Source organism: Amia ocellicauda, chromosome 10 (assembly GCF_036373705.1).
Source record: "Amia ocellicauda isolate fAmiCal2 chromosome 10, fAmiCal2.hap1, whole genome shotgun sequence".
Taxonomy (NCBI): Eukaryota; Metazoa; Chordata; class Actinopteri; order Amiiformes; family Amiidae; genus Amia; species Amia ocellicauda.
In genome coordinates this window covers 3,805,100-3,877,188 of record NC_089859.1, presented here as the reverse complement: position 1 = coordinate 3,877,188, position 72,089 = coordinate 3,805,100, and the positions used below count along the sequence as shown (strand labels likewise).

The window sequence follows — 72,089 nt, the reverse complement described above, 5'->3', positions numbered from 1 at the left end:
CTTCGTGCTGTGGAGTCCAATATCCCTCCAGACTTTGTTTATGTCGGGAAAATTAACACATGGAAAGAGGAAGACTGGGCTCTGTTTCTGGCCTCAGTGCCTTTCACACTCTTTCTTCAACTTTGTTTTTCCACATTAACTGTATATATTATAGTATATTGCATTTCATTCTTGAGATTAGTTTTGTGCTTAATCTCCCAGCTCAGTTGATGGCAAATACTGATCAGGCAATATTCCTGCCACCGCACAAACAGCTGAGCAACGCTGCTAATTGATCAGGAGAGACATCACTTTGGTTTTTTGGTTTTTGTTTAGCAGCTGCCATCACCAAGTGCGATTTACAGTTGTCACAAAATACACTTCTCAATCGATTAATATAATACAGTAAAGTACAATAAATGCAAAATATGATGTCCAGCAAGAGTTAATCATTAAAGTGTACTAATGAACATGCACTAATGAAAATGCAGTGCAGTATTTACATCCCTTATTAGTGTGCTGGTAGATCAGGCATAATTATAAATATTAGGTTTAACATTTATAACGATAATTTATTAGTAATGATTGTGAGATGAAGATTGACTGCTATTGCAGTAATAATGGCTAATAATGTATTTTTGGAAGTGCAACGGGACTCAATTTGATGGTTTCCTTTGATAGACTCTCCCAGTGTCTTATTCTGGGAGAATATGAATCAGTATTAATTGGGCATGACAGCTGAACAGTACTGCACAGACCAGAAGCAGTTTAATTAAACGATTAGACTCCTCAGGTAGAAATTAAACTGAGTTGGAGTTAGGTGAGGCAGGTGACCCTCAACTACAGGTTTGCAATACAGACAAGTAGAGACATCAAACGTTGACCTCTTTTCTCTCTTTTCCGTTTGTCAACTTTTCATAAAACAAAACACTAGAAATATAGCTTCACAACACAGAAGACACATGTGGACTAACGTGCCCCCTCTGTGCTTCCTCTGCAGTTTTCTTTTGTTTCAAGATAGATACTTCTCAGGGAAACGCTCTTTAAAACAAAACACCTGCTTCCTTCACCGCAAGCTTGCTTTTGTGTTTCAGGGTTTCCTGTTTACTGACGTCGTATTTTTACCGTGGGGATGGAAGACTGGGGGATGGGGTGGGCTCCCTTATCTGCTCTGGATTCTGTTCTTGTGTTTTAACGAGGGATATGATACACAACTATCCATGGACAGCTTTCGCTAGAGAGTCTTTATTGTTTTAATTCTAATAGCACGGGGATCAATAATGAACATGCTTTAATATATGGCCATTACACATTACACCCTTGTTCTCAGGGTTTTCTCTGGGTTGGACGTTCACAGCACACGCTACATTGCGCTGCGGTCTCGGCTCTCTGATCTCAAAGCGTGGCTCAGTGTGTAAGTGAAATGTGTCCTTATTGACGCAATCTGGCGTTCTGCTCAGTCATCAGAAAAGCACCAAACCACAGCTCCAGTTTATTTTAAAACATATCCCAAACCAGAGCAGACTGTTGTTAAAACTGACAAGAGCCGCTGCGTTTAGTCACAGACCACGAGTGCGTTCTGGACTTTCTCTCATTGCTAGGGTTACCAGACCCATAACAATATCAGGACCGACGGCCGCTGGAAGCTCCTCCACCCCAACTACCATCGCACACACCTCGTGGACACGTGATCCTCAGCTGTGCATGTAATGACCATTTGTTTGAGGGGAAAAGTGCTTAGTTCATTTAGCAACATAAAATCTTATTCCTTTTTAAAATATTGGGACTTTATAAAAATGGAGCAGCGCCAGTCAAAACCACAGACATTATCCAGATTATACACAACCCACAGTAAACAAACAGCCCCGTTTCTGCTCGTTATTAATCACTGATGTCTCGGATCATAGTGCATCGCTGCTTAGACATGATTTGTGTTCAGTGTGTGCTTTGTAACAAAGTAACAATGGCTTATTGTTTGAGGAGGCAAAGATTAGTAAAATATTAGGCTTGTGTTTAAATCATTCATCATTGCTCAGTGATTGTCTGTAGACATAAATCTGTGGGTTATTCTTTAGGAAACGGGCTGATCTTATATCTGAACATCCTTTTCCTTTCAAGATGTCTTTAATCTAACCGAACCGGCTTAGAGATAATTCTACCAATACAATTTATTTGACCTTTTCTTCGATCTCAAACTGGAAATGATGGCATCCTCCGTCCCCAGCAGCCTGAGTTGGACTTGAATTCACATTGTGTATTCTGGGGTTATTGTATTCCTCAAGAACATCTAACAATGAAGGATGACATTAACTGGGTGGTTCTGACGGCCTGAGCGATCTGATGCGAAAGCCAGGGATGGATGAACAATGAGGTTGAGACAGATGAACAAACAGAGACACGGGCTGAGACAGACGCACACACACACTGGTCGGCTCAGGCTGTAGGAAAGACAGGACACCGAGCAGCAGTGGCAGCGAGCGACCGGCCCCAGACCCCCGGTGGGAATTAGTCTCTGCACTGGCATCGTGGCCGGGTGTGAGGGAATGAAGCGTTGGATTTAGCCACGAGCTCAATAAGCCCAGCTTTGGGCTGCAGTCTGGGGGGGCCTCTCAATACTCAAATTTCTAGTTTTACACAATCCACAAGAAAGACTCAGTAAAACGGACACTTTCATTCTTAAACGGTCCTCTTTGGATATTAAACACAATCAGAAAGCTTGACACAGTTTGGGGCCGTAGCAGGTGATAGTGTGGCACCGGGGACAGGGACACGAGGGGCAGCTGGCCACAGTCGTGCCCGTCCCACCCCCTCATCCTCCAGTGGACTGGAGGTCTTTCAGAAGCACCTGCCCGATACTGGAGTCTCCTAAGGTCACCTGTGAAGTCTGTGCACCGTGAGGCAGCGACCTTCGATTCGCCCACAGATCACACCATCGGAAACACTGACAGCCAGCGCCGTCGAGAGAGGTCATGTGACCGCAGTGTGCGTCTGGGGTGGGTGACACGTGTGGCGCAGAGTCTGCATGAAGCTGCTCAGTGTCTGCGGGGGGAATACGTGTTGAACAGCAGGTTCTCCACACAGAGTCTGCCAAGCTGTACTGCTCTACAGTGCACAGTTTTAAGCACGTCGGTGTCTACAAACTTCCAGCTAACCTTACAAGCAACCCCTAACTGGAAAGATAGTTCTTATTCTTTTACTCGAATACCCCGTTTAAATATGGAAAAAGTAACATGATTTTTATATAAATATCAGACTTTTGATTCTGTCCAGTGTGTATTTGATTTATTACTGTTTCCCTATTAATCATGCTTAAGCTCTATTGCACAGGCTGTTTTTTATAGGAGTGGATTTTATTGTTTTTATTTACTGTTTTACTTGTACTTTAATAATATAATCACCTGATGTTGTTTAATGCTGAGCCTCAGCCGCCCACACAAATCCCCCTCACTCGGTGACAGTACAAGGATAACGACACCTAAACACAGAACTACGGTAACAGTGCTTCAAAAACCCAGCTGGGGATTTGTCAGGTTTTGTAGGTGAATTAGATGCCAATTAGACGGGTGAACTTCCCGTCTTACAGCCTGGGTGACTTTCTAAAAAAGTACATCTGCACACACGGCCCAACAGTCAACTGTCCTGCCAACAGCATGTACCGACACGAACACGTACCACCACGCCTTGAACCAGAATAACTGTACCACACCTGGAAGACATTCGCATTCAGGGCATAGGATGTGGCAGTAATTAAACCCACACCCCGGTGCTATTAAAGTTTTCAATTTATAAGTAAGGCCCTTGATCGGCAGTCAGACGCCGTCCTGAATTTATAAAGCGAAGCCTGGCTCTGTAAACAGCGCTCGCCTCTGCATGGATGGCAGACATGGCTTCACAGGTTGTGACTCGAGACAGAATTGGGTTTGCGGTGAAAACTCACGAGACTCAGGGTAAATCTTCAGCTCCAGAGCTTGGACTGTATGAATGGGATCCGACTCCGAGGCTGAGCAAAGGGAGTCATTGATGTCGGTGTCCAGTAACGACATCCACAGGGTTTATGTTTCACTATTATTTCAGTGGCTATTTATAGACAGGCCATTTACAATCCATAGTAATACCGGACACCAGTCAGGTGAGCTTTTGCCAGCATGTTTCAAACGGCTGCTTTGCAATGAGGTCGTGGCTCTGAGAAGTGAGAGAGTAAAGTCTCGGGCATCAAAACACGAAGTGAAAGAGTAAACTGCTTGACACCTGGCATCTCTGACTCAACAAGCACCCAGAATAAATCAAACTTCAATATCAAGACAAGTGTACTATCTAAAAGAACCCACATGAAACAATTATGTTATTAATATGTGGTAGAAAGGTGTGATAAACCAAAACTGGCCTCTTAAGTACATCCCATATATTTGAAATATGTTAGTCTGTAGTCCATATATTTATTTTATATGTTGAAAATTTGAGCAATTAACTTCACTATATTATTTTCGATCTTTAAAGTAAATATGCATTAGACAAAAATATATTTCAGATGCATCCCATACATATTAAATACATACCAAAGGGGCAATTTGGGCAGATGAACAATGTAAGCATCACACAACTCTACCATATATTATCAGTGTGTGTTTGTTTCTGTACGGGTGTGCGTAGAAAAGGAGCAGATATTTTTAAATAGGGATGACTTCCACAGGTTTTTTTTTTTTTTTATGTTCCTTTACAGCTTCGATGCTTTTATTACCTCATAAACAAATCTGGAACTAATTTCTTCCCAGGAGTTTCCTCCGGGAGGTTCCAGTGAAAGAGGTTATGCAAACCACTTTCCCAGGAAAGAAAGACGCCCCTTTGAATGGGACGCTGGGCTCCTACATCACAGTGATGCTGTCAGAGCCACGGCCCGAGCCACACAGGACGGGATGCGTCTCGTTACCCGAGCTGCCCTCCCGGCTCATTGGCACTGAAGGGAACTCAGTAGTGTGAGTTTCTCAGGCGTCGGCAGCTGTAACAAGGCACTATATTATATAATTCACCTCCTGCGTCTCCAAGTCTGAGCTTCTCTATTGCACACCTGCAGGGAATACTTTTAAGATTCATATGAAACAAATAACATAATATTACCTTTTAGTTATCCCTCTATTGATGACCGACAGATAGAAAGATGCAGAACACATCCAGTAGATTTCACAGTGAGAAATGCTTGGGATACGGTGAATAGAGGAGGTCAGCAATTGCTTCTTCTAAGACCAATTTAAAGGAAATTGGATCTTTCATTGACTTTAGTTCTGGAATCCAAAAAGTAAAAGTATACATGTTGACAGACAAGATGTATTATGCATCCATCCAGCACAGATTTCAAAACAGCCACAGACACTATGTGTGTGTATCGTTTATTAGTATTTGTGAAGAGTAAGTCACATTATAAATACACACACGTAATATGAAGACAGAGAGACGCCTCCATTTTAACATTTAGTAAATAACTCTTTCTAGGTCTAACAGATTTCCTCCCGTCAGTCTGTACTGAAACCTCACTCCACAAAGGGCAATCGCTGACAAGCTCAATTCACCCTACAACAAGATTTGCTCTGTAAAAGTAAAGACCTAAAGCAATCCTGAATAGAAGTTGGAATCACATGATAATGCAGAAGAAGATACATACCTTGTCAATCCACACATCTCCAGGAGTGGAAATTGTCCCCCTTTGGTTTCCCCATGCAGGTCACTTGCACTGGCGACTGACTTTACCAGCTCCCTCTGCTGAAGCCATGCCCTTGAATGGCAGTAAACCGGTCGCTTGCCACTGTGCTCAACGGCTCACAGGATTCAAAGGAAAAGCACCATTAAAAAGAAATAAACACCATTACTTTCTGATCAAGCAGAACACCGCTGACACCCTGGGGGGCTTCAGCCAGAGCAGCGCATGCTGAAATACAATCAGTGCAATCTCAGTACATACAACTCCCTCCCCTGCCCTCCCCTGCAGTTAAATTTGGCTGGAAAGGCTCTCTCTCCACCAGGACGTGTGGAGCCGTCCACTTCACTCTGGGGTTGTTGTGACAGGCAGAGGGGCTGTCCAATGAGACGCGTGTCTCCAGGACGAGTGCCTTTCTAAATATAATCCTCTTCCAGGGAGGGTCTCTGCTATCGCACTGGGAATGACTTGGAATTTCTGCTCTGGGACTCATAATGTTGGCCAGAGTCTCCGTGGCACAGAGGCTGAGGTGGGACGCCGTCATTCGGGGGGAAAGTGCTCAGAAAGGGCAGAGTTAATTAGGATTAGGGCTGACAATTAGCATACACTGTCTCTCAGATTACTGGCCACTGCATACAGTCATTTCATAGTGAAAACCGGTTGTAAATAGAGTAGGAATCAGACATGGGATGGGGGAGTTCACAAGTAACTGAGATGTTATCACACTTTACTTAACAAATGTGAGTGAGAGAGGATATGATACAAACACAAACCCTCTTAAAAGAGTAGGTAACTCTCCAATGTGCTAACGATTAATGTCTCAAAAATATGTTTATTCAACCCAAGTCCAGGTCATTTCTTTCTAAACGCATCAGACCACACCCTCTCCCCAGTGTGGTTGTGCTCTGGGGGACAGAGACTTATTTTCAGGCTGATAAAACCCACACTCTCGTGCTCAGGTGAAATGCACTCCAAGGTATGCGGTCGACCGAGACAGATGCCATCTTTTGTCCGGGCCGTAAATGCCATCGTGGACAGAGCATCCCTCTAAAAATGGCCCTGGGCTGAGCCAGTGTATTTCTGCCCGGACGCGGTGAACGTGGCGGTGTGGGTCAGGGGTGCAGCTGTCCCAGAGCCGTGAGTTTAGGGTTCAGGAAAGGAAGAGGCTTTGAATGTCATGGAGGACGTGGAGCTCCAGTGTTTCACCACACGCTCCCTCCCTCTGACATTTGGACACAGGTGCCAGGAAACATATTTCAGTAATGATCCTAGGGTCGGAGGTTAAGTAAAGTCCCTGACAGCCCTTTGGATTTTTAATCATATGACTGTGGCTCAAGCTATGTGATCCATATATACATCTACACAACTGCGGTCTCCACACGGCCCATCATGACAGTAAGGCTGCGCTGCTTCCCACGCTGTATATATATTCACTGATTTATTGGTAGTGTGTTTGTATTCAGATAGTATGACCATGGATGCTGTAACAGTCTCAGCACAGGCATTTTGAATATCAAGGTATAAAAAGGATATTTCTGGATTGTCAAATGTCATCACACGTTGCAATTTTGAGCAGAATGACTAGCCCGCCCTCCCCATGCGCCATGTTTCTCTAATCATTGCATCAACATTTCCAGACACGAGCACTCAGCCGGACTTCGCACACAAACTCAAACTTTAAAGAAATGGTTTAAATTTAAGTTTTCCGTTTATTTAGTTTGTAGCGTGTGCAAATTAGTACGCAAGTATGATTATATATGCTTTTACATCATCCTTGTGAACTCGTGATCTCGGCCCAAACCCGTTCAGGATGTCCACCATCCACTGTGAAGAGCGGTGCGGTGCGGTGCGGTGCAGGGGTGAGATGTGTTGACCAGGCCTCTGCTCTATCAATAGAGCGAATGCAGAAGACAGCCCAGAGACTGAGGGAAGAACATGCCACCACCTAGTGACCATTTCACAAACTACACTAGATGACATTTAATACAACACCACAGAAGACGCGACAAAACAGATCCAGGGAATGAAGGCCCACCTGCCCTCCACGGACAGAGAATCAATCTGAAGAATCACGACACTCGCGAGACCACATACCTGTACCTGTGTGTTGCAATCGCTCCTGCTGGAGACCTGCTATGCTGCATGCCTGGGCCAGGTGGGGCAACACCTCCCTGAGAGCGATTGTTAAGTTTCCTTTCCTCATAACAGGAAAGAGGTCGTGCAAGAGAGACTTGTTTTTTCAGTGTTATTTTCAACTCAAAATGAACAGTCTACCTGCAGGCTTGACTAACCCAAAATATATCATTAACATACGACTGCACCAGTTTCACAAATGGTGTTGTTTAAATTCCCACATTTACATAACATGCACTTCATATATTGTGTTGTTCTGATGCATCTCCTCTCTCACTTTATTAAACAGCTTTTACTTCAGCAATTTTTTCTCTATCAGTTTCAAATACATGATCTATAATATGAACTAGACCAGGTGCAGAGAGGACAACACAGGGGCTTCCAATGGGTCCATGTAAGAAGAAAAAAGCAGTTCCTACACAGAGGGTAGCAGACCTTAATAATACATTAAGAAAAGGAGATTATTCTAATAAAGACACGCAACTCTGTTAGAAAGGAAAAAACCCAACCCTTACTTATGAAATTGAAAGTCTAAGATCAGAAGACAATCTTCCTTTTACCACACAGTGCTGGCATACACTCCTCAACAGCTAAGAAGCAATGCTAAAATTCAAAAACATTTTAATATCAGTAGTTAATTTAAAATAAGTAAATCACAACTTCACTTAAGATACAGTACTTTTAGACATCCGAATAATGACTTGGAATGAAAAACAAAAGCACAGGTAGGTAGTTTTTAAAACAAAACAAAAGCACAAGAAAAAAAAAAAAGCAAGGCATTGAATCAAGTAAAAGTCAGTCAAAGTTCACAAACTATGACATGTTCTCTGCAGATATGTTTTGGATTCTGGGTCAATTTTACTGAAACAATATCACAACTCTCCACTTCAATACTAGCTATTTGATCACAATTGTAAGGAGTTTATAGAAAATATTAGGAGAGCAACACCTTCAAATGTTTACATATTTAAGTTTACTCACATTTTTAGAATAAAAGCCATCTATGTGCACTCTGCAAATTCAACCTCCAGCGTAAAGCATTGAAAACAAGAAAACGTCTCCGGACACTGAAAACTGCTCCCAAAAATATATACTGGATTAGTAAAAAGCTGATGTTTTGGTCACCAAAAGTGATTGTTTATAAATGTCATTGAAACAGATCCTAAAGGAATCGATCACTATAATTCTTCATTTTCTGCCATCTTCAGTTTTACGATATTTGTTGTGTTTTCTAAATAATTCCATTTGACAATTTACAGAAAGAAACCATATACAAATTAAAATAATTCAGTCAGTATTTTAGTTGTACAGTACATGCAGTGTGCGATTAGAAATACACTAAATTAACAATGGCAGTTGGAAAAATAAGTATGAAAAGCAATATATTAATTTGAAATCTATAAATCTTTGCATCTCATTCCTTGTGCTTTATCATTGAATATTTATAAATGTAATTGTAATTGTACATGTGAAAGCGTGATAAGGCAGAGCAGACATGGGGTTTGGCAGCTTCAAATAAAAAAAATACGCTGTAGCACAGCACTAAAACCATTCTGTGTCATTAAAATTAAACATTTTAAGATTCCATCTCCCCTTGTAATGATTTGCATCAATTACCATGGTTTTAGAGTTTAATACATAGTATCTATCCAGGGAGATTTATTACAGCTTATTCCATATGGGTTTTAAATGGGAGAAATTAGTTTAATTTAGTGCAATCTCAGTTTCTCCATAGATGAACATTTGATATTAATGAGGAGATATTAATGGAGCCATGAATGAGTTGCTATCAAACTGACCTGAAATGTAACTTGTGCACACCTGAATTTGGGGGAGAAAGGAAAGCGAGGCAGTAAACAGTTCAGAAGCACCAGTGCGTTCCACGGCATTCATCTGTAAACTGAACAGGATGATATATGGTTAAAATTTAGACTTTAAAATATATTGGGAAAGATTTCTCTTTCCTTTTGTTAGCTATCAGTGTTATTCAATTGCTACTCAATCATGGAAGGATCCACAAAAAACGTCATTAACCTTCAAAAGAAAGACCCCCAAAGGTCCCAACATGTCCCGATACTGAACTGCTTTTTCTGATCTCTAAAGGCTCTAAGTAAATACATGTCCACTTTGTTCTTAACATACTTTTTGGTTTATAGCATTATAGTCTCAGAGCATGGCTTAATGATGTTGCATCATCGAGTTGGGTTGTATGTCCATGCCATCGATGGATATAAACCAGACATCGCAGCTTCTCTGAACTCCAAGGACGTTGTTGTACTTCACTATAAGGGACGTTACAAGAACGTTGTTCCCTTCAAAGTCCTGTCCTTGAAAGTCCAGATTCTCTGCCATTGTCTGTCTTCTACCCCTGCAGTTTGTACTGTGACTCAAAAATCGTCCATTTTCACGATATTGCACGATGGTTCCCTTTACACCACTTTTAAAAGGGCATAACACTGTCCTTTCTAACCAAATCTGTTTGGAGTCATTTCTGGTTAATGCGGCATTTTAGTTTTTGGTGGACAAACAAAATGGTCAAATTGTTTGGAGGATAAGGAGTTAAGGTTTCAGGTTTTAAATTTAATCGCTCCCCCCACCCCCCCGGCCCTGCTGAAAAAGCGATGGTCTCCTACAGGTTTTGGAAACGTTCCAGCTGCAGGGAACGCCTGCGCCCAGATCTCTACAGGAAGAAGAAAATGCTGAGCTTTGACCTCCGTAAGGAACGGTTTAAGCTTAATTAGTGAAATGGAGATGAAGGGTTTGGAAGCAGCGGTCAGGTTAAGAAGCACAAGCGGTCGCCTAACAAGCCGAACACCGGTCCTCCTTCTCGGAGCTCGGATTCCTGCGGACCTGCGAGGTTCTGCTCGAGTGGTCCGAGAGCAGCTGGTTGATCTCATTCTGTTTGTACGTGGAGAGCTTGTGTCCGTAGAAAGAGCCCTTGGTGCTGGATTCCGGGTCCTGGAAATGCCGGGTACAGGCCTTCCCCACGAGGTAGGCCAACTCGGCGATGTTCAGGAGGATGCAGACCCCCGACACAGCCAGCATGAAGATGGTGAAGATGGTCTTCTCCGTGGGTCTGGACACGAAGCAGTCCACGGTGTTGGGGCAGGGGTAGGAGTCGCACTTGACCAGCCGGAACATCTTGTATCCCGGGTAGATCATGTAGAAGATGTACATGAACGCTGCCTCAAAGGTGATGCGGAAGATCACGCTGATCATGTAGGTCCACCACAGCGCTCCCGTGATCTTCATCTTCTCAGTCTTGATCTGCTGCAGTTCTTTGCTTGTGCCGCGCCCGGACAGCTTGAGGATCTTCTTGTCGATGTGCCGCCGGTGGGCGACATGCATGGCCACCAGCAGGGCAGGCGTGGAGACCAGGATGAGCTGCAGAGCCCACAGGCGGATGTGGGAGATGGGGAAGAACTGGTCGTAGCAGACGCTGTTACAGCCGGGCTGCTGGGTGTTGCAGGTGAACCCAGACTTCTCATCTCCCCAGACGCTCTCCGCTGCCACCACGAGGACCATGATACGGAAGATAAACAGGACAGATAGCCAAATGCGGCCGATCCCAGTGGAGTGCCTATTTACACCGCTTAAAACGGCATAAAAGGACGCCCAATTCATTTTTGGTTCCAGGTCTGAAAACAGAAAGAGGCAAATCAGTTACACATGTACAAACAAAAACTCTTTAGGGTTTACATTAGCATTTTAATATGTTGTGTAAACTCCTGTTCAGACTATTTTTAGGACTTAAAACAAGTGTTTCCAGGAAAATACCATTGAAATCCTTTGTCACATCTTTGGATCACTTGAGAGTGATTGAGTCATTGTTAGAATATCTTTTTTAAAATATACTGTTACAAAACATATGACTATCACCAAATGCACGATCTATAGGTTATATGGTTTTAAAGCAATGACGAGAAACTCACAAGATCGAAGTAACAACAGTTTACAAGTTTCCCCAACTAACCTCCGTCTCTCTTGAACAGACTCTCAATTGTGCCAGCAGTTTCATCAGTTAGAAAATGATCGCATCAGTTCCCCAAGGATAAACATTAGTCTCACTTGTGATCCAAACTGGATCTTAAAACAGTCTTGCAAATATGAAACTGTACATTTTCAGACATGATTGCACTTAAATATGAAACAAGGACAACCTTTGTTAGCAAAACACAAGCCCTCCAGAACTTTAGATATTCGATGCTTCAGGCATTTCCTACAATAAGCAAGACAGATCCATTTCAACCATTGAGACCTTTAGAAAACCCTGCCCCTGGAACCTTTTTATAGCAGTTAAGCAACCTGAAACAAAGCAGTTTTCATTTTCACCGCTTCCATCCTTCAAAGTATATTAAGACCAGAGGGCAGATTACCAGGCTCAGTAGGAGGTGTCATAAGCATCCAACTCAAGAATCTAAGTGAAGCCGCTGTTAGTGAGTGGACACTAGGCAGTGTCCAACTGACGGAGGGTCAACCGTGGCTTCGAGTCCACTTCATAGCCAATGGAGGCCGCCCTCAACACTGAAAACAGTCACGTGTCTCTCCTTTCGGGTCCAATCATGGAAGTGTTGCGAGGCAGCGTGACCACCACGTAACAATCCTCATATCTCCATCCCAATCTCGCCATCCCTCACACTGTACAGAAACCCGGGCCCTGGCTGCATGATTGGAACATCTCCTGACTGCTCATCCAGATTATGTGCATCTAGAGTAAGTATTTTACTACTGGAGGTACATTAACTGTGTCCTAATTTCATTAAGGCAAATAATGGAAGATGAGTTCAAGGACACTCTGGATGTTGGACAAAGGGTTGTCTGTAGATGCAGTTTTAATTGAAGAAAGGCCCCCCTAGTGTTTCAGAGGAATGCAAAGAGGTTACTCTTTATCTTTAATTATTTTGTTCCACTGAAAGGGCTTTCAAAGTTCAACAGGAGCTCACAAAACAATTAAGATAAAGTCAAAACGAACAGGGTTCCGGTTACTGTAGTTAAAATACATACCTGTGCATAAAGTGCAAGACAATCAAAGTAAGAAATATCCGATGCAACTCGGCAGCAGACAGCTTTGAAAACATTAACCGTCGCCTCCCTTATCATGAAAGCATACCAAAGGTAGATCACAATAGTAAAAAACAACAAATGCTGAATCTGGGTTTTAGGAATCAGGACCTCTTAACCTCTTACACAACAGTATGGACAACAGTTTGTAAAAAGCAGGGGAAAACAATTGTGTGTGTTCATCAGAAAATGTTACCTTTTCTTTCTACTTAAGAAGTTATTTAATCAGTGGTAGCATAGACTAGTTATTAGTCAATCATTAAAGTGTAATCAATAAAACAGCTTATGGACACCATAATCATATTTCACAACCCTTGAACTCAATGCCCTGATATGATTAACGCTTACCTACAGCGATATACTACTTAAGCTAATTATATATAATAAATAAAATAAAAAGGGAAGAAAAAAAAAAAAAAAAAGCTATTTACCTTCAGGTGGGTCCGTGCACAAACAAGTCCTAAAACAGTTGGATTAACATCAGTGTAGTAAGCTTTTTACTGAAAGGCTCAGTTCACCAGAAACACCATGCCTTTTAAAATTGCAAATGCATTCCTTGACACTAGCCACTACCCTGCACTGTAGCAGTCATATGCTATTATACCAACTATTTACATACAATAGCTGCCTTTATGAGCCTAACAAGACTCTTTAGAATTCAGATCAAACGCCTTGACTTCCGCCTACCCTCAGCAAAAGAAAGAATCTGTGTGGACACAAAAAGCTTTTCCCCTATTATTTATTGTTTCTGTTCGTACAGGGGAAATAAAGGGTGTTTTTGACGTAAAACTCTGGATAAAAAAATAAAAATAAAAAGAGCCCCGAGTGCGTTCACATTTGCTTCTGTGTCATGAGATGTTTTCATTATTCTTTCAAATACATCTTGATACGCAAACTACAAACCCACTGAAACAATACACACACACTGGAAACAGAGGAAAAAAAAAAAAAAAAAGAACTGAAGACGTTTGACCATAGAAGTCTTTAAGCAGATTATCCTCAATGACAACTTCCTTACAGCCTCAAGATTAACCTTGCGCTGAAAGATGTTAAATGAGAGAAGCCATTCAGACCTTTTAGTTTTTAGCCCCAGGATTTTAGCATTACTTTCTGGGATGCAGAACCCCCATGACTGAGTATACAAGTTGCTCCCGTCTCCCACAACATCTTTCTTCAGCCCTTAATGCACCATATTTTAAGACCAGCATGTGACCAATGGTCCTCACCTGTTCATCTACCCTCCCCAGATTTATTTTACTCTGGGTGGTTGTGTAAAATATTGCCTTAGCCATAAATAGCTCATGCTGTATTATTAAGAGAAGCTCGAACATGACATATTGTTCAGGAGAGACCTGCTGGGCAGTACGGACTCAGTTTGTATCTGGATTGCCCTTCCAGACCGCTCTCTCTCACAACCCCAACATTTGTCCTGCTCTGTCCCCAAGTACACTCACTTCACTCAGTTAGAAGATCCTCACCCCTAGTCCTCTACAAAGAAGGATTTGTGCACCCAAGATTAAACAGAAACAGACAATTATGTAAAACCTCACAGAACATCATAATTAAATGATAATTATTAGTGGTAGACACCCTAAGCAGGCCTTACCCCAGGGGTCAGGTGGTGATGACTGATCTTTCCTTGTCTCTTCTCTTCTCCTCTCCTCTCCCTTTTTCCTCCTCACTGCTTCTCAGCTGATCATTTTATACAGTTTATCCTTCACCACCCCTCCCTCTTCTTTGGGTTCTCTAGCCCTGTGGTGGCCAAGGGTTCGAATGATTGACCACTGTGCTCCTCAACTGATTTCTTTTGATCAGTTTGATTGAATCAATCAATTTTCTTATTTCATCTTGAAGGGTTTACTGTAGTGAAGCATTTTTCTGCTGATTAAGTGGATTCCCCCATCTTATCTTTACACTGCCTTCCTAGTTAAACAGACGAGTAACTCATTCAGCTTTGAAGCTGTGGGGATGAATCACACTTCCTAGTAATATTCAATATCCATGAAGACGGTACTATGGTGGCTATGGACTGATACTCCTGATGTCTGCACCCGATACAGACATCCACAAAAACAAACTGCCCTCCGACTCTACAGCACACAATGAAATGAACACGTTTCTTACAGATGTGTTGGCCCACACTGTTTATTCTGCCATCGCATGTTCTAATGACAACCATGTAAATGTACGTCTCTCCTCATTTATGTGACGATGTGACCCCAACAAGAGCACAGGAAGCAGCAGTCTACGACAGCCCGGTCTTCTTGTGACTTCAGATGTACGTCTGCAAAAATGCAATTATTCTCATAGCTGTCGGCCCGTTTGCGTCGCTGGCTGCAAATGGTTTCGGAGTTTATTCAAGTGACTGTTTCCACCACCCCCTTTCGGGGAAGCTAATACAAAGATTTACAGTTCGTGCAAAACAAATGGGGCGGATAAAACAAGGCAGCATATTGTTTAGGGTGATTTTGGGTGTCAGGGATCTATGACCCAAAGCAGAATTCCCTCATGAAACAGACATTTTGGGGATCTGGTCAAAACTGACATGACTCTGCACTAGTGACATTAGTCAACATGCTTGCTCTGGAGTCGATTTATTGTTATCCCTGGAAGTCACTCAGTATGAGGTTTAAAGTAAAAAAGATTATCAATGCAAATAGTCCTGTGTATGAATAAGGGTTTTAAATATTAAAGGGGTCAAATATAGCAGGTAGAAAAGATTGATGCCTACTTCGAACCACCAAGGAAGAAGCGGAATCCTTTTTATTGTGATATGAAGTTGCTACAGCACGGATCAATCCTTGTGCAGGTCTGATGAGTGTTCATCACTTCCTCTACAGGAAGCCTCCAGTTATAAAGCAATATGATGTAGGTGTAGCAGGAACGCCATTAAGAAGCATTAGATCATTCTTGACCCTTACTCAGATTCCACCCAAAGTTCTTGGAAATCGGACTCACAATTACTCAATAAAGTTAAGAGGCAAGACAGTCCTGCCACCTACATCAAAACCCCAACGAAAATAAACTTTCTTCATCGTCTAGCATTATTACCACCCAAGAGATTCACTTTAATAAAAGTAATTTGTAACAAGCCATCATGCAATCCGAACATTTATAAGACATTGCATAATCTTTATAGCACATTTCCCAGGGCTATGTTGGTTACATTTATTGTATTATTGTTTTTGGAGGCTACCATTCCCTAGATACAATATTTAAAAAAAACTGTACTTTTGTGTAAGATGGGACTTGAGCTGAAAGTTCTCTGTCTTGGAGGTCAATGATTAGCTAATACAGCAGAGCTACCAGCTGACCAACACTGATTAATTGGTTGATTTTTAACTATTTGGGATTTTAAATCAGGCAGTTTTTATGTATGCTTTATTTATTTATTGAAGAATTATGCACACATTGTATAGTGGAATACAAATTCTATCAAAGCTCTTTTAAAATTTTATCAAACAGCTCTGTAGATGTCCAGGGAATTGGCATGAATATATATATAGCTATACAATTAGTACATTAGCTACTGAACAAAACTATTTGTTTTAGGTGTAATCATCTTCTCATTAGTTCTCATTAGACTCTCACGCTTCTTTTCAGACAAGGACGCCACCCAAGAACTAATCGCAAATTGGTTTAACTAAATATTCGCCAATATAATTTGGTGCATCAAACCTCGGGTTTTTAAACTCAAGTTGTACCTCATTATAACCCATATTGAAGCTAATCGTGAACATCTACATGTACAAATACATTACATCTGAGAAGGTTACAAGTTAAAGATTTCCTACAATGTGTGGAAGTTCACACGTCCCCGCCCCAGGCTTCTTTGGCGTACCTGAAATGTGGGTTTAAATTATAGATGCATTTTTCTTTTCAGGAAAACAATGAAAAGCAGCTACAGCACCGCCACGGCAGCTGAACTGGTACTGAACGAGGCAAAGCAGCGAGCATGATGCCCAACCAATGTGACCGTTAAATAAAGACGCATGGTCAATTATCCTCCAATAAAGATCATGCTATAGACTACAGGCACTAAAGAGATGCGGCTTGCATCAGCAATCCCTGGACAATGAATCCTGAAGCCAACGGGACCGAGAAAGAGCCGAGCCCAGCCCAGCCCAGCCCGGCCCGGCCCGGGCAGTCCACACAGGACGGACGCGGCCATTGCGCCCGAAGAAACGCCACACCGTCTGACCAAGCAGACACTGGACTTAAACTGCCTGGTTGCTTCATTTTGTCAATTCATTTCCCTCGGGACATTGCATATTTAAATCTAATGCGGTTTTTATATTGCAAAAACAAAAGGAAAGACACTGGAGAAATAAGCCAGCAGACTGCAGTGCAGCGCGTCTCCGTGTTTCAGCTGCACCCGGCCGCAGCGGAGACGCGTCTCACCACCTGAACGCATCAACTAAACCAGTCCCTCCCGAACCTCCCAACCAGCACGACCAGTGCGCCACCCCTGCCGTGCTCAGGTGCGGGTGAAGCGGTGTACTCACAGCGCTGTCCACACGACTGGAGCGGGGTCTTCTAGCAGAGCTCAAGTCTCATCTCTGACTCCACATTTTATTATCCGAGCTTGTCCTTGACTTCCTGTTAGCCAATCGTCTGCTGACGAGCTCAGTTACTTCAACACAAACTCCAAAGTTTCAGATCACTTGGACGTGATTTTTCCCACAGGCGCTGAATGTGTGCAATGCGAGAGGAACGCCTCCGCCGGCGCTCCTGGCTCAGCCCCCCGGCTCTGTAACCCAGGTGGGTCGCACCACATGGCATTAACACTAATGATACTGAACACAAGTATGAAGTGCTTCATGCACAGCCTCGCTCCGGGCTCGGTCGCACCTGAACACCGTGCCTGCGTCCTTATCTCTGAGGGACCTTATCTCTCAGCAGGTTTGTTTAGCCCCACTTCACCTGTTCACCTAGGACTCAATCACTGGCAGGCAGTTTCAACTCCAGGGAATTCAATGAAAGCAAATAATGAATGAATGAATCAGCATTTTCACACAAATGCAGACTTAGACAACAGTCAAACGTTGTTTTTTTTCAATCTGCTGCGCAAGTCCCGCTAATTGGGGCGGTGGCAGGATATTTCAATCCAGTGAAAACTGATCGATCGAGTCTAGGTGGGGAATAACTTCAGACAATGTGCCCATTCTCCAGCTCTACCCATCTGGAGATCATTAATGAACACGCACTGGTATCTGAAGTCTTGGCGTGCTGTCTGTGTACCAGGGTGTTGCTTCTCTGGATCTGAATGAATCAGAGGTGAGGAAGTGCGAGAAAGGCATTACTGCATGGATTTAAAAAGGGAAAAACAATTCGATAGTCAAGACAATTCCTCGCAGTTGTCCTGCACATTGAAACTTGTGTGTATTCAAATACTGCCATAATCATTATAGTGTCTACATAGGAAAACGCTAATCTACATACACACTGTCATTGTTCAGTTTATACTTTTATACTTACAGGACTAACACACGGTGAGCAGGACCCGATCATTACAGCATGGCACAGAACAGAAGCAAAATAACCACAAACCTGGGTATTGATAAATGTGAAGTATACATCTACACACATAGACACACACTCAAGATTATCAATCTATTTTTAATGTTAAATATTCATAAACAGTGTATTACAGGTTCAATGTAAGGAAGACACTCGTCTGCTTCCCTGGCTCAGGGGGGCACGGGGGAACAGTGCGTCTGAGAACAGCCCACGCTGCAATCGGGTCCAGCGCCTGGGCACAGACGAGCCGTGACGCCCGAGTCCCTCTCATTTGTGTTGCACACCTGATATGAACTTCCTCCAGCACACCTTCAATTTGAAAATAACACTTTGCTTATATAACTGGTATCAGCCTACAGGACACACACACACACACACACACACACACACGTTATGGTTTGGGAACATGTGAATGAACAAGTCCCTGCTGGACATGTGGCGTCTCCTTCCCCAATCCCTGTAAACCAGGACTTCCTGATCCACATGTTGTGCAACGCTCTTCCCAAGAGCCTCAGCCGTTCCTCGGCCCGCGGCGGCAGCTGCAGAGCGCCTCGCGTGTCAGGAAGGGCATCGTTTCACCCGTTCAGTTATTGTACAGTTATTGTATTGTGCCTCCGTTTCTATTACACTCACGTCTGTGAATAAAGCAGGACTAACAAGTATTTGGATTCAGCCTTTTTTTTTTTTAAATCCAACACTGAACAATTCAAACTTTCTTTTGAGGTTTTCCTGTGTACAAAAATACCCGTATGAAGCTCTCCACACAGTCCTTGAAAGAGGAAAGTGTGAGACGGACACACTGCAGTTCAGCAAGGGACCGAGAAGAGCGGAGGCTGAATCCATTCCAGGCCAAACCAGCTGCGATGGTTGTGATCCGTGTCCTTTGATCCTGATCACACGATTGACAGTACAGAGGCCCCGCTGGTTTTGCGGTTGCGATTACTTAATTACTACACTATCGTTCCGGGATGCGAATTTAAACATAACTAACTCCTATCGGCACTAACGCGGCACTATTGACAGCCGTCAAGAGCAACAGCACGTGGGGCGAGTCACATCACACCGAGACACACAGACTCCAGGGCCGGGGCCGAGGCCCTCACCCGGGTCTCTGCGCAGCGCCGTACACAGACCGTCAGCCGAGACAGAAGGTAGAAGTCGGTGGGTCTCTGTGCCGAGAGAAACGGGACAGGATGTGTCTCTCCCACTGCGCCGACGCTCGGTTCTGTCGGCCTTGGATTCTACCTGAAAAACATAAGTGTCGAGTGTTTATTGATCACGCGGTGAAACGAAGTCCTTGAACGCGGGTGTAGAGAAGGCTGTCCTCTAGTGGCGACACGGACTGCACAGCTCGTAACAGCAGCCCACCGTCGTGCGCGGCTCTCCTCAGGCGGTCATGCGTCGCGTGGCCGTTTTCAGTCAGTTGCAGTGAAACCGAAGCCCCTCTCCTGAAACACAGGGATTGGATTATAAAACCACAACACAAACCAAGGAGTGGGTTAGGATCAGTACAAAACATGATCTGGCTCTGCAAATTACACAATGTTGTACTTATAACACTTCCTTGGTGCTTCATTTAATACATCAACAACAAAAGCTGATAAAAGTTAGAGAAACCTCGCTGGCTCTGTTATCTACTCCAATCAATGCATTATATTTCACTAACCCAGAAACCGGCATCCACTGCCAACTTACACATGAGATGAATGTTTTGATCTCCTTCGCCTTGTGAGCAGTGAGTTTAAAATACCAGTTTATTTAGTATACATGCGTACATACATAAACAAATGAATAAACTATTTTAATATTGAGCAGCACAGGTACACCGATATTCAAAACATTAAAAAATTATGTAAACCACTAATGTTTCATCTAAGAAAGTTCGAGAGCAAGAATATAATTAAGTTCGCTTTCAATAAATCAAATATTTAAATTACAGAGCTGGAGGCACTTGTTTTTCGTTCCTATAAAGCAGTTTGAATCAGAGGCACAGACTTATTTTATGTTGAAGTATTGGTTGACAATATGCATTTTAGCCGGCATTTTGTAATCCCCCCCCCCATATTATAGATCTATGTAGGATAGATCTATAATATGGGGGGGGGGAGGGGCAGAATTTAGATTTTTTCAGTTTACAGTAAGACCCTCAACCGTCTTTCTTTTGTTTGAGTCTAGGTTTGTTGTTTTTGAGTACATCTGTGAGGAGGATATTTGGTTTTCTCTGTTATTGCAAGTTTACTGAAAAGCCAGAATAAAACACCAGAAGGTAGCTTTTGTCCTGAACTCCCTGGGTTTTCATTTCACAAACCTGTCACAATGTGCATGAACTCGCTACACTGAATATACCGGTTTCTGGACACTACCTCAGTTCACATTCTTTAACAGCACACTCACTCATATATTGTTGACTTTATAATAAATTCAATACTTTGACCTCTAATCGCAGAGCGCGACTCAGACCAGGGTGTGTCCATCAGCACAACACTCGACACAGACACAGTTTCTATTGGACTCAGCTCTTACTGTTGTTTAGTTGTTCCGTCAGTCTAAAACACTGAAACCCTGGACAAACACGGACGTGTGCACATCCACACAAACCTCATGGCCCCAAGTCTCCCTTTGTCCATGAACAGCTCGGCCTTCACGGCGCCGTCTGTGGGATACAGGCGGGCGTAGAGCTTCCGGCCTCCCACCTTCTCTCTGAACCAGCTGATCGCTTCCGACGTCCACTGCCCTCCGCTGAGCGGGGACACCTGCAGCACAGGGACAGAGCAGCGCGTCAGACTGCTGGACAGCCCCGTCCCATCGCCTCCACAATCATACAGAAGACAGCCAGGTCAGTGTGTCTGTGCTCCGGTCAGGACACACAACCATACGAGCATAGTCCACACCGAATAAGGTGTGTAACGGTACAATCAGAAGCAGGGGTTGATTAACAATTCAGGATTCTCGATTGAAAGGGAATTCCCGATCATGGAACGCTGTGCATGAAGGAAGCGCGTACGTTTGCCAGCGAGACGCACAGAGCCTGCCTGGGGACAGCGGCCAGCTCCGCGCTGAGCTCCCACAGGTCAACCAGCACCAGCCGTGCAGCGTCTCCGAAATCGATCCTCATCACCTCCACCTCGACGCGGTGCAGGCGCTCATGGGACCGACCCGTCGCCACCTCTACAGAGACACGCAGAGAAGGTGAACCCACTCAAATCACTCACACATAGGAACAGATCTGACTTATCCTTATTAAGTCTGATTCAGCCGGGTGCGTTACCTCCTTGCATCCCACAGATCTTGAGCACAACTCCCCGGCACCACAGCTGCTGTCTGGGGAACCAGCCGACAACGTGGGCTCCGATATCAGGGACGCATTTAATCCGCGCACAGGAGGAGCTGCGGTCCTGACTGACAGAAGAGCGACAGTGAGGAAAAGCACGGGAGGTCTTCGGCTGCGGTTACTGTTTCAGAACCGCTCTCTGTAGTGTTGAGAGCGACACACTTCGTGACAATACCCATCCCTTTTAAAGTAAAACCATCGACCTCGGGGTTCGGGTTTGCTGTGGGGTTTCAGTCAATCAGCCCAGAAGATGCCGTTACAGAGAAGAAACCCTCTTTACTCAGTCAGAAGGAGTCTCACCACAACTCTAGAGCTGCCGGGTCAAACTCACAGAGGCTGTGCTCAAACAACGCTGATGCAGTCTCGTGCAGTTATCGTCAGTGACCGAGTTGTTTTAAGAAACACCTGTAGTTTGGACAGCCTTGCTTCAGATCCAGTCTGAGCTGGTTCCCATTCCCCTCTCTTTAGCAGTAATTGTTTTCAGACTTCAGTTATCTTTGAAAGTTGACCTTCGTGAAAGGAAGGCACCCCCTATCTCTCTCAATGGAAACACTGTGCTTCTTCATTAAATAAAAGAAAAGAGGAAGAGACCTAGGTACAGAACATAAGCTGGTCTAATTATAAAAACAATACATTTCCCTCAGTAGTAATGACATTTCTGCTGTTCTTCTCAGACACACAAATGTTTTACAGATGGCATCAATGCTCTCTCTGCTCTCAGGAGCCGATTTCTCACATCCTGAAACCTCTATATCACACCAGGATGCCCTTCTCTCCCAAAACACGTGGTGTGTGTGTGTGCGATGTTGATGCTTTGTGTTGTATGTACACATTGATCAACTTAGGAATACCATGATAACCTAAATGCAATTAAAAACACACATTCAGGAGTATTTACAGTGGAATTGTAAGCCTTCACATGCAAACTTTGAGGCAGATAAAAAGAAAATAATCTTACTTCAGCTTCCGAGTCAGTTCCTGCAGCTCAGCTCCAGCGCTCTGGATGAAGAAGCTCGCAGGGCTGTCCACATGGGTGACGGTCACCTCCATTTCCTCGAATTTCCGGATCTTGAATTCTGGGATTGTGACGTCTCCATCACTCTTCTCACCGGTGCCCTCCTTCCCCAGAGTGGAATCAACAACTTCCGCCTCTTTGACCTCGACTGCAGTCAAAAGCCGTGGCCCCCTGGGGCCGCCACAGCCTGGCGCGACCTCAGGCTCCTCATGACCACCGCTGCGCGTTTCTGCAGGAAGTGGAAGGTCTTGCTCCAAAAGGCAGTTAGAAAGAGCAGCTTCCTCAATGCAGATATCACAGATGTCCCACAACTCAGATTTGGTGGCGATTGTGCATCTGTAGATGGACACGCCGTCCTTACTGGTCCTTCTGATCTTAAAGACAGGCACACAGCATCCCAGGCAGGGCAGGCGTTGCGGCTTCAAGCCATCTGCCGCTGACAACTCATTTTCCAAAGTGCGCTGGTGGTCAACCGAGTCCAGCGGTGCGACCGTCACCTCCATCGGGAGAGCACTTTGGGCTTCTGGGTTTCCTTTAAAGAGATCCACTCCAGTCACATGATCACTTTCATAATACGTGCGGAGAAAAGAGATCAGCTGGGACGAGGTCTGTTTTTGGTGGTTCACTTCCAGACCATTACCCAAATGTATGTCTAACAAACAAGCTGGTCCTCGTCTCATCTTGGGCTTGACGGTCTTGGTCATTATTGCACAAGGGCCTCCGATCCCGGACTGAGAGCTTTCGCCCGACATCAACGGCACGACCATCTGTGGTGCGACACGACCGCCAGCCCTCTCGGTTCGCACCTTTTCCTTCTCGAAACCAGGAGTTGTAAACACTTCCTTCTTGAGGTTGAAGTACGTGGACGTACTGCAAGACACCATCTTCGTGTGAGGAGTGAGGAGCCCTCGGATCTGCCCTAACGCTAGCATGGCTCCTAGCGTCTGAACGGCATTCGTGATCGACGTGGCCATCAGAACGTTTCTCAACATGGGTCCAAACTTCAGGATGCCTCTCTCATCAGATGCGCCCCGAAGAGCAGGGAAGGGAGGCTGACGCTTTGGGATCAATGCTGAGCAACTTTCTGGGCCTGAAACTAGAATCAAAAACAGTTATTTTTAAAAGCAACTGAAATGGATTTGCCCGATGAGATGCTGATAAGTGTGCATGCCTTACATATAAGACGTATGAAGACGGCTCCGTGAAAATTCCAGTTCTAGCAGCACGCGCTTCATATCTGCTCACAGAACCGTCATTGTTGCTGTGCACTGGACTCCCCGAGGTCAAGATGCACCAGATTTCCACGCACGAGTCAGACGCGCTCATACATCTGTTTAAGTTTTAGTTCTGCATGGTTGCTCTTCACATATTTCAGTCCCACTCCTCACTTAGATTTGATTTTCTGTTGTATTGCAAGTCTCCTAGGATAAACGCATGCGTGAAATATGCAAGTGTGATGTGATGTGGACTCGACAGGACTGCAGTGAATCCGTAAGTTGTGTACTGTCTAACGGTTATATATAGAAAGACGGGTGACGGAGACACAGAGGATCCTGGACTCGGAGGAGCCCCGAGCAAGAAGAGGTGCGGCTCTTTATAGGGAGAGATTTTGAAAGCTAACGAAGTCTATATACGGGAATAATTTGGAAGAATCAATGAATATGCATGAAATACTGGTTAATATGCAAAGCTAACATTATATTGGCTACTGAATAATCAACAATAGAGCTAATGAATTGATATGTCAAAGCCTCTGGTACATTTCCACCACTTCTGTAACGTTCAACTCTCAGAAACAACAAGATGGTTCGGTATCAATACAGCTGTGTTCACCTCGTCCTGAAAGTGTCCAGACAGGGACATCAGATGTAGACAGAGACGCACTGAATTCTCACACATACTACCGCTGTTGATACACTGCTAATCAGATAATTCCTCAGTATAACAGTCCTGTGGTTACCTGCGCCTTAGTGTCCATGACTCTGGTCTGACCAGTGCACGGCTCTACCTGATCGCAGGTCCTGGAAGAAGACCGAGAGCTGCTGCAGGACCAGGACTCTCTCCTCCAGGCCAATGGAGATGCTCAGGCAGTCCGGCGCCGCGCCTGTCTCGGGTCGGTCCAGGAAGATCTGCACCGCTCGGGTGGCCTGCAGTTTGTGAGCAGAAACCCGTTGAGCCGCACAGGGACACAGATACTGTCCGTGTCTGAGAGCTTTGGGCACGCTATACTGCAGAGGAACGTGCAGCTCCCGAGTCCACAGAGACAGGATTAATGGCACGAGTGGTGTGATGGACACTCAGCACAACGAGGACTGACTGAGATCCAGACACAACACAGGTCGGTTTACCCCTGTGTGTGAAGAGACTGGACCATCAAAAACATGACAGACAAGCTCATTTCCTGCGCACTGTCTTCACTGTGAGCTGCAGAAATGAGACGCACCTTGCAATTATGGGAATTATTTACGTTATCGGTGGGGGGGTACAGTACCGTTTCCGTGAAGGCCCTCAGCTCGCGCTCCACGGAGCTCCGTGCCTGCTGCAGCAGCACGAGCCGGTACACCAGGGCGCGCCTGTGCTCGTCCCCGGGGTCAGAGAGCGTCTCTCCTGCCATCGTGCACTCACACTGTAACACACTGAACACACTCACACTGTGACACACTGAACACACTGTGACACACTCACACTGTGACACACTCGCACTTTGACATACTTGCACTGTAACACACTGAACACACACAGAATGTAACACACTGTGACACACTCACACTGTAACACACTGAACACTGTGACACACTCGCACTTTGACATACTTGCACTGTAACACACTGAACACACACAGAATGTAACACTGTGACACACTCACACTGTGACACACTCGCACTTTGACATACTTGCACTGTAACACACTGAACACTGTGACACACTCGCACTTTGACATACTTGCACTGTAACACACTGAACACACACAGAATGTAACACACTGTGACACACTCACACTGTAACACACTGACACGCTCACACTGTGACACACTGAACACACTGTGACACACTCACACTGTGACACACTGAACACTGTGACACACTGAACACTGTGACACACTCGCACTTTGACATACTTGCACTGTAACACACTGAACACACACAGAATGTAACACTGTGACACACTCACACTGTGACACACTCGCACTTTGACATACTTGCACTGTAACACACTGAACACTGTGACACACTCGCACTTTGACATACTTGCACTGTAACACACTGAACACACACAGAATGTAACACACTGTATCACACTCACACTGTAACACACTGACACGCTCACACTGTGACACACTGAACACACTGTGACACACTGAACACTGTGACACACTCGCACTGTGACACACTGAACACTGTGACACACTCGCACTTTGACATACTTGCACTGTAACACACTGAACACACACAGAATGTAACACACTGTGACACACTCACACTGTAACACACTGAACACTGTGACACACTCGCACTTTGACATACTTGCACTGTAACACACTGAACACACACAGAATGTAACACTGTGACACACTCACACTGTGACACACTCGCACTTTGACATACTTGCACTGTAACACACTGAACACTGTGACACACTCGCAATTTGACATACTTGCACTGTAACACACTGAACACACACAGAATGTAACACACTGTGACACACTCACACTGTAACACACTGAACACTGACACACTCACACTGTATCACACTCACACTGTAACACACTGACACGCTCACACTGTGACACACTCGCACTTTGACATACTTGCACTGTAACACACTGAACACTGTGACACACTCGCAATTTGACATACTTGCACTGTAACACACTGAACACACACAGAATGTAACACACTGTGACACACTCACACTTAACACACTGTGACACACTCACACTGTAACACACTCACACTGTAACACACTCGCACTTTGACATACTTGCACTGTAACACACTGAACACTGACACACTCACACTGTATTACACTGAACACTGTGACACACTCACACTGTAACACACTGTGACACACTCACACTGTAACACACTGAACACTGTGACACACTCGCACTTTGACATACTTGCACTGTAACACACTGAACACACACAGAATGTAACACACTGTGACACAGTCACACTGTAACACACTGACACTGTAACACACTGAACACTGACACACTCACACTGTATCACACTGAACACTGTGACACACTCACACTGTAACACACTCGCACTGTAACACACTGAACACTGTGACACACACAGAATGTAACACACTGTGACACACTCACACTGTAACACACTGACACACTCGCACTTTGACATACTTGCACTGTAACACACTGAACACACACAGAATGTAACACTGTGACACACTCACACTGTGACACACTCGCACTTTGACATACTTGCACTGTAACACACTGAACACGCACAGAATGTAACACACTGTGACACACTGAACACTGTGACACACTCACACTTTGACATACTTGCACTGTAACACACTGAACACACACAGAATGTAACACACTGTGACACAGTCACACTGTAACACACTGTGACACACTCACACTAACACACTGAACACTGACACACTCGCACTGTATCAAACTCACACTGTAACACACTGACACGCTCACACTGTGACACACTCACACTGTAACACACTGTGACACACTCGCACTTTGACATACTTGCACTGTAACACACTGAACACTGTGACACACTCACACTGTAACACACTCGCACTTTGACATACTTGCACTGTAACACACTGAACACACACAGAATGTAACACACTGTGACACACTCGCACTTTAACACACTGTGACACACTCACACTGTGACACTCGCACTTTGACATACTTGCACTGTAACACACTGAACACACACAGAATGTAACACACTGTGACACACTCACACTGTAACACACTGAACACTGACACACTCGCACTTTGACATACTTGCACTGTAACACACACAGAATGTAACACACTGTAATACACTCACACTGTAAAACACTCACAGTGTAACACACTGTGACACACTGAACACTGTAACACACTGAACACTGTGACACACTCACAATGTAACACACTCGCACTTTGACATACTTGCACTGTAACACACTGAACACACACAGAATGTAACACTGTGACACACTCACACTGTGACACACTCGCACTTTGACATACTTGCACTGTAACACACTGAACACTGTGACACACTCGCACTTTGACATACTTGCACTGTAACACACTGAACACACACAGAATGTAACACACTGTGACACACTCACACTGTAACACACTCACACTTTGACATACTTGCACTGTAACACACTCACACTGTAACACACTGAACACTGACACACTCACACTGTATCACACTGAACACTGTAACACACTGTGACACACTGTAACACACTGAACACAGTGACACACTTGCACTATAACACACTGAACACTGTGACACTCGCACTATAACACACTGTGACACTCACACTGTAACACACAGAACACTGTGACACACTCGCACTTTGACATACTTGCACTGTAACACACTGAACACACACAGAATGTAACACACTGTGACACACTCACACTGACACACTCGCACTTTGACATACTTGCACTTTAACACACTGAACACTGTGACACACTCGCACTTTGACATACTTGCACTGTAACACACTGAACACACACAGAATGTAACACACTGTGACACAGTCACACTGTAACACACTGACACACTGTGACACACACAGAATGTAACACACTGTGACACACTCACACTGTAACACACTGACACACTCGCACTGTAACACACTGAACACACACAGAATGTAACACACTGTGACACACTCACACTGTAACACACTGTAACACACTCACACTGTAACACACTGAACACTGACACACTCACACTGTATCACACTCACACTGTAACACACTGACACGCTCACACTGTGACACACTCGCACTTTGACATACTTGCACTGTAACACACTGAACACTGTGACACACTCGCAATTTGACATACTTGCACTGTAACACACTGAACACACACAGAATGTAACACACTGTGACACACTCACACTGTAACACACTGTGACACACTCACACTGTAACACACTCGCACTGTAACACACTCGCACTTTGACATACTTGCACTGTAACACACTGAACACTGACACACTCACACTGTATTACACTGAACACTGTGACACACTCACACTGTAACACACTGAACACTGTGACACACTCGCACTTTGACATACTTGCACTGTAACACACTGAACACACACAGAATGTAACACACTGTGACACAGTCACACTGTAACACACTGACACACTGTGACACACACAGAATGTAACACACTGTGACACACTCACACTGTAACACACTGACACACTCGCACTGTAACACACTGAACACACACAGAATGTAACACTGTGACACACTCACACTGTGACACACTCGCACTTTGACATACTTGCACTGTAACACACTGAACACTGTGACACACTCGCAATTTGACATACTTGCACTGTAACACACTGAACACACACAGAATGTAACACACTGTGACACACTCACACTGTAACACACTGAACACTGTGACACACTCGCACTTTGACATACTTGCACTGTAACACACTCACACTGTAACACACTCACACTGTGACAAACTCACACTTTGACATACTTGCACTGTAACACACTGAACACACACAGAATGTAACACTGTGACACACTCACACTGTGACACACTCGCACTTTGACATACTTGCACTGTAACACACTGAACACGCACAGAATGTAACACACTGTGACAGTCACACTGTAACACACTGAACACTGTGACACACTCGCACTTTGACATACTTGCACTGTAACACACTGAACACTGACACACTCACACTGTATCACACTCACACTGTAACACACTGACACGCTCACACTGTGACACACTCACACTGTAACACACTGTGACACACTCGCACTTTGACATACTTGCACTGTAACACACTGAACACTGTGACACACTCACACTGTAACACACTCGCACTTTGACATACTTGCACTGTAACACACTGAACACACACAGAATGTAACACACTGTGACACACTCACACTGTAACACACTGAACACTGTGACACACTCGCACTTTAACACACTGTGACACACTCACACTGTGACACTCGCACTTTGACATACTTGCACTGTAACACACTGAACACACACAGAATGTAACACACTGTGACACACTCACACTGTAACACACTGAACACTGTGACACACTCACACTGTAACACACTCGCACTTTGACATACTTGCACTGTAACACACTGAACACACACAGAATGTAACACACTGTGACACACTCACACTGTAACACACTGAACACTGTGACACACTCGCACTTTGACATACTTGCACTGTAACACACACAGAATGTAACACACTGTAACACACTCACACTGTAACACACTCACACTGTAACACACTGTGACACACTCACACTGTAACACACTGAACACTGTGACACACTCACACTGTAACACACTGAACACTGTAACACACTGAACACTGTGACACACTCACAATGTAACACTCGCACTTTGACATACTTGCACTGTAACACACTGAACACACACAGAATGTAACACACTGTGACACATTCACACTGTAACACACTGAACACTGTGACACACTCGCACTTTGACATACTTGCACTGTAACACACTGAACACTGACACACTCACACTGTATCACACTCACACTGTAACACACTGACACGCTCACACTGTGACACACTCACACTGTAACACACTGTGACACACTCGCACTTTGACATACTTGCACTGTAACACACTGAACACTGTGACACACTCACACTGTAACACACTCGCACTTTGACATACTTGCACTGTAACACACTGAACACACACACAATGTAACACACTGTGACACACTCACACTGTAACACACTGTGACACACTCACACTGTAACACACTCGCACTTTAACACACTGTGACACACTCACACTGTGACACTCGCACTTTGACATACTTGCACTGTAACACACTGAACACACACAGAATGTAACACACTGTGACACACTCACACTGTAACACACTGAACACTGTGACACACTCGCACTTTGACATACTTGCACTGTAACACACTCACACTGTAACACACTGAACACTGTGACACACTCACACTGTAACACACTCGCACTTTGACATACTTGCACTGTAACACACTGAACACACACAGAATGTAACACACTGTGACACACTCACACTGTAACACACTGAACACTGTGACACACTCGCACTTTGACATACTTGCACTGTAACACACACAGAATGTAACACACTGTAACACACTCACACTGTAACACACTGTGACACACTCACACTGTAACACACTGAACACTGTGACACACTCACACTGTAACACACTGAACACTGTAACACACTGAACACTGTGACACACTCACAATGTAACACTCGCACTTTGACATACTTGCACTGTAACACACTGAACACACACAGAATGTAACACACTGTGACACATTCACACTGTAACACACTGAACACTGTGACACACTCGCACTTTGACATACTTGCACTGTAACACACACAGAATGTAACACACTGTGACACACTCACACTGTGACACACTGAACACTGTGACACACTCACACTGTAACACACTGAACACTGTAACACACTCACACTGTAACACACTGAACACTGTGACACACTCACACTGTAACACACTGAACACACAGAATGTAACACTCACACTTGATACACTGAACACACACAGAATGTAACACACTGAACACACAGAATGTAACACTCACACTTGATACACTGAACACACAGAATGTAACACACTGTGACACACTCACACTTGATACACTGAACACACTGAACACAACCCGCCATCGAAACACACCAGTGCTACTCGTGCTTGCAGTGGGCTACATGTCGCCCTGTGCGTGTGTAAATGTTATAAACAAAGTGTCGGTACACTAACATGTCTTACACACTAGTGCGGTGCAGCCGGTGAATATGAATATAAGCGCCGGGCGGCTGCACACTTACCGTGTTAAACCCGCTGTGTCAAAATCAGAGAAAAGGCCGGGAGCCGCCGCCGCGCTGCGCATGCGTGTTCCTGAGCACCGCGCCGCTCCCACAGGCCACGCCCCCCGCGCCGCGCCGGACACGCAACTTCCGCTGCGCCACGTGTTTCCGGTCCGGAGCTCCAGGGCCCGTGTTAGCACCAGTGTCCCCTCCTGGCACCGCGGCTGCCATCGCACCAGCCCACACAACACCACACAACACTGCAGACGAGAGAGGCACACGCACAGGCTTTAGTGCTGCTCAAACGTCCGGGAAACCCGCACCCGTCCTCCACTTCACTCTAACTGCCGCGCCCACCACGGAGCTCTCCGGCAGGGCATACATATACATCAGGCTAATAAACCCAGCTAACTCTTTCATCATAATGCCACGTCTACAATCATCTGTATTCAGGACAATTATTTCTTTATATATTAATAATCAACTTCAAATGCAAGCCAGATTATGCCATGCAGTACGATCCGAAAATATTATATTAGGTCAGATATGTAGGTATGTAGCCTAGTATTAGGGCATAGGCTATAGGCCTATATTTATGTTTGTTTGTGTCTACCTGAGTTTAGTTAAGCCTTACTTGCATGTTTGCACGTTAATTACTTTTTTTTCTGTAAGATACCAACACAGACACCTGGTCTGAATCTAAATGGTAGCTGATCAAAATTAATGTTGAAAAGTGCCCATTGGAACAACAAAAACACAATGGAAATACAAGTATTTATTCAATGCTAAATGTAAATATGTAAAACAGTATCTTACTTCCATTTCATGATAAATATCTTACAGGCAATTGCTGAGAGAATAACGTTTCTAATCGCCAGTATTATCTTTTTCCGGTTTTATGTTTAAAATAATAAAAACGTCACATCTGATTGGTTAATTGCCTTTAGGAGGCAGGACAGACCTGATTGGGTAATGTACTTCTTGAAGGCGGGACTAAACACTGTGGCTGACTAAAGAGCTGCAATTTGGAAACGTTAATCCCTAATTAGGCAATGAGAAATGTAATAAACCAAAATAGAATGCATATCATTATTAGGCATTGCACTGACATATATTATCACTTGTTGGCATTAATAGTTAATTTCCCACCAGATCCTGAAACTAGAAGTAGTGACAACACAGCAACTTCAAATAAGTGTAGGATTGCAAGCAAGACAACTGGACTCAAACTGGCCTGATGAAAAGCTTTGTTGAATGTAAGAACATGTAAGTAGATCAGTGGATACGTGAATGAGTCGAAGGTGATGTCTACCTTGGACAACAAACCAGCGCAGATGGAGATATTACGGATGACATAAAGAGAAGAGTGGAAATTGGATGGAGTGCTTGTGGAAGAAACAGCAGATGTTGAAAAGAAATCTACCGACTTGCCAGAGTATTTGATCAGACCAGACCAGACTAGACCAGCGCTCACTGGTGGACGGTAAAAAGAAGCATATTTATATGAGCTGAGAAATGCCAAAACACACAATAGTAACATTTACACCACACCTCTCACATTACAGTCTATGATTATGGGTGGATTGGTATCAATACATCTCAACTGAAATGTTTATGAATATTACGTTTGTGTATATACAACTATATGTAATTAACGGATTTGCCTTGAAGGTGAGTAGAATTGAACTGTGCAATTTTATAATTCGCTGTGACTAATATTGAATCACACCCATGCACTTTAATACAAAGCCACACCCCAAAGGCAGTGAGCTCATGACCATGCAGAGCAGCAGACCGCTTCAGACCAGACGGGGGTCATGAAAGTCTGTTATCAGGGCAGACAGATGCATTAATCACATTAACAGTGGGAGGGAGGGAAGCGATCAATAAGTGATGTCACTTTGTGAATCATTTAAAATATTGGATATTTTTATTTTGACAGCGTTTAGATGAGTTGAACAGCAGCTTTTGCGTTCTGTTGTTGGGGAGAAACCACTGATCTATAGATGGCATGACTTAATTGATTGATTTATTGGCAGTTTCATTGATTCTGTTGCTTTCTACTTGTGCTTTCTTGTCAGTTTGTGTGTGTGTCTCTGCCTAAAGGTTCACGTCTTCACTGTCCTGTGGTGTATAAGAAATAATCTCTGGAATGCTGTTCCTTGCGTTCGGACTATTTGTTTTTCTTAGCAGTGTTGTCCAGCAGCTGTGGGAGGGAAAACATTTTGATCAGCAGTTCAGTGAGTTGTGCACCTTTGTCCTCAGTGCGCCATTAAGATAAGGAGTTTCAATTACCATGTTACATTGAAGCAGGAGGGCCTGTAAAATTGTTTCCAGCTCAACTGAATCAGGCCTGTCGGTGGAGTGTGTTGATACGCGTTTCCTTTCGTCTTCTGGCATCGTACTCCTTCTTTAGGGCCACAGATTCTTGTCATATTAAACTCAACTCTCAACTCCCCTGATTATGAAACAGATTTTTACATTTTTAGATTGGTTGATTGGATGTAACCTGGTGTTACTCAGATTTCTGTATCCAATCACAATTATTTTCAAAGTTGATTTGTGGTTCGGCAGCTTCCAAACCCAACAAAATCATCATTATCCTCTCCTGGACGACTCTGTCGGTGTGCAACAGACCTTCGGTCAACAGTCTGGAGGAAGTGTAATTGATCTCATCTATGGATTTGGTCCTGAATTCACTGTGACTATATAAAGAAAGACACATGATGGGATGTTCTTGATTTCCCAGCTAGTCTGCATTCTTATCTAATTCTAAAGGACATTTATTTATTTTGACAGATAGTCTAAAGCAAGAGGAGGCGACTCCAGTCTTGGAAGGCTGGAGAGCTTTCTGTTTGAATGGTTGCATCTTGGGTCTCAATTCCTTAATTGACATTCGTAGTTAAGGAAGTGCATATAAAACCTACAGTAACCTAGCCCTCTTGAGCAGCAGAATTGCATAACCAGGGCTCGAGTAATACATCAAATCAAATACATCCACCCTTTAATCAATATATCAGCCTCTACACCAGTCAACTGCAGCAATTGGCTGTATATCTAGAACAATGCAAGAACAAAACCCTGTTGACTCTCTAATGATTTAGACCTGGCTAAAGCATTTTAAATGAAACCCAGTACTGCTCCAATGGTGGAACTCACAAGAGGAACAAAAAGAAAGACCATGTCCTTCTCCTCCTCCTTCTTCTCCACCTCCTCTTACTCATGATGGACAACTCCTAGCTTCATTGTTTGTGTCCGTGTTACCAGTCATACAGCGGGTGACAGTTTGGGAGAAGTGAGACTAGGAGACCTATTGAGATGTGAGTTTCACAACACTTGCAGTAATCTGTCCATTCCTGGAACTGTATTTGTGCCACGGGTGGTGCGTGATGCTGCCTCTCTATGCCTCCCCGTTATTAGTGAGAAAGAGGAACCTCGGCCATATGAACCCTGTTACACTCACTCCACTTATAACTGGGCCCCTACATGTTCTTATAGGAGCTGTATACATTTGTGTCAAACTGTGATGTATTTGTGTTGTATAAATGATTGTCCATTGTGTATGTACACAGAAATTGTTATAAACTAAATCACACCTGACTTTTAGTAAATACCCTTCAACTATTTATTATTTTTAAGTAACTGATATGGTGGTACTTAACTTTGTATGCTAATTAAATAGAAATCATGGTTTACACTGGAGTTCTTTTAAATTATTTTGCAATGCGTTTTTATTGCATAACATATTATTTGATAATAGATGTTTTGTTTATTTGTGCAGTTTCGTTCAAACTTCAGTGTTGTTATGTAGCCTATACTGTGTCAGTCGTATCATTAAATGTCTGCTTTCCGTTTATCACTTTATAGTGCTTTAAATACTGTACTGTAATGCGAATACGTCTTCAAAACCAAACCTCAGCACATATTAGAGTAAGAATAACTGTAATATGTGGCAGAATGAGTGGATTATGCAATAACCCACACGTCTGATGCAATCTCCGTATTTCAGTGGAGTTTATCAGTCGGGTCTGTGGTTTGGTTTTGGAGGCGCTTCTGGAAGCTTCCCAGCGGGGTATATATAGCACAGTGCCCCCCGAGCATGCCTGGCCTGTCAGCGATGTGAGGGACTGGTTTCTGTGTTTTGTTAGGTGCCAATGCTTTAATTTGAAAGATAAAATTAGGACCAATATAATTAGCATTTGCCTAAGCATTTTTGTTAAATGTATTTGTTTCCAATTAAAACAAATTTGAATTGGCAATTTGGCATGCATTCGTAAAAGATCATAAAAGTGTTATTTTCTGAAAAAAAGACACATTGTTTCAAGTTGTTGTTCTGGAAAATGAGCTGAAGCTTTAACTACAAGTAAACCCAGGCCTGCACATGTCCCTGTCGACCTGCAGTCAATGCACTGTGCAGGATCTGAACTTCACAGTGCAAAGGCTGCGGTGTGATCGCTAGCCAGTGAAGTCCCGAGCACCTGCACTAGTGCATGACGATTGAATGGATGATTGTGTGTCGTGATTATGTCTTTCAGAATGGCCTTGATAAAGACTGTCAGCGCATTGAAACGAATGGAAATGGAAATAAACATGTTTCAATTCAATGCAAAGTGAGCCGACAGCAGTTTAAGCACAACTACGATTATTTCAAATTGGCAGATCTTTAAAAAGGTGTAAGTGGTATATATGAAGTACAATGAACTATGGATTATTTAAGATAACAAGTAGGTTTCAGCTAATATTGGGCTGCATTTCTTGCACCTATGATGCAGTTGGGAATGTTCTAGTGTTTCTAAGAAATAGGAAATTGGATATTGACATTGATAATGTTTATAATAGGTTATGTATTGCAGCAAAAGTAGCTATTGAATTAAACGTGAGCTACACAAAAATACAAGATATTTGGTAAGATTATAACAAGATCAAGTTTAGAAATAATAACTACAAATGTAATTAATTGTAATATTAGATGTAGCCTAATGTAGTCCTATACATACACAGGTATAACTATTTGAAATCATTGGGTCATGTGAATTATTATGAAGATTTCAAGTTTTGATTGCTGAATTAAGAATTGTATTAAGCATTTCTCTCTCTCTCTCTCTCTCTCTCCCTCCCTCCTTTGGTTTGCAGGGCAGAGTCAGTTTCAAGAAGCCATGGCCCTCACAGTTGTAGTCATAAGCGCTCTTGTTGGCCTAGTGGTCGCAGAGCCATTGGCCCTAAAAGATCCCGCCTCCGTGCTGTCCCAGAGAACCGTCACCCTGGGGCTCGATCTGTACCACACTCTGTTGAAAGATGCCTCTCTGAAGACCGAAAACATGGTGGCCTCCTCCCTCGGGGTGATGACTCTGGGTGCCAAGGACAGCACGGCCAGCCAGGTGAAGTCTCTTCTCAGCGCTGACCTCCATGAGGACACGCTCCACCCGGCCTTCTCCGAGCTGCTGGGCGAGGTGACCAACGAGACGACCTGGAAGATGGGCAGCCGCGTTTACGCCTCCGCCCGTCTGAGTCAGCAGTTTGTGGAGAAAAGCAAGAAGCACTACCGGCACGATCACTCCGAGATCGACTTCAGGGACAAGAGCAAAGCCCTGGAGTCCATCAACCAGTGGGCGTCTGAAAACACAGCAGGCCGAGTGACTGAGGTCACCAGGAACCTGCCAGGGGCTGATGGGGCCATGTTTGTCAATGCCGTGTACTTCAAACGTAAGTTCAACAAAACGCAACACAAATTAGGTCCATGAAGCACATACATATGGCCTTACTCCAGTGAAATTGATGCTTCTATAGCAAACTCTGTGGTAGAACATACATTTCATGGCAAACGTTGATGGAGAAATGAAGGTTATTCACTTGCTCCTTTGTTCTTTACAGCCCATTGGGGGGAAGCCTTCCACCACGCCATGGTAGATAAGAGAGGCTTCCTGATATCTAAGAGGCAGTCGGTGTCGGTGCCGATGATGCATCGCACAGGTAAAGGGTTTGAGATCTTTCTCTACAGCAACATCACACAGTGGTAAGTTTTAAGACAATTTAATTGCCTCCTAATTTTCCTGTTCTTCTGCACAGTTTTCTATAAATACTACGAGGACGAGGCCAACCAGCTGCAGGTTGTGGAGATGCCCCTGGGCCTCAAACAGACCAGCATGCTGATCATCATGCCTTTCCACGTGGAGCCCCTGGACAGGCTGGAGAAGATGCTCTCCAAGGAGCAGCTCAGCGCTTGGTCCACCTGCATGCAGGAGAAAGCAGTGGCTGTGTCGCTGCCCAGAGTGACTGTGGACGTTAGCCACGAGCTGCAGGTGTGTGTCTGTCATGTGACACCTGAGTAAAGGAGGTTCGTTAGACCAGGGGTTCCCAAACCTGTCCTGGAGGAGCCCCTACCTTACTGGTTTTTGTCATCGCGCGGAGGGGCATGGTGTTTGTAAGAGACTATGTCAATCTGGAGGTCCATCAGAGGGGCAAGGAGGAAGCCTATAAGAACTGGCGTATACAAGATCTGGGGGAGCTCAGGATCCCATGATGGGACCCACCTCCGGGGACGGTCAGTTCCCCCTGCTGGAGCCCGAGTCCAAGATCTTTTAAAGATTTTAAGGATGATTGTTTTTAAAAAAAGATTTTAAAAAACGAATCTTAATTGTTTTTAAAGATTTAGTAACTTTTAAATCACATTGTTTAGGGATTTTGGTATAGTTTTGTTATATTTTGTTGTCAAATACATTGACCGTTTTGGGTTTAATTTAAAATGCATTAGACCTTTTTTGTTTGTTTTTTATTTTTTCCTTTTTAATTGTTTTTTTTATTTTGTTTAATGCATTTTCAGTTATTTTCAATGTATTTGACCCTTTTGTTGGTGTGCAGTTTTTGCTTTTATCACGTTTGTTTTGTTGATTTGAGCACGTTTATTTTAAAGTTAATTGTTTTAGTTTTTGTTAAAATCACAAAGATTTAAAAAAAAAAATTTAAGTGATTTTAAGGACTGACATTTTAATGATTTTAATCACAAGCATAAAAAATTGAATTGTTTTTATTTACGTAATGTAAAATACTCAACCTAATAAACAGTATTTACTGGTTTTTGTTCCAACTGAGCTCTCAATTACTTAATTGGACCTTAATTGAAGTAACAATTGCTTAGATGTGACATTCTAAATTGTGTAAGAAAAGATTAGGTTCTTTATACAATTCTATACTTAAAGCCCCACCTGTTTAAAATAGTTAGAAGGCTATGATTTAGGAAATTATTAGCTCAATTAAGTAATTGAGAGCTCAGTTGAAACAAAAACCAGCAGGGTAGGGGCTCCAGGACCAGGGCTGGGAGCCACTGCATCAGACTGTTGACTTCAGGGTAACAGTTTGGGAGTCCCCCTGGTTTTTGTTCCAACTGAGGTCTTAATTGCTTAATTGAATCCTTAACTGACCTAACAAACCAGCAGGGCAGGGGGTACCCCAAGACTGGTTTGAAAACCCCTGCTGTAGGTCATGGATATGTTTTCTCCACTGTGTGTATATATACATTTATTACCGGATTTGTTTTCTCCTACTAGAAACACCTGAAGGAGCTGGGTCTGGCTGAAGCCGTGGATAAAACCAAGGCAGACTTCTCTGGCTTTACCGGACGGAGAGACCTGCATCTCTCTGCCTTCCTCCACACCGCTGCCCTGGAGCTGGACACCGAGGGCAACCCCTTCGACGAACAGATCTACGGCCGACAGGAGCTGAAGTCCCCCAACCTGTTCTACGCCGACCACCCTTTCATTTTCCTGGTGCAGGACAAGAAGAGCGGCTCCATCCTCCTCATCGGCAGGATCGTCAAGCCCAGCGGCGACGGGAATCATGACGAGTTATAGACAAGACGGAGACCAAGACTTGTAATGACAAACACATTGTCTAAAAGACTTCTGGAAGGTTCCAGCTGTGAGAAGTGGCTGAGTTCGGGGCCGGTGCAGTTCTATCCGGCAGTGATGATGCAGAGATGCGTTAATTAAGTTTCTCCCATCACAGCCGCTCGTTCAGAGCCAGTTTCGATCTCCAGCCACTGGCTGCCTTCCTCAGTGCTGTGACAGTATCGGTACATCACCGGATGCACAGCTCGGTCTCTCTGCACGTCCAGTGCAAGGACTTTATATAAATCATGATAAAAAAATCCACTAAAAATATCAATCACTATGAAGCCTCAGGTATTTTTTAGCAATTTGAGATGACCCAACTGATGGATGTTGAATCTGTATGTTTGTGTGACTGGATTTTTATATACGATTGCTTTATCTTATACACTCACCTAAAGGATTATTAGGAACACCATACTAATACTGTGTTTGACCCCCTTTCGCCTTCAGAACTGCCTTAATTCTACGTGGCATTGATTCAACAAGGTGCTGAAAGCATTCTTTAGAAATGTTGGCCCATATTGATAGGATAGCATCTTGCAGTTGATGGAGATTTGTGGGATGCACATCCAGGGCACGAAGCTCCCATTCCACCACATCCCAAAGATGTTCTATTGGGTTGAGATCTGGTGACTGTGGGGGCCAGTTTAGTACAGTGAACTCATTGTCATGTTCAAGAAACCAATTTGAAATGATTCGACCTTTGTGACATGGTGCATTATCCTGCTGGAAGTAGCCATCAGAGGATGGGTACATGGTGGTCATAAAGGGATGGACATGGTCAGAAACAATGCTCAGGTAGGCCGTGGCATTTAAACGATGCCCAATTGGCACTAAGGGGCCTAAAGTGTGCCAAGAAAGCATCCCCCACACCATTACACCACCACCACCAGCCTGCACAGTGGTAACAAGGCATGATGGATCCATGTTCTCATTCTGTTTACGCCAAATTCTGACAGAAATCGAGACTCATCAGACCAGGCAACATTTTTCCAGTCTTCAACTGTCCAATTTTGGTGAGCTTGTGCAAATTGTAGCCTCTTTTTCCTATTTGTAGTGGAGATGAGTGGTACCCGGTGCCTTCTGCTGCTGTAGCCCATCCGCCTCAAGGTTGTACGTGTTGTGGCTTCACAAATGCTTTGCTGCATACCTCGGTTGTAACGAGTGGTTATTTCAGTCAAAGTTGCTCTTCTATCAGCTTGAATCAGTCGGCCCATTCTCCTCTGACCTCTAGCATCAACAAGGCATTTTCGCCCACAGGACTGCCGCATACTGGATGTTTTTCCCTTTTCACACCATTCTTTGTAAACCCTAGAAATGGTTGTGCGTGAAAATCCCAGTAACTGAGCAGATTGTGAAATACTCAGAGCGGCCCGTCTGGCACCAACAACCATGCCACGCTCAAAATTGCTTAAATCACCTTTCTTTCCCATTCAGACATTCAGTTTGGAGTTCAGGAGATTGTCTTGACCAGGACCACACCCCTAAATGCATTGAAGCAACTGCCATGTGATTGGTTGGTTAGATAATTGCATTAATGAGAAATTGAACAGGTGTTCCTAATAATCCTTTAGGTGAGTGTGTGTATATATATATATAAAGAAAATGTATTTTTTGTAAGTTCTAAATAAAAGCAAATTCTGCTGTATTATATATTTGTAAATCACAGCAGCAGTGCTGAGCATTAATGAAAAGGGTTTAACTTTCTATTAGTCATGAATTACTTCCTGCATGACTTCTATACCAGAAACACAGTGCTGGAACAATGGCAGGGACACCACAATGAAAAGCAGATTGTTAATCTAAAAAAACATCTAGGACTGTAAATAATGCATGCTGAAGATCAATACAGATAATAAACCAGTTTAAACAATACCAGTTTTATAACGAGTGATGTATTTTACTGCAGTGACTATACACTGGGATGGGATGATGCTGCTCTATATTTCCCTTTAGTTTATAATTTAAGGAAGTGCTAGGAAATCCAGGAAAATTGTTTTCCAGTTCAAACAGCCCCCACCAACATTAAGATATGACTCACTTTAAAGGCATTAATATAAAAGCCTTGTTAAGACAACTAGAAGGTATAAGAATTTTAGAAATTGTTTATTGAAGAGTAAAATAATTTGCTGATCCATACACTTAATATAAAATACCTAAAATATATTGCAAATAAAAATAAATACAACAGATCTTACACTCAGTATAACAGGACATTCTAAGACCTAAAATAGTGAATGAATGTGGGACAAGTAAATAAATACCATTTACAACTAATGCACATAAACATTGTTTAACCCCTTTATTTAAAGAAACAATAGAATGTAAAATACAACAAACATGTCAGCATAATATATTAAAAAACTGCACCAACTCAAAAACAAATGTTTCAGCAAAAGGAAACAATTTATACAGAGAATTTTTGACAGTGTCCAAAATTCTGCAGCTTTCAGTTTCTTCACAAAAGAAAGTCGATTTCTTTTTTTGGCTCAAAAACATCCATTGCAGGTGGATACGACCTCAAAATAGAGAGGCCACTGAATTTAGTAATTAAAAGATATCAAGATTCCTTAGATTAACTGCGGATACCAGATGTATCCCTTCTTAACTGGACGGGACGCATTTTCTCGCTGGCTTTCAAAACCACAGCTGTAATTGTCTGAAGTTTGTGAACATATGATCAAAGACAAACAGCAGTATTTTAAAGGCTCAGTAACTTATATCTAGTAATTTGAAACCGATTTTGAAATTCCAATCTGTTTACGGACCAACAATAATTAAACACAGGTACAAAATGAAATGTAATTAGTCTGATAAAGCACAACTGCAGTCTTTACAAAACGTCACCTGTAGGATTTGTTTTTAAATACAGTTGCTAGTGCAATCAGATGCCAACGATCCATTTCACACAAAACAGATCTGTCCTCGTACACGCTTAAACTAACCCAAATGTAACAAATCGGCAGGAATCTGATACTTAATGTTCCGCATTCGTATGTGTCATGTTTCGATGGATGAAGGACTGTATTTATCAAGGACTTGTACGCGTTCATAAAGGAAAGTCCGGTTCGGGGAGTTATTTGGTACCTTCAGCACCAGATTAAAAACCTCTCGCACTGCCATGCTCTCGTTATTCCTCTTAAAGCACAATGGTAGCCACACTTGCATATAAAACCCTTAATAAATAGAGTCCACTTTAGTTTTAATATATAAGTGCTAACACATCTAAGGAACACCACTATGGTTCTCGTTCTCCACGATGAATCACTCTGATGGTCTGTGCAAGACGGCATGAGGTGTGCTCTAGTATTCACCGCACTCGGGGACTACTGCAACTCAATAAAACATCCTGTCCCACGATTCCTCTTATGGCAATCTGAATGGCTTTTTACACAACTTACACATCTGCTAACTCCCAAACACAAATACCGAGTCGATTTCCTTCAGACAGACATGTTTGAACGTACGTTACAGCATTAGCAAAGCCAAGGAGCCACTTATCAAAGCAAGACCCGGTTGTGGAGAAGCAAAGACAGAACAGTAAGCCACTGAGAAATGTTCACATCAGAAGGCAATGGACCTGCTTTCATATGATCTTGGCTCAACATCTGCTAATAGTCATTGAAAATCAACCGTTTCTCCAGAGAAAAGCGGTATTTTCCATACAGAGGTAACATTCCCATTCTCATGATCCACTATTTTACACACACAAACGACCTACACTGTAGAAGAGGCGAGCAGTGACGGCAAATCTCTGGAAAGTCACTAACCTAAAATAAAAATGGTCAATTAATCTCTTCACCAAAGGCAAATCGATGCATCGGCCACCCGGTCTGAGCCGGCGTCTCTGCGCCACGGTGCCACGGTGCTGAAGGTTATTAAACACTGGTGAGGACTGTGGGCCGAGTCCCGGCGGGGGGCGAGGTGTCCAGCAGGGTGGCGGGGGGCCGGGGGGCTCAGCCCATGTTCTTGCGGTTGCCGTAGCCCCGCCTGTGCGTGTCCTTCCAGTTGTCCCAGTCGCGCGCTTTCTGCAGGGCCTCCTCGTCGTCGTTCTCGATCTGGCGCTCCTTCTCCTCCTTCTCGCGCTCCTCGCTATCCAGGTCGGCTGTAAGAGGCCAGAGGGACGGTGAGGACGGAGCTGCGCCGCGTCTCCCACACGGGACACAACCACATCACACACATGGCTATAGCGTCAGGGTCACAACAATACAGCTATTGAGCAGTTAACGTGTGAACACGAGGTCTCTGACACCAGAACCAGCCATGTGAGAATAATTCTGCTGCTACTGGACTCTGCAGAGCGGAGACCCCTCCAGAAATCTCTACTGCCACACATAAACATTTATAATATACATTCAAACACATTTTACACAAATTCATCTAGTCTTGACTCCTCTACCTACAATTACACTGGGCCGTCCATGATTTGTACGGCAAGCCAAATTATAATTTATCATTTAGAGACATCTTTAATTTAAATAATTTAAATCATTTAGACATATCTTATAAAAGCACCTTAATTAGATATCTGTAAATGGTTTAAAGATATAACCGAGATGTCAAAGTATTTAAAGATATCTTGAAACACATTTCTATCTCTCTAAATGATTATTTGGCTTGCCATATGATTTGTGCTGGTCTGTGTCTGTTAATACAAGTCTTCACAGTTTAATTGTATTAACAGTTGACCATTTGAGGAAATTGAGATTAGCCTCACAAAGTTCATCCTTATGATTTGACCACTTCTTCATCAATCACATGCTTCCTCGGGTGTAACCAGCCGAGTGTTTGCTTTCATCGCTGGTGATTTATTTAGGACAGAACACGTTTATCACGTAGTTCTTTGTGCTCGACAGAGCTGGCGTTTCCTCAGAGGGCAGGACCATCCGACTCCCATGGACACACACACCTGATACTGAAGCAAATACTGTGTTCCTCCACAAAGTCCGGGTCAAGGTGACCCACGCACATAACCACCGATTTACACCATGCAATCAATGTTTAAAGGAAGCTTTTCCACATTGCGATTATGGACCAAGACGACATTATATTTCTCAATGAACGGTTCTCACTGTGGTGAAATACAAGATTACAGTCATCTTCTTCACTGCGGTGAAACCTGTGCCATTAAAGTTCAAATTACTCAAGTTTAAATTTATAATAAATGAAAACATTAAGACTGAGATCTGAACTTGGAGTGGTCTCTTATTTTTTTCCAGAGCTGTACATATTTATTTGGCTAAAGATATTTAGAAGTGATTGTTATAAAAAATGTTGGCACTTTAGCTCGTGAAAACAAAACTGTTAAAATGTGATTATTATCCCAAATAATATTTAATGTCAGAATGTAAAGACAAAACTGTGAATTTGAAGTGAACTGAAGATTGTATAGAATACTGTTCATTTAAAGACTAACACAAGTTCACTGTGTAGTATGCGACAGTAAAATAAGTTTTTAAATAGTTTCCCCTCAATTTCTTTCCCAGGTTGAATATTTCGGTTGGTTTGTGATTCAACCACACTGACACCTGCTGGATATCTGATGTTACCCACATGCACATCACTACATAGTACCGACCCAGGGAAGCGCAAAGACAGAACTGCCACAAAACACCCTGAGGAACACTTTTTATCTCTCAATAATAAACCGATACACATCAGCTGGGAGACATGGAACTAGATCCAATGCTACTTTCAGTCAGCCAGACTTTTCCAGTCTAAATAAAACACTAGATCTGATCAGGCCACGCTTTGGGAAGCACAGACGCCACTGACCTGCACTGCGGGGGATCCCCTGGTCAGGGAGGATTCCTTGTTTGCGGTGCTGTTCGTACCAGTCGTCCACAGTCATGGTGGGGAGGCTGGGGTAGCCGGCACCAAACACCCTGAGAAGCACAATGACACGCATTCAGCCCGATTCCTGGTCAAGAGGTCCGTTCAGAGTTGCATTTCTCCATTTTGAATCTTTAATCTTTACAGCCCAACTGCAGCAGAGACCGACAGCGTGCAGAGACCGACAGCGTGCAACTTTCAATGCATTTATTGATGTAAACTCACCTTCACATCTGAGATACCTGGGTAAAACATGATCATAACAGACACAAATATAGTCTGCACAAGTTTCTGTAGGGTCTTGTTAAGCCTCCATCTATTCTATACCTATGTGACAGAACGGCCAAATAACACCTTGTAAGGAGAACAAATAATTTAAGAAGTACCATCTACATTGTCAATTGACTTCTAGGACAGTGATTTCCAAAGCTCCCGTGGGAGAACCAAGCTCTAAAAGGATCTAACGATGCAAATATAACTAAATTATGGTCACAATTAAGAAAGAGTTCAGAAGGTGGGAGGACCCACCTGGCCTGCACCGCGTCTTTGGTGAGGATGAACGGCTTCATCGGGGGTCTGTGGTGGGGGGCGCGGGATGGCTGGGCAGCGTTCTACACACAAAAACAGCACTCAGCATTTCTGTTCACACAATTTTCAACTGTGAACATTACTACACACGGGTCCGTCTCGTTAACATCGTACCGTCCACGTCTTTCCATAAGTCTCTCTCAGTTCATGAGTGACGTCACTTTCCTACCTTCTTCAGTCCTTCCATCCTCTTCAGGATCTCGATCTCCTGGTCGATGCTCTCGATCTCCTCCACCGCGATGGAGACCCACCTCCGCACGTTCAGGAGGTAGAAGTCCCTCACGATCTCGTCCTCTGCCTGCCCACTGTCCACGGCCGCCTTGATCTCAGACAGCTTGGCCTCCGTCTCCTTCTTCTGTTTATACCTGTTGGTCAAGTATAGAAAATCTCGAGAATGAATGAACGGTCAACATCTACCCGTGCAGAAGACATTCCCCTTTTTATCCTTTCTGTAATGAGAGCAGTAGTCTTTGTAGTCATCACCACCTATATCAGCCTGCCAATCCACCGTCGGACAAAGGCCTCCTGAGATGCATCCTCTTGTCTTGATCTACACTCCCTCTTTTCCAGGTTACGCCTGCAAAGCTTCCGCACTCCTCTTCCCTCCTGCTGAGTGTCATCTTGCTCTTTTTAATGTGAGGTCCATTCAATAACTCCTCTAGTGCAACTCTGATCTGTTCTTCTCACCACGTGTCAGCCCATCGCCAGTTTCGTATCTTCACCCATTCAGGCATGTAACACACCTTTGTTCTCAGACCCATTTATTACATCTATTTCTGTCTGTTCCAAGCAGACATCCCTTTCTACATTTGAGCACCAGGTTTCAGGGCCAGATGCGAGAACTGGTAGATATCAACATATATTTATACTAAGAGAGGAAAACCCCATATGTAAACAAATAGATGATTGAAAAAGTACAATGCAATGTCAGAAATCAATACAATCTATTTTGCCACAGATTTCATCACATTATTTTATTCACCGATTATTTTCATGTTAGATATGAAGTCATGCCTTAAATAAAACGCATCCCACGTCACTCCACAGCGCTGCTGACCTCATCCTCCACCTCCCACTCAGGGTGTGATGTAATAAACGAGCTGTGCAACTGGAGAGTAGATAGAAAGACCCTGAAGACATTATTATGGTTTTATTTTAATACAAATATGGATTCTTTGATGTTAAAATGACATCTGAAAGCATCTGGCAAGAAAGTAGCAGCAGTGTGTGTTATCTGGGCCCGGCTCACCTCTCTATTTTGGCCTGCCTCCGGACAGCCATGGCGATCAGGTCGGAGGTGTTGGTGGTGGGGGGCCGGCTGCTCAGCTCTTCCGCCGCCTCGTCCGCCGCCTCGTCCGACGGCTCGCCCGCCGGCTTGGGCAGCTCGAACTTCATGATGTCGTAGTCCTGGCTCCTCTTCAGGAAGTCCCAGAAGTAGACCCGGGCCTTGCGCACCTGCTCCAGCCGCTGCGCCAGGTTCACCTGCTTCATGGTCAGCGCGCCCAGCAGCGCCGGCAGCAGCAGGTACTTCAGGTCGGCCGTGGCGATCTCCTCCAGCTCCTCATTGCGGCTGCAAAACACACCGAGACTCAATGCCCCCCGAAACACGCACTGACACCCCGGCCGGACAGTGCATCACAGCGGTCTGTAATGGTTTAACGGCTCGCCACACATAACGGTGTCCGGCCCCTGCCTGTGTCAACAGTGCGCTTATTCCCTCCGTATTTCAGCTGTAATTAACAAACGCCCACATGCTGGCGATCGCTATTCCAGTCATGTTAGCCGCAGCATTTCTACCAAAATAGTACCCTGGCGATCAAACGAGCACTAGGCCTCTGCCGGACCGGGGGGCTCGAGTGAATCGGACGCCCGTGTTGTGTGCGCCTAAACCGGTACCTGAACAAGTCCAGCTGGGTGGCCATCCGAGAGGCTTCCTCTAACTGCAGAATCGCCCGCTTGATTTTCACCTGGATCGGGTGCGACCCGGTGGGCTCGTTGGTGCTGTCCACCTCGTCCAGCGCCTTCCAGCCGGAGTCCAGCAGCTCGGACAGCTTCGGCGACTCCGCGTCGGATTTGGGCTTGTCGAGGTTGCTTTCTGCAGCCGCCATCTTCGTCAGCGCGTCCTCGTCAGCGCATGCGCGGGCCTCCGCGGCTTCCGGTTACTCGTTTCCGGGTTCGGCGGACGGACATTTCAACAGTTACATACAAGCGACAGCGTTTTATTTACTATGTACAGGATTTATAGTTATTGAATCTGCTTTATACTTTAAACCAGATTAGCCCCTGCAACAAGGAATTGGAAAGCAGTGCAAAACACGAAACATTTGGATGTTGTGGTTAAGACGTGAGAGACTGACCACACGCAGACCTTGACCCAGCACATGACAGACCTGTCCCCTGGCGTGTTCGGGTGCTACATGATTGGGTTATCAATATAATGCACTGGTGAAATACACTCACCTAAAGGATTATTAGGAACACCTGTTCAATTTCTCATTAATGCAATTATCTAACCAACCAATCACATGGCAGTTGCTTCAATGCATTTAGGGGTGTGGTCCTGGTCAAGACAATCTCCTGAACTCCAAACTGAATGTCTGAATGGGAAAGAAAGGTGATTTAAGCAATTTTGAGCGTGGCATGGTTGTTGGTGCCAGACGGGCCGGTCTGAGTATTTCACAATCTGCTCAGTTACTGGGATTTTCACGCACAACCATTTCTAGGGTTTACAAAGAATGGTGTGAAAAGGGAAAAACATCCAGTATGCGGCAGTCCTGTGGGCGAAAATGCCTTGTTGATGCTAGAGGTCAGAGGAGAATGGGCCAACTGATTCAAGCTGATAGAAGAGCAACTTTGACTGAAATAACCACTCGTCACAACCGAGGTATGCAGCAAAGCATTTGTGAAGCCACAACACGTACAACCTTGAGGCGGATGGGCTACAACAGCAGAAGACCCCACCGGGTACCACTCATCTCCACTACAAATAGGAAAAAGAGGCTACAATTTGCACAAGCTCACCAAAATTGGACAGTTGAAGACTGGAAAAATGTTGCCTGGTCTGATGAGTCTCGATTTCTGTTGAGACATTCAGATGGTAGAGTCAGAATTTGGCGTAAACAGAATGAGAACATGGATCCATCATGCCTTGTTAGCACTGTGCAGGCTGGTGGTGGTGGTGTAATGGTGTGGGGGATGTTTTCTTGGCACACTTTAGGCCCCTTAGTGCCAATTGGGCATCGTTTAAATGCCACGGCCTACCTGAGCATTGTTTCTGACCATGTCCATCCCTTTATGACCACCATGTACCCATCCTCTGATGGCTACTTCCAGCAGGATAATGCACCATGTCACAAAGGTCGAATCATTTCAAATTGGTTTCTTAAACATGACAATGAGTTCACTGTACTAAACTGGCCCCCACAGTCCCCAGATCTCAACCCAATAGAGCATCTTTGGGATGTGGTGGAACGGGAGCTTCATGCCCTGGATGTGCATCCCACAAATCTCCATCAACTGCAAGATGCTATCCTATCAATATGGGCCAACATTTCTAAAGAATGCTTTCAGCACCTTGTTGAATCAATGCCATGTAGAATTAAGGCAGTTCTGAAGGCGAAAGGGGGTCAAACACAGTATTAGTATGGTGTTCCTAATAATCCTTTAGGTGAGTGTATATGGCGTGGGTTATTTGGTCGTTTTGTGAGGTGTGGGGTTTGTCTGCACGTCATACAGTTTCCAACCACAGGGCGGCGATGTCTAATTGGGTAATAATGTCAGAAATGAGCAGAGCATGTTCAGCTGCCTGGATCATTACATGCGTGTAAAGCTGTGAATGTGAAGAATGCCCTCCATTCATGAACAGCGCTTTTCTACGGGGGTTTGGTTCGTTAGGAGCTCTTTATTGTTTTTATAAGTGTGCAGTAACTGCCATTGTAAAACGGGGTTTAATTTCTCTGCTCATGTATCAGCATCATAACAATACTTCAGTTTTTCAAGATGTAATGGTGTAGCCATCCCGTCTCCTAGCATTATGCCTTTGTAACTGATTATACAAAATACATAATAATACAAATAATGATTGTTGTCTTTCTTAGAGTTAGTTTTAAACCACCTACTATATTCCTGAATAGGCCAAGTAAGATGCACATTAGGTGCAAGAGTTGTGATAAAGAGAGAGTTTTTAATGACAACAGAACAGCTGAACTGTAGACAAGCAAGGGGATAATGAAGGACTAACCAGCTTCATACAGCTGTTCCTTAACCTTTATAACAATAAACAATAAATATAACACAAGTAATAGCATCTGAAAAGCTAATTTGCTTGCTAAATCTAATTTTCAAGATTTCACATTATATATAATGTGATTCTGTTTGGATAAAATAACTTTTAGGTTTTACTTTCTTATTCTTACCATTGATTTTGTCATATTTACACAGTGTACTTGGTTGAGCACAGCCCATTGTCCTGTGTGACTGACAGCTCTGTCTAGAGAACTGCACACAGTGGGTTGTGGTGCTTTCTGTAGGAAACGCATGCTGGGCTCTCCCTCGGCGCCTCGAGGCATCCCGGCACAAAGTCAGCCTTCTTCTGAGAAATACGCCCTGTCGTGTGACACGTCTACCCCAGTGTTTGACATGTGACATCTGTCCAGATGGTATAACACTGTCTGTGCAGGCCCTTCGGTGTCGTTGAATACCCCCACCCACACACACACTTCACTTTTACTGATGGAGAGACAAGTGAAGCCATTAAGATGTTGCCTAATATATAGCATAATGATTTTACCATTCCTCCATTAGTTCACCGCTGACTGCGGTAGAAGCTCTTTGAGTATCATGCTCCCTGCAGCCCAGCTTCTTGCACTGCTGTTATTTGAATAATTGTCTGCATATTTAACAACAGAAGACCCCAGACAATCTGTATTTTGTTGTGTATAACATTAATATACCATATACTTATATATAGGACTTGTTTGGTATTGTATCTGGATTTAAATTTCAGACTGGATTTGAAATGGAAAAGAAAAGAAAAAAGACAAACAAATGTTCCTCTAAAGTCTCTAGTTTTTCAGCATTAAGATCTGTTGTATTCATTCAAAGAAAACTACATTTCTTAAGAAGCAATATGTTGCCTCATCAGTCCATAATAGAGAGATTCTTTTAATTCTGTGTCTTAATTGTGTCTTCAGTGTTGGGCTAGCTGATTACTACAGCCACTGAGACCCATATGGATACGGGCCGGGGCCCTACGGTTCCATGCTTCTCTGAGCGCCGCATTGTTTATGTGTATTGGCCTCCTACATCCTGACAATTGACTAATCTGAGCCCCTGGGTCAGAGGTAACATTTATACACAGTGACTGAAATTCCCAGTAATCTGGTAGCCTGTGGCTACTGAAAAAAAGTTTAGGCTTAATTTATTGTCGCCAGTTTAGCCTTCAAAACTTGAAACCCCGGAGAACAGAGCACTGTTGAAGTTACGTTTGGCCTGGAATGCGCTAATCCCGAAAAGCAGCGGGAGGCTGGTGTGAAGATATAGGCTTTGGAGCCTGAAAACAATTCAACAGAGGGAACGTGGGCCAGAAGACTATCCGATGATTGTTTGCCTCAACAGTATAAAATCAAAGAGTCAGATCTATTGAGATTATAGCTGTTTGGTTTTGTATGTTCTAAATGCAAAATATACACACTGCTGCCGTAACAATACACTTATTTCAGCTCCACGGATTTGCTGAGCCTTTGTTTTCACTTTTGAGTGTCTGAATCCTTGAAACACTTTGCTTTGGATTAAAAATAAAAAGCTGAGTAAGCAGCTGCCCATTTTTTTGTATTCACCCATATCTACTAACTAAATTGAGAATGAATGTGTTGAAATACTCAGATAATATTTTGTTTAAGGCTGTGAGTGAGTGAGTGAGTGAGTGAGTGAGTTGAAAGTGTCCTGGGAGAGATACAGTAACACTGCGGCCACACTGGAGAACGCTAATGTAGCCGCGTTAATTCAGAACCCCTAACTCTTCCTAAATAAGGACGTGGGGTACATTTTTTTCGATATGCATTACTGTCTCTGTACACAGTAAATCCAAATGATGAATAACGTTTCTAGTGCTGTATACATTAGTAACATATACTTTAAATCCTCGTTTTCTCTATCCCTTCCATCTTCACCTAAAGAGTTCTGTAATCGAGAGCTCTGTTAATGGGAAATCTGTTTGCCACTCTCGAACCCTTGACACTTGAGAGCAAGAAGGTGAAAAGTCACCAGAAACGTTGCTGTTACGGACAGCATGACACTGAAGCTGGATGAGGTTAATATCTCAAACATATTCACATGTGTAACTGCAAAAATTAATTGGTTCTCCTGTAAATGATTTAAGCAGTACGGGGGGCTTTCTAAACCCTTAAAGTTATATGAGCAATGAAGCCATAACGAACCAGTTATACTTTTCAAAAGCAGGTTTTACAGGAGCAAAGACAGACTCTTGGTGTTCAACAACACAGAAGTGTTTTCAGACTTCGCAAGTAGCGTTCTGCATATTTTTTTAAAGCTTCAAGTAATAGTAAAATAAATTGTCATATAACATATTGCTAGTTAATCTGTCCGAAACGCTGGTTTAATGGGTTCACATCATGGCTGACTTGTAACCTGTAAACACTGAAGGTCAAGAAACAGAGACACCTTCTGAGCAGATGACAATATGAGGTGCTGAGGCATTCAGACCATCCCTGCGTGTTTCTAATGCATTGCATAAAAAGCACGAGTTTCTTATCTTTATCAGCTATTATAGCATATCATACATTTGCTCTGTAACACAGCTATGCCTTGACAAATGTCCCACATTCCCTACTCCATGAATATTACATGACTTACAGGTGAAGGCATACAAGTGCAAGATCCTTAGCTTCCTGATCCTGAGCTAAGATGTGAGAATGGGAGTGGGCCAGATAAGGGCATCTGCTAAGAAATAAATAATAATAATAGCAATAACACAAGAAGAAGAAATCAGAGAGGGACTAAAGAATCCGCAGAATGGATCTCAAGGAAGGAAAAAACGACCAAGATGACCCCATAGCAGATGGGCAGATGAGATCAGAAGAGTTGCCTGGAAATATTCGGAAAAGAGATGCTATTTATTGAGTGGAAACATCTTGGGCAGCCCTGTATCCTACAATGGATTAGCAAAGTCTGATGATGATGATGTAGACTAAATTTATTACAGGAGCTTGTCATTTTTTCAATTTTGTCCCAAAATCAAATGTGCTGTCAGTACAAACATAATTTAATTTAAGGTTTACAAATATTTTTGGAGGCCACTGTATTTATAATCCCAGTCCAGACCAGTGTGATAGAGATCAGTAATCTATTAAATACTTGATATGTCTGATGTAAACATATCTTAACAGGTGTTTCTAATTCAGGTTGTGTTAGAGAATTAAAAATGAATGTAGTGCCTCAATAGAGACATTCCTACATTCACTAAACATGACATAGTTGACGTTTTGATTGAAGCTGAAAAACCTGCCTCTATTCTCAGTGTCTTGGGTATTTATGGCCTCAAAGAAACTCTTAATGCGGCACCAATCTGTCTTTATATCGTAGAGCACTTTTCAAGCTGAGTGGTACCTGAAAGAATGTGACAATGAATTATTGCTAAATAATGACTTGGATCACATATGACCTATAAGCCCATCCTTCAGGACAACCTGACGCTGATTAAATATAATAGTGATAGACAGCGTTTTATGGAAGTTAAATCTCTTAATCTGCTATTATACTTATTAGTCTGACAGACTTATCCTTTCTCATTACATTGAATATGCAGATTTAACAGGTATTTGATGTTTTTTCATATTTCAAATATTAAGCTATTCTTCCAATTATTTTCTCTTTCTTCTGTGTTTTTGATCAACAGGATAACTCTAGTGCTAAGAGGTTGCTAAACCCACTGCAGGGGACTTTCAGGCTGAAAGTATGAGTGACACCATTTAGTATGTGTCTTTGTCCCGGGAGCTGAAGGTGTCAAGTTGTCACTGAGCGTCAATTTGTATCAATTGTTCGAGCTGAATGCTTATGAATCAGCTGAAAATTGCTACATGGATTTATAGGCATACACAAAGCCTGAAGTTCTTGTTTTAATTGCTGCATTGATCTGTTCGTGCCTTTATCAGTTTAGCACTGAGATCAGCCTACTTTAAAAATGAACTAATCAGAGTGACTATTCTTACAGTTTCAGTGCTTCATTGCTGAGATGCATAAACCGGAGCAATCAACCCTATTCCAGGGAACGTTCTCTAGAAAACTTTAAGAAGGTCCATATCTCCCTGGTGAAGGATATTGGGGACGGTATCATTGTATGTGTTTAAAATATTTTACAACCAAAATCTGGCAAAACCAGAAGGGGTGTAAGACATTCTCACAGTTATAAAGATATAGCCTTCTAGTATCCCATAACCTGTTACATTATTATTGTGACCAGTGTGATATTTTATTCATTCTGAACCTCTTATCCAATACAGTGTTTTTCTTTGTATATTATGCAATTCAAGAAATACACTGACACACACACACACACACACACACACACATGACCTCTGGTATCTTTATTTTGTGTGCAACTAACCATAGCTAATCTTTCAAAAAGACAATTGAGGATCCAGCGATTCTTTAAAATGCAGAATGCCTTGGGAAGGTGTGAGATGCATTGTTTCTGTTTGTTTCTGTGGGCAGACACAGAGGAAGTGCACTGTATAGTACACAACAATGTTTCCAAAGGATGCATCACCTTTCGTAGACACCTCACACATTCCTCTCCCAGCTGACTGCGGCTCCTCCTGTTGCTCTTTGTTATTTAAGAGTTGATGAGAAACCTAGAGCAGACCCTGAGAGCTGTGTGAACACAACCATATAAATAAACAAACGCTGCAGCATGAGTGACTCCCTTTAAACGATCTCCTTAATTCACAGAAAAGAGAGAGTCTGCTCCCGGCAGCCTAGACACCCTGACGCATGATGGATTTATGGAATAGACTGGCTGAAAGTTGTGTTACTCGCTTTTTTCAGCTGTAGTAAATGAAGCCCTTCAGACCTAAATCCACTGATACAAGCACTGCGCCCTTCCTCTATTTTCTCACAGCACTTAATTCTAGTTTCTGGATAATTCAACAAAATGGTCTGTAAATGTACATGGGCATGAAATTGAGGAATTCCAAATTCCACTACAATCTATGAATTACTATAAAGGTAATTATTATTATTATATATTATATTTTGTCAATTTGTGCTGAAACAATTGAAGCAGTTGGTTGTTACACTGTTACACACAAGATTATTTATACATGCATGATTTTTACATTGTACATAAATCTGGCCCTTTACGATTTGTTAGAATTAGTTTTACCTACTTTTTACATTTAGTGATCTCCACTGTTACACACAGGCTACATCAGCCGCAGAAGTATTACAAACTGCAACCTGAGCCGCCATACACTTTCTGGAATGAAGAACTTGAAAAATGGTGAATTTCCTAAACACTGGGAAAACCATTTATTTTCTATATGTCCAGTTTTGTCTGTTGGGAGGTAATTATGAGTTAAATGTTTACTCTCGGCTAAAACGAGGACTGTTCCAAGACTATAAACAGAGAAAGGGAAAGAAAGATCTTAGCGTTTAAGTGCAATCAATCTTCCGGCAGCTCTGGTTAGCTTTGTGCCTTTTGCAAACTGAGCCCCCTTCGGAGCAGCATTGAGACGGAGTTTGAAAGGGAGGTGATCTCGCACTGTATCCTACAGCTAATGATTTTTAAGTACCCTGGGGGCTGTGAAAATTTCACGTGATTGTGTGATGGAGATTGACTGTAACTGGGACGTTAGCAGTCTACCCTTAGCTTGGGGTCTTTAAGGTAACAAAGATGTATTGATAGCTGCCTCCTGCACTGATTAATTCATTGTGACGTTTGGATTTTTGGGGATTTCAGATTTGGCCCTATGAATGTCAGCATTGGCACCATCTGCTTTATAAACCTGCTCTGATTATCATGTTACTTCTGCGCTGAAGTAATGACGCTGAGTAAAAACAATTAGATGAATGAAGTGTGATTTTCCTTATACTAATAATACCAATGATAATATAAACTTGTGATGTCATTACAGACTTTTTTCCTTGTCTTTACATAATCATTCCTCTTACAGGAAATTCAGCCCTGTTTTGCAAATGCAACAGGCCAATTGAGAGAGGAGGGCAGACTGTCCTTCTCCCAGACTCCCTACTGAGTGCCATGTCTGCAGAAAACAGGAATGCTTTACTGGCCCTATGGGGAGGGCAAATATTGACCTGTTCGAATGGGAAAATGAAATGCAAGGGTAATTGAGTTTAAACACAGAAGGAAGAGGGGGTGGGGGTAAGTGCTCACAATTCCACCAGCTGTAGGTTTAAAAAAAATGTATGCGTATTACATATGCAGTGCGTTTCCTGCACAAGGAGAAAACAGTTGTTGTTCTATTTTGGTGGCTCGGCCCTTATTCCCGGCCTTGCTTTGGGGGAAGATATGCACAGGCACACGCCGTCTGCGTTCCCGTCAAAGATTGACCTGGGAATTTCTGCCAGAGCGCTTTTATAAAAAAAACGAAAGTACACACAGGTAAGCAGATTTACAGCGAACACGTCGTTTATTAAAGACATGCTGCATGACTACAGATCTGGTTGCTGTTAATCGTGTATACATATTTCACTAAGCAAAGTGTAGTTCTACATTCTGACGCAAATGTAAATCCAAAAGATTGACACTTGGACCATGACAGCCAAAAAAAAAAATATATATATAATATAGATATTATGTGACTGTATACACTGTGAATGTATTTTTAGACATTGCAGATGAATGTTACATTTTAACTAGATCAACAGAAGACTCAAATGGGAATCCACAATGATAAATATCTGCCCTAGTTCAATTCTTACACAATGAGACTCGAGTGCCGGGTGCGAATTCACTCCCAGGCACCACCAATCATTTCAGAAGGAGAAGGAGTTGTGTTGGTCATCTTCATTGTCGTTTTATGCTACTCACTGCAGCTCAGATGTGGATGCTCTCACGGCGCTGCGTCCGGCTACAAACACACAGACACACATGCTACACGTAACAGGCCATAACGGGCTCAGCAATAAACGCATCCCAGCCCAATTTGAGAGGAAGTCAGTAGAAAACGGTGACATTAGTGTTCTTGAGAAAGCACAAGCAAAATGAAGGGACATTCATACAGTGCATTTGATATGCAGTAAGGATTATTTCTGGGGAGTTAAAGCTAATGAGTGCAGGATCTGCTGAGTGATTTGCCTTTTGTTTCCGGAACATTTTCTCTGCCCATTTTCCTCCTCTATTGCTAATTGACTTTCACATTCCTGGGCACAACAACAGTTTGTCTTCATTACAGGAATGATAAAGAACGTCTTGCTAATTACCGTGGAGGCAATCCAAGTTGCAGGAGTGTTGTTTAAAACAGAGGACTGCTGCTTGAACCTCCACAATGGCATTGTGAGTGTTTTTAATGCACGGCCAGGTTTTCAGTGCGGTTACGGTTACAGGGACTAATCACTGTGTACAGGCCCCCCGTGAGTCAACAGGGAATACTCGGTCGATGTTTAAAAAGTTGTATTTCTTCACAGAACCCTCTAAGGGCAACCAGTCGACTTTAAATAAATGTGTTCAGTGCAAACCATTTGTACAAAGTCCCAAACTATGCAGCTCACCGGATATTTCACTATCGCACTCATGGTATTTATAGTAAATAGAAAAGCAGCCATTAAAACGACAAACAGCCTGTTTAAATACCAGGGCAGTACAGGACAGTGAGCTTTGTATTGTGGCTGTTCAACGCTGCAGTTACCCAACACTAGCGTTTAACAATAATATCTCACATTCCTTATTGACCTCTGTAATTCAATGTTTTCCCACTTGCGTCTTTAGTCTTTTTCTTGGTAGTGGGAACGCTTCGATTTATAGTGGATATGTTGTGTGTGAGACATAACAGCACGTCTGCTGTGAAGGTCCAGATTATTCCACACACTGGATATTGTGATGATGGGTTATATATACAGGCAGCAGAGCAGGACCATAAAACTGGACGACAAGTCTCTCTGTTGAAGAGATTGTGCCATACGATCCGTAATAAAGGATGACGTTTGGTGGAGTGCAAGAGTAGATCTCTTCTTCTCCAAGAGGACAACAAAAGGCATTTATTACACCCTTATGATATCAATAAGGCATCCCTGTGTGCCCAGTATTTCTGCTCCTGGGTGTTGCAGATGGTGTTTTTATATAAACTCCCCCTGTGCACCGCTTCACACATCCTGTCACTGTTTGGTTGTTTGTTAATGGTGCAGATGTCCCTCCAGTATAAGTCAGTGTGAGAGTTTGTCATAGTTTGACTCCAGTGCAATAGAAATTATATGGGTGGCATTTTGCTTTATGGAGAGCGATGGAAGTGTTTACAGAATATCTGTAATCCCCGTAAAGAAGTGTATTAATTAAAACCAAGAGCAGTAATTGAAAACTAATGTTCCTTCTTTATGACTTTGTTTCCTGGTCTGGTTTAGCTTGGCAGGAGAGGAGGCAGCTTTGACAATGCGGACTTTTGACTTTGAGACACAGGACTCCTGGCAGAAAAGGCACCCCAGTTATTGTAAGATGTTTAAAAGAGCAAATTACTGACGTGCAGGGATTTCCCATTTCCAGAGCATTTTTATTTTCCACAATTACCTGCAGGCAATAGAGAGAGAGAAAAATCAATTGTTCGCAATGCCAAGGATCCTGGGACGCACACTTTTTATACAGAGAACATAATGATTTGGATTTCTTAAGATTAAGTGATTTCCTAATTCTGGAGACAACTCTCTTTTACAGGACAATCCACAATGAGTCAATGGTTTGTGATATCTGCATAAAGGGGTATTACAGATGTATAAAAATGAAATTATGTATGTATAAATAAATAGAAACCAAGAGCACTTTTTCAAAACCCTTTCCCACAAGAAATTGTGATTTATCTCTGTTTATAGCATGTGGCATTAACTCTACATAAAGTCAATTGTGCTGTGTGCGGGGAGAACTGTACATGAGTTATTTGATCCTTTGGGTTTGCTTATAGTGTATGTTCACCACTTACTGCTACTGCTTGATCATTTTTAGTAGGTGGGAAAATACCTGCAATTTGGAGTGACAATTTCAAATATAATACTTTCAAATACAGTATGTTTATGTATGGACACAATATTAATTGTAACTTTAGCCTGGTGTAATATTTATCTTGTAACTCCATTTTTATAACACACAAAGGTTAGTCTTGGGATTGGTGTGTAGTCAGTATTGATTGCTCTCTCCAGATATTCTCCCGAGGCTAATCTATGTATTAACAGTGCATATTAAAAGGGTGACACTTTAATGGCCTCTGCTGTATGTATATAGGAGTTTGGATACAGTTTCAGATGAATTAATATCCCACAGGAGTGTTGCGCTGTGTGTACTGACATGGTTAATACACTCTGCACTTCCACAGTCTAATCTTGAAGCATTGTGGGGTGATGGCACATAAACTACAGCCATAACAACCCCCGGTCCCACCAGTATTTCACAAGGAGAATACTCAATATATATATATATATATATATATATATATATGTTTAACAATTGGCGTAAATAATTTAGTACCTGTAAGTAAAGAAAAAGAACTATAGCATATATATATTTTCCCATAGTTTACATCACAGCAAGTACAATAAAATCAGCAGTAAAACAGCTGCAAACACTGATGGACCTGCACTAAAACTGGGTGGACAATAGATTTACAGCCATAATTATAGCTGACACTTGTCTGTACAATGATTTTCACTACGGTGTGACTTATAAACCGTATTTTCTACTGAACGCATGAACAGCGAATATGTAAGTTCAACAAAAGTACTCTGGTAAGTCACTGTAAGAGTTTTTCTTGGGTGTCTGTCCACAGATTTCAGCACGTAATTCTTTATAAGAGAGAAATTCCGACAGCCTGACTTTTTTTTCCTTCTTCTTTACATTACATTCAGCACTTATTTTATTATTTTGCCTTTTTTTCTTTTTAAGTTTGCAAGGTGTCAAGGAAATCTGAATTCTTAGAAATCTGCACAGCTGTCAAAAGTTCTTTCCTGTCTAAGTTGGACTCCAGAGGTCAGAGATCACGGTTGGGGTTGGTCATTAATCTAGTGTGTCATTTAGCTGCTCGAATCAATGTGCTAACTGTTCCTCTGTGTATCTTCTAAAAGCTTCTCTTTCTTCTCATCAAAGGAACACTTTTTGTTGCTGCTTAAAAACGTCAGATCCCGATACAAGCTTTTATACACCGCCCTGCAGTTGGAAGAGCGGAAATCTGCTCTACCTGGATTGTGAACACAAGCCTTTTTCATGCACGACCGATTTTTCATTTCAGAAACTTCAGGTTTAGTAATAGGAATCCGGAGTTAAACAGCACTTCCTTTTGCATTTTTTAAAGACGCCAAGGGAAAACCGAACACTGTAAATAAATGGGAACTGTCAGCGAGAAACATAAGGAAGAGATTTGTTTGGGCCACTGAGATGTCAAAAAGTGCTTTTGTATGGCTGTACGTTTCTTGAAGTACTTTTCTTCATACTTATACTTACATATGTCTATCCTTTGTAAGCCTCAAGACTTACTCCCTCCTTCCTGTTCAGGTCTGGCCTCAGTACAGTGAAGGAGAAAACCTTTGTTTAATAATACATCTATGTATAGTTATATATAAGTAACCCGAATGTCATACCTCATTTGAACGAAAGAGGAAATTAAAAGTATGTCGTTAACTTTTTGTTGTAAATATATGTATTTTGTTTTTACACAAAACAGTAATTGTACAGTAGCCCACAAACCGCTGTTCTTGTAACCGGCTTCGGATGTGGATGGAAACACACGCAATTTCAAACGTTCACAGCTCTGCAGAGGCTGAATGGCAGCATTGAAGAGAAAGCCAAGCGCCCGAGACAGACAGGGCTATTCTGTATGGAGCGCTTTAATGTGTTAAAGGGTTTTACCTATTTCTCTTCAAGGTCAGAAAGCCCGATGCCAAGTTCATTTTCACTGCAGTTTTCTTGGGTTGTTTTGGCTAGAAACTAAACCCAGCCGAGGTTAGCAGACTGTTATAGAACATGTAACTGATTTAGAACATTTATCTCATGAAAAACGAACCCTACATTGTCGTACTGCATTGAAAAGATGAAATACACTTCCTATAACTAATGATTTGTTCTAAAAATATATAGTTAATGTATGTCTAATCTTACTTTACCTTAGAACATGACAAAGTAATTGTTTCTGATGACAGATGGGTAGATAGGTATGGTTACACTAGTAAAAATAAATACAAAACAGATAAATGATCATTTAAAATGTGTTTGTCAGGAAATCCATTGTATATTAATATGGGATTTAAAAAGGTATGTAGTGTATTAAGAGCCATGCACAATATAAACCTTAAATGTTGCTCTGCTCTGGTGTCCTTACATAAAGATCACAATGGTCACAACCGACTGTTTGACCAAACAAAAATAGTCATCATGGCTTTAGGTTTGGAGGCAGTAAAACTTCAGCACCTGTCTGTTTCCGCTGGTCCGAAGTGGGTTTCGAGCTTGTGAAAACCGAGTGTGAGAAATATATCTGTCTTGTTGTAAATCTCTCCCCTCGCATTTGCACTTAAATACTTGACACCTATGTTCAAGTCAATTTCTTGAGCCACTCAATCATAGGCCAGATTCCCCCAGACAATGCATGTCAATGTGTCCTATTTTCTTGTGGTTAGAGATTATCTGTTACTTTTTAATTGAACTCTTCGGGACCTTCGGGGACCTTGAGTTCTCTACATATGAACTGAAACGGTGGGTCGCTTAGTAGAAAGTGCAATATCCACATAAGTGTGTGTGTGTGACATTACATTATAGTCACAATAACATGTTGTTTCCTTTGTGTATTTACATATGCAGCAATGTCACATGGTCTGAACAGGGTGCCTCTGTGACATAATTTAGTATTTAGTGTCTTTACTCGAGAAACATGTTTGCAAATTATGTTTAAAGTTTATAATATTCAACTTTCATCCCATATTTCCGGGTTTCCTCTTCACTCTCCCAATGTAGTGTCATTTCAGTCATTTAGCACAAGTTTCCTCAATCAAGCAATACATGGATAGATAAATCAATCATATGTTACTTTCACAAAGAGGAGTGCTGATTATTTAGCTCAATAAAAAATGTATTAACAGGAGGTATTGGCAGAATCACTTAACTGCTTGTATATTTAACAACGTTGAGCTGTGAAAACTGCCATTAGTACATCTTATGATACACAGTTGCTGCTTTTTTAACTCAGTGTCTTTGATTTCCAGCATTTCTGTCCCCGTTTTAATATTTGATTAGACTGTAGGGCCGTTTATCAGCGAGTAACACATTCCAAACATATTTTCACGCGGCTCTGAATCAACCTGGGGGATCTTTTCGTCTGAATGTCGCTTCCCCAGTTATCTACCTAAATAAAAGCCATGCTGCTGCCCGTCTCCTGACTGGTGTCTAGACATATTTAGAATAGCAGCGAGAACACACCGCCCTCCCAAGGTGAAATCCTCTGCTTTAAAGGGTGAAATTTACAATATAGCTTGTTAGCTGGGGGCTCGAGTGGTATGGTTAATATTTTAGGACAGGGAATGTGTGTGTAAATCTTTGTGGCCCCATAGCTTCCATTTGTGTTATTAAACAAATTTATAGTTTGGAGAAGAAATGGCTAGAAAGAATCCCATTGAGTCCAAGAATTCAACCCGAAGATACAAGCATAGCTACTATATGACATAAGCAACCAGGTTTCATTTTCTTTTAGCAGGGAGATCTGGTGACTGTATTTATTAGCTGTATAAAAAGGAAAATGTGCTAATATTCACAGCTAACATAACACGAGGCTCGTCCCCAGTTATTCATGAACCTGGAGAAATGAATCAACATGCAACTTTTCCAAATCCCAAGTTCATTGTGATTTGTGCAGAGGGGCGAGGGCTATGGGATGACATAGGGTGGTATTGTGCGATTGTTGAGACAAAATTAAAGAAAGGGTTGATCTGCCCTCATCAAAAGACATCCTGCAAATATGCAACTCGGCCTTTCCGGTTCTTTCAGATTATAACATCGATCAGTTACGATTCTTTGCATCAGATCCTGCCTTTAAACACAAACACAACAAAAACGATTTAGTACAACATCTGTCCGCCACTTTTTGTTTGTGAATACTGAGTTTATTCCTTGTTATCTGCTTTTATTAGGGGGTGATTAGGCTTGCGATATCATGGAATACAACGTCCTTTATCCCAGTGATAAGATAAGCTGACTTTCAGAATTTATAGCTTGCCATATCTTGGGTGACACATTTTGGTCTCTTGCAGTTCTACTACCTCAAAACAAGAGTTGAGATTGATCTCAGACTCTCTTTACAGCTGCTCTAGGACCTGTCCCTACACCTCAATGCCCCATCAATTACAGGACAAAATTTTCAACATCTACATCAATCTAAAACATTTCACACTGTCATTCCATTCATTTGTTCGGCATAGATGTTCGTAAAGAAATGAACCAATGTTTTTCTCATTTAGGAAAAACAACGGCGGTTTTCTTTGCTTCATATCACTTTACCTCCAGCTAAAACGCATGTCGCTTCACTGTCCGTGCAGATGGAAACGGTCCTGTATTTACACCATACGGCCAATTACTTGCAGAGAATTCAACACTGTTCTCTGTGAAAATATGTAATTAACGGTTGTGAATTGTAATGAATGGGCTACATGTGTGTAAGATCCTCGGTGCTTGAATGAGACACAAATGTTTTCTCATGTTCAGCGCAGGAATGTCAGATGTCAGACGAGCCGCCGATTCTCCCGGAGACTCCTGAACCCTGAGCCACCATTGCTGGAAATGTTGACACATGTTGCTCAAAGCCTCCCGAAGTCTCCAGCTGCGTACCGAGGGGGTCCGAGGATGTACATTGAAGCCTGTGTTTGACGGCGAGAGGCTCAACCTGCTCCTTGGGTTCGGTTGTTTTTGCTTTAGTTTTTGCAGAATACACTTTCATTTATCATCCTGCCATCGCAGATTTCATGCGAGTTAAACAAACAAAAATCATTTGTCATTGTGTCAAATGCATATGTTTTAAAAATCAGGTACCTGGGTCTGAACTATATGCCTAAAATGGGAATGAATACATGTCTTTATTTAATTTCTGGAGGCCCATAACGCACTTAAAAAGAAAAAAAAGGAAATTATTAATATATGTAAAGTTTAAAGATTCTTCACTGTTGCTGTAAGTTACTTTGGTTTTGTATTTCAGTCCCTTGAGATTTTTAAATAAAAACTAAATGTATATTTTTACCTGTAAAAATGAATGTAATGTTGTACATAATGTATAATGGATGGATACTTGTGAATAAATGATTATTTTTATAATGGCTAATCTGCACATTGAACATGAAAATGAAAACCATTTTTCATTTTAATAAACTTTTGAGTTTCTTACTGTTGGTTTCTATTTCAAAGACCTCAAAAAGAATGATCAACTTTGCAGCATGAATTGGTGTAAACCTTTAGTCCATAGTATATAGAAAATCAATATATTAGAATAAGCACAGATGTATAGAGCTCTAAAGAATAGGAGACATTTAAATATGATTTAGAGATCCTTACCATAAACCAATGTAAACAGATGTCTTATGTCATGTTTTTGCCCAAATTACATAATAAAAAATAAAGATTTCACATTTAAAAGTCTCAGATGTTCAAATAATAATTAATTTTACATTCTGTAATTCATTTATACTATTTATCAACACACTACACCCCTCCACTTCCTGGAGTCACTTTTTAAGAGTTTATTTTAGTATCTTAAGAAAGACAATGTAAAACTACTTCATGAATTCTGTTATCAGTACAAAACCAAACCTGACGAACTTTAATCTTTGCCAAGAAATAATCTTGACAGGCTTTGCTTTGTATGAATATATTGTATGAATAAAACAACCATAAAACAACCAAGAAACTCTGTAAGTCAATAACTGTACATGCTAGAATCTTGTTGCGAATCATGGGACATAGAAAAGAGCTGAAGTGCCCTCTAATTCCCCACATACAACTACCACAGAGAACATACATAAGAAGAGCTATACCCCAGTATAACTCTGATAATGCAGACATAACCGTAAGGGAAATAAATGTGAGCCAGTAATGATTTCTCAGTCTATGGGATGGATAGAGAGACTCTGCCACAATGCCATGAAACTCCTTCCCCTGAAATAAACTCTGCAGTGAACAGCAGCTCTGTGCCCTTCACAGGAGCCCGTGCGGAGGTTTATCAGTGAGAAATGGGGCTCCCCGGCCCGGCGCAGGCTAGAGTTACTGCAGCACTTATTCTCTGAGACAGCTACCATTTTCAAGAGCGTATTTCCATCAACATATAAAAGCAAAATAAATAGACCAGAGACAGATCGTTTCAGGATTCATAGCCGAGGTCGCCATTCGAAGGCAGCGTGTTACTTATCAGTTTGGGAAATAAGCTGCACTTTGGTACAGCCATTACCGGCGGTGATTTGTGGCTCGCACCGCACAGAGGGGTGTGCAGATCAGCCTTGGCCTCGCCTTTGCAGACGCTCGTTTTCTTTGTTAGTTTAGGATTGCCAAAACTGAGACCCTTGGAAAGAGCTGTGAATAACCCGCTTAAAGAGAGGGTTTAAAAAAAGACCTTGACCGTTCCTTCAAGAGGCTGCACACCGAGGCTTTCCCAGTGACCCCCTTGTATTCGAAACACAAAGCTGTGAAAACTGAAGTTTAATTGTTGATAACAGAGAGCACAGATGAAGAATTCGGTATCGGGTTACAAAGAAAATCCATATCTGACATAACTCTCTGGTAACGTGATCCAAAAGACAAAACGAAGCAATAAAGCCTGGATTTGAAGAGGTGAACGGCAGTTTAACTGGTGACCTGGACGGACTGGGACTGGTGCTTTGTTTCACAGTAGCTGCGCCTGGGATACTGCCTTTGCCGCTCTGAAGGTCATGTCTCCAGTTTGCCTTTCCTCACTGTCATTGAAATACATTTTCTGCGGGGCGTACAGTATACATTACAGCGAAAGCAGCGTGGCGCTTCCCAGGCAGGACCATGAAAACCCTGGCAAGTGGTTTTAATCATCCTCAGTCTCCTCACAGCTTGGATACTGGTTTCAATTAAAAGTAAAACACACCCTTTTACTAACCTGGTGAAAAAGAACAATCAAAACGAGACTGTATAAAAAGGATTTATTGCAAAATAAATATAAAATTACACTTTTTACAAGTAAATACCAAAGAAAACAGAATCTGAGTGTAATCCTGGAAAACAATTTACAAAATGCAGGTCTGAACTACATGGCAAACTGACTTTCTTTACAAATGCGCTCAGTTCAACATACTTTCTTTAGAAAAGTAAATAGACAACAAGGCAAGCGAATAACCTTTTCACGGCTACAATTAATGGATTATACTTTCCCAAACCTGTAACAGACACAGTTTTGAACTATGTATACATTACAGTTGGAGCAGATGCTCTCTGAGTAGGACACAATAAGGACCGGACTGTTTTTCGGGATTTGGTTAATAAGTAGTGGACTTATTTGTTTAATGGTAATTAAGAAGCTCTTCATTTTCACTTAAAAGTCTCAAAGCTGACCGAGCTATTAGCATCTGGGGGGTTGTTGGTTGTTGAATAGTCTTTTTTTGTAATTCATGCCATTGTTTCCATTCAACCACTTTTCCATTCAAAGGAGGAACTTTTTACCCCCAGAGCTAGCACTTCTATTACTCCCAATCAATCATGTTCGGCCTTTCACCGCTATCACAGCCTTCTCGTTTCCAAAGACAAAGCCATGCCTCCTCTCGACTGAGCAAATAAATAGACCTGTCCAAGCAGAACAACCGAGGGGTGTTTGTCAGCTGTAGTGGATGGTTATCGAGTCCAGAATGGGCACAAATCTGGGTCTCCCCTTTGCCAGTCATCTTCCACGGGCCTTCCTTCACATCACTGCATTCCCTGGGACTGAAATCTCTCCTCCGGTGGCGGAGCAGCATGCGAGGAATGTGTTGCGAGGCTGTGATGCTGACACAACTATCTCTGTGGCATAAACAAATCTCTTTGGCGTGTAGTGCTTTTGTACATATTTCTCCCGTCCTCTCTGCAGCGCCGCCGCTCCCTCTATTTGCAGACGTATCTCTCCACAGTCCGTTCGCATTTCTTGCAGGTGACATAACAGCACCAGTGATACTTGCACTGGCACCTCTCCACGATCGTCTCGGTGTAAGCATTGTAGCCCCGGCCACAACACATCAGATTACAGCTGTCACTGCCATTGGAGGTCTTATTGCACATCCTGGAGAGCGAGACAGAGACCAGGATTTAAGTATAGCAAATACAAATACAAAATAAACCTCTTCTGTGCGTAATCTCGCTTCTAAAGATGAGCAGAGTAGAAATTTGGCATGCATATTTATTAAACAAATACTACAAAAGGATTCAGTGAACTTTGCATCTCAGTTTAGGCTCTTATATGGAATAAAGTCATGCATGAGTAAAGGACAGATTAGGATGGTGATAAATACCGGTCTTGTGTGCCAAATGACCCATGCTTCTCGTTCTTGGTGCAGTAATCCGGAGAGCTGACCAGGTACACCAGCTCGGCCTCTCGGACCGGCCGCACGTCCAGCTCTCTGGGCACCAGCTGCTTCCTGGTCCCGACGTGCCGGTGGATCACCTTGGTGGCGGCCAGGTACTTGGACTTCAGCTCGGCCGCGATGTCGCCGATGTCGTGCAGCCCCTTCCAGCAGGTCTTCACGGAGCAGGAGCCGGACACGCCGTGGCACTTGCATTTGGTTTCCATCGCGTCCACCAGAGCCTGGGAGGAAGCGGCGGGTTAATGCAATGCAGAAAACAAGGGCAGAGGCGCGCTGCGGCTGCGGGGGCTGCTCGGGCCGCCTCGCCTGCTCACCTGCCTCCCCACCGCGTTGTTGTGGAGGTGCATGAGCCGCACCGCCTGGGAGCCCGAGCGGCTGTTCTTCATGGGCGCGTCGGAGAAGGCGGAGCCCATCTGCAGCCCGTAGCGCAGGTTGTCCCCGCAGCCGCCCCACCTGAAGTCCGGCCCGGGCTGCTCGGCAGGGGCCGGGCCGCAGGAGCAGCTGGGCAGGTCCCCGGAGGCGCAGGCCCGGGCGATGGAGTGGCTGACCGCCGCGGCCGCCAGGGAGAACACGAAGGCGGCTTCCCGGGTCCCTAAAACCAACCAATGCTTATTAGACCGCAGATGAAAGGCATCTCACTTAGTTATACTACTGGTTATAGACATAGTAACGATATACTTAAAATAGGCAACTAAATCCTGTAATTAGGTAAGTGAGTACATCACTGAGCATTTTGTAGCCAACATGAATGGTTTAATTTGAACAATTAGAAGCATGCATTTTATTCCAATAGTGAATTATACCATCAATAACCAATATTATGATTTGGGAGCATGCGTGTGATGTGTATAGTGCATGGTGCCGTGCATGGTGCCGTGCCCACCCTTGGCCAGGTCCGGGCTGAAGTGCGGCGCCGTGTCGATGGAGGAGCAGTTCCAGCGCATGTCGGTGAAGGAGCTGCGGCAGGTCCGCTTGGTGAGCCGGGCGGCCTGGACCAGGCTCTGCATCAGCTCCAGGTTCCGGCGGCACAGCTGCAGCTGGTCCGGCACCAGACCGTCCAGGAGCCGGCAGTGCTGGGTCTGATTCCAGCCCACCGAGCTGCCGTTCACTGTGAGCCCCCTGCCAAGCAATCAGTCACACTGTAACCACACGCAGCACCACAGCGAGTGCGCTGATGAACAGAAAGCATCAGCTGTAAGAGCACAGCCTGCACAAGCCTAACAGCAGTGTATAGCCTATATACATATATACAAATATATCTGCATACTCACAGCCAGTGGATTGCAGCGCAGCTCTGCGCCTCCAGCAGGATTGTCAGCAGAGTTAAAACTGTCCTGGGTGCCATTGCTCTTCAGGGGTTCAAATCGGATCTGTGGTGCTTCTTGGACGGTCTCTGAAATATCCTCCTGTAATCCTGGGCAGCTGTAATCCACCACGGCGGCAGTGAGACAGGTTGTATGATCCGCTTGGTCTCCTCTTGTTGGAGACTGCGGCCGGACCGGGGCTTTATAGCGCTGACCACCACAGGCCACTCCTCCAGCCCGGGAGTGGAGCTGCTGCTCAGGTATGCCCCTCAATGCGCCGCATTCATGCCCAGAGCACTTCAAACACCCGGCTGGTGACACAGCAGCAGAGCCCCGTTTGGAAGTGCCCATCAGCTCGTAAAACACACCCTGAATTCATACAAACGGCTCCGAGCTCAGAGACTTCCTGAAGTCATTAGGGCTGTCCTGGGCCATTTCAGATGTGGGGTTGAGCTTCCCCAGTGTGTGCCCAGCTATTGTGTTTAATATAGTGCCATGCCCAGGGCAGGAACAGAATTGTGTATCAGTTTCTGTGACCACCATAAAGTGTTGGGATGAGTGCAGGAGATATCATAAGCAAAGCCAGGGTTCCCACGGGTCCTTGAAATCCTTGGAAGTTTGTGAATTTGAGAGAAAAAAATCAAGGCCTTGAAAGTTTTTTTAAAATAGACATGAATAGACATGGGTCATTGAAAGTGCTTGAATTTATATATTTTGTGCAAGAATAGAAACTGAAGTTCTTTTGGTTTTTTGTTTTACGTACACATTGAAGCCTCTCTCTGTTTAATTACTGTCTGTGAAGTCTGCTTCTTCTCATTATAGCAATTCTCAGTGCTGTAATTAACCTTGATCCGTGTCTCACACGATGCCGTGTTGGGTCCTTGAATTTGAGGGAACTGGGCCTGGAAAGTCCTTGAAATTGATGTTTAAGAAGGTGTGGGAACCCTGCAAACCAAAACCCGACCTTAAAAATTAATCTGGGGGGTTTGTACCTGCAATGTTTGCCCCCTAAATCATCCCATACACATTTAGTTTATTACTATCATGGAATCTAATGCATATATATCTAGCATAAGTTAGGAAACAATTGGTGGTCTTGTCTTTTTTCTCATTCATGACTTTGGCGTGCTTTTACACACTTCCCACAGTTGCCAACAGGCATTGAAACCCGGCAGTTTCACAAACCCGAAATCAAACGAACCAGCGCGGATTCTGTCGATCCAGGACACGTTTTGCGACATGTCGTCCCAGGCTGCTGGATGGGGCTCGGAGGTGTTAGACAGCCCCTCCAGAGGGACAGATCTGAGGGCTTTGAAGCCCCTGTGAAAGCAGACCCAGCCGAGCCGTTTTGCATGAGAATGGGTTTAACTGGCGACAATGCAGTGGCGCTATTGCCCGAGAGACACAGACACCCTGCATGCTCTCATTCAGGACAGCCATCATCTCTGCGCCCCGTGATAAAAACAAACGAGGAAGACCCTTAAAAACAGTTTCAAAAGCGTATTGACATTCTCTGATATACAGAATCAACAACTCAAACTGAAGGTATCCGACACTGAAATGTGGCATTAGTGGTAAAGCCCTCCTATCCTATACATCTCTCCTCCAGCTCTGATATTTTTGAATCTACAAACCTTAGCAGTGAATGGTGAAATATGCATGACATACTTTATTGCCCTTTTCACGCGGTTTAAATCCCAATACACGTGTATCTGCGGCGCGTTGTGCATCTATTTTGACACACTGGCTGTGTTTTAAATACACACCAGTGCAACACAGTCTCATTTTCCAGTGGCTGGGAATCAGCATCTGCAAACCCACACAGCAGCCTCAGTAACACAGGATCACACCCTGGGGGCGGCATTGTGAGGTCACTGCGTGGTAAGGGGGGGTCTTTGAGAAAATGGTCAATTGAACAGAAACATTGTGTATCTGGCTCGGTGATAAAGGGTTAATTTGTCGTATTATTAGTTTCCTCAGACTTACAATTCATTGGATACACAAAAAGGCAAAGCATGACATTGGTTTTCTGGCAGCGACACATTGTCCAGTGGCCAGAGACCCCCAGAAGCAGCTGATCTGTAAACCCTTCACCGAGCCGGGTCTGCGTGCATTTCACACAGGTGTCCTGCAGGGGGCAGCACTGCGAGTGCATCTGCTCCCACGTTACAATGATCTCTGATTGTAAAACTGAAACAAAGTGCCTGACGAGCAGGAGCAGCAGCAGCAGCGCAGTACCGGGCAGCCGCGCAGCCGAGCAGCCGAGCAGCAGCACCGCGGTGCGGCCGACTTGCCCTGTGAAGCAGCAGCAGCAGCGCGGCTCGTTGGTCTAGGGGTATGATTCTCGCTTAGGGTGCGAGAGGTCCCGGGTTCAAATCCCGGACGAGCCCGGCTTTTATTTTTGCCCTCGAGTATCTCATTTCATCTCTTCGGCGGTGCTTCCCTTTTTAATTTACACCAACACATACACGTCAGAGTGAACCGAGGAAACACAAGAGTGACGCAAACGCGGCCCAGGTGTGCGGATTCAGGCGTCTGCACTCACCATGCAGTGATTATGAGTCAAATATACAAGTGGACGTTTAATTAGAAACATCGGATCATCGTGTAGTTTAGACTCGGCGCCATGGGGCACTGTTACAGCTGGACTGAGCTCACTGCGCATGTGTGTGTGCAGGGTGGGAATCGGACTCTCTCTCTCTCAATTCAGTTGAATGCAGGCTTTAATAGCATGGCATTTGTATATACGTATTGCCAAAGCATGTGATATAATTGATACATATAACCAGGAAAATATAGAGTCACAGAAAATAAAGCAAGACAAAAAACAAT

General features: G+C 43.3%; 5 protein-coding genes, 1 long non-coding RNA gene and 1 other non-coding gene across 8 annotated transcripts in view; 3 read left to right on the top strand and 4 right to left on the bottom strand.

The window, feature by feature from the left end:
• gja2 (gap junction protein, alpha 2) overlaps positions 1 to 6,135 on the bottom strand; it is a 10,913-nt gene extending 4,778 nt beyond the window's left edge. Inside the window, exons 1-2 of one of the 2 annotated variants that reach the window (XM_066714759.1) lie at positions 5,636 to 6,135; positions 5,095 to 5,258 (exon numbers count right to left, since the gene is read on the bottom strand). The gene's annotated coding sequence lies outside the window, so the exon portion shown is untranslated. The remainder of the gene's footprint in view (positions 1 to 5,094; positions 5,259 to 5,635) is intronic. The other variant, XM_066714757.1, reaches the window with a different exon arrangement.
• Positions 6,136 to 8,405: 2,270 nt separating this feature from the next.
• Positions 8,406 to 25,379, bottom strand: LOC136759657 (uncharacterized). Its single transcript, XM_066714622.1, has 9 exons — positions 25,220 to 25,379; positions 24,737 to 24,875; positions 22,672 to 23,824; positions 21,651 to 21,781; positions 21,387 to 21,550; positions 20,981 to 21,135; positions 19,751 to 19,830; positions 19,516 to 19,650; positions 8,406 to 11,439 (listed from the first exon to the last, which is right to left on the bottom strand). The coding sequence occupies exons 1-9, from the start codon at positions 25,340 to 25,342 to the stop codon at positions 10,601 to 10,603; spliced, it is 2,919 nt and encodes a 972-aa protein (XP_066570719.1). The 5' UTR covers positions 25,343 to 25,379; the 3' UTR covers positions 8,406 to 10,600.
• Positions 25,380 to 37,015: 11,636 nt separating this feature from the next.
• On the top strand, positions 37,016 to 40,347 carry LOC136759743 (serpin H1-like). Its single transcript, XM_066714748.1, has 4 exons — positions 37,016 to 37,579; positions 37,748 to 37,846; positions 37,943 to 38,175; positions 39,421 to 40,347. The coding sequence occupies exons 1-4, from the start codon at positions 37,033 to 37,035 to the stop codon at positions 39,721 to 39,723; spliced, it is 1,182 nt and encodes a 393-aa protein (XP_066570845.1). The 5' UTR covers positions 37,016 to 37,032; the 3' UTR covers positions 39,724 to 40,347.
• A 1,692-nt stretch (positions 40,348 to 42,039) lies between these two features.
• On the bottom strand, positions 42,040 to 48,419 carry igbp1 (immunoglobulin (CD79A) binding protein 1). The gene is made up of 6 exons (XM_066714747.1): positions 48,079 to 48,419; positions 47,432 to 47,752; positions 46,352 to 46,547; positions 46,123 to 46,205; positions 45,538 to 45,647; positions 42,040 to 43,867 (listed from the first exon to the last, which is right to left on the bottom strand). Exons 1-6 carry the CDS (start codon positions 48,288 to 48,290, stop codon positions 43,719 to 43,721), a joined length of 1,071 nt encoding a protein of 356 aa, XP_066570844.1. The 5' UTR covers positions 48,291 to 48,419; the 3' UTR covers positions 42,040 to 43,718.
• An 8,206-nt stretch (positions 48,420 to 56,625) lies between these two features.
• LOC136759592 (uncharacterized) lies at positions 56,626 to 61,033 on the top strand. Its single transcript, XR_010820057.1, has 4 exons — positions 56,626 to 56,821; positions 57,615 to 57,715; positions 58,777 to 58,862; positions 60,503 to 61,033. It is a non-coding gene; the product is annotated as an uncharacterized LOC136759592 (long non-coding RNA).
• A 5,496-nt stretch (positions 61,034 to 66,529) lies between these two features.
• On the bottom strand, positions 66,530 to 70,663 carry wnt11f2 (wnt 11, family member 2). Its single transcript, XM_066714746.1, has 5 exons — positions 69,225 to 70,663; positions 68,837 to 69,072; positions 68,268 to 68,545; positions 67,882 to 68,174; positions 66,530 to 67,652 (listed from the first exon to the last, which is right to left on the bottom strand). The coding sequence occupies exons 1-5, from the start codon at positions 69,296 to 69,298 to the stop codon at positions 67,478 to 67,480; spliced, it is 1,056 nt and encodes a 351-aa protein (XP_066570843.1). The 5' UTR covers positions 69,299 to 70,663; the 3' UTR covers positions 66,530 to 67,477.
• A 912-nt stretch (positions 70,664 to 71,575) lies between these two features.
• Positions 71,576 to 71,647, top strand: trnap-agg (transfer RNA proline (anticodon AGG)). Its single transcript has one exon. It is a non-coding gene; the product is annotated as a tRNA-Pro (tRNA).
• The last annotated feature ends 442 nt before the right edge of the window (positions 71,648 to 72,089 follow it).

Bases quoted from the DNA above. Each gene is read 5' to 3' on its own strand.
- LOC136759657 (XM_066714622.1), bottom strand. From the start codon at position 25,342: ATGGCAGGAGAGACGCTCTCTGACCCCGGGGACGAGCACAGGCGCGCC. The intron at 21,782-22,671 runs GTAAGATTATTT...CTCTTCTGTCAG, and splicing joins GAACTGACTCGGAAGCTGAA to TCAGGACCGCAGCTCCTCCT. The intron at 21,136-21,386 runs GTACGCGCTTCC...CCTGTGCTGCAG, and splicing joins TGTGCGTCTCGCTGGCAAAC to GTGTCCCCGCTCAGCGGAGG.
- LOC136759743 (XM_066714748.1), top strand. From the start codon at position 37,033: ATGGCCCTCACAGTTGTAGTCATAAGCGCTCTTGTTGGCCTAGTGGTC. The intron at 37,580-37,747 runs GTAAGTTCAACA...TGTTCTTTACAG, and splicing joins CAATGCCGTGTACTTCAAAC to CCCATTGGGGGGAAGCCTTC. The intron at 38,176-39,420 runs GTGTGTGTCTGT...TTCTCCTACTAG, and splicing joins ACGTTAGCCACGAGCTGCAG to AAACACCTGAAGGAGCTGGG.
- igbp1 (XM_066714747.1), bottom strand. From the start codon at position 48,290: ATGGCGGCTGCAGAAAGCAACCTCGACAAGCCCAAATCCGACGCGGAG. The intron at 46,548-47,431 runs GTGAGCCGGGCC...CTTGACCAACAG, and splicing joins AGGCAGGCCAAAATAGAGAG to GTATAAACAGAAGAAGGAGA. The intron at 43,868-45,537 runs GTCAGTGGCGTC...GGCCTCTTACAG, and splicing joins GGGGATCCCCCGCAGTGCAG to CCGACCTGGATAGCGAGGAG.
- wnt11f2 (XM_066714746.1), bottom strand. From the start codon at position 69,298: ATGGCACCCAGGACAGTTTTAACTCTGCTGACAATCCTGCTGGAGGCG. The intron at 69,073-69,224 runs GTGAGTATGCAG...ATTGCTTGGCAG, and splicing joins TGCGCTGCAATCCACTGGCT to GGGGCTCACAGTGAACGGCA. The intron at 67,653-67,881 runs GTATTTATCACC...CTCGCTCTCCAG, and splicing joins TCATTTGGCACACAAGACCG to GATGTGCAATAAGACCTCCA.